This window comes from Lutra lutra, chromosome 6, assembly GCF_902655055.1.
Source record: "Lutra lutra chromosome 6, mLutLut1.2, whole genome shotgun sequence".
Taxonomy (NCBI): Eukaryota; Metazoa; Chordata; class Mammalia; order Carnivora; family Mustelidae; genus Lutra; species Lutra lutra.
The window spans coordinates 109,370,626-109,434,014 of record NC_062283.1 but is presented as its reverse complement, the minus strand read 5'-3'; the positions used below and the strand labels follow the sequence as shown (position 1 = coordinate 109,434,014).

General features: G+C 39.6%; 1 protein-coding gene across 1 annotated transcript; it reads left to right on the top strand.

Moving 5' to 3' along the window:
- Positions 1-25,820: 25,820 nt before the first annotated feature.
- LOC125102989 (kinetochore protein NDC80 homolog) lies at positions 25,821-31,706 on the top strand. The gene is made up of 2 exons (XM_047734699.1): positions 25,821-26,469; positions 31,650-31,706. The coding sequence occupies exon 1, from the start codon at positions 25,947-25,949 to the stop codon at positions 26,436-26,438; it is 492 nt and encodes a 163-aa protein (XP_047590655.1). The 5' UTR covers positions 25,821-25,946; the 3' UTR covers positions 26,439-26,469; positions 31,650-31,706.
- Positions 31,707-63,389: the final 31,683 nt, after the last annotated feature.

The window sequence follows — 63,389 nt, the reverse complement described above, 5'->3', positions numbered from 1 at the left end:
ATTGACAATGAAGAAAAACTCTCTCTCTTCACAGATGACTTGATACTTTATATGGAAAACCCAAAAGACTCCACCCCCAAACTACTAGAATTCACACAACAATTCAGTAATGTGGCAGGATACAAAATCAATGTACAGAAATCAGTTGCTTTCTTTTTTTTTAAGATTTTTTATTTATTTATTTGACAGAGAGAAATCACAAGTAGGCAGAGAGGCAGGCAGAGAGAGAGGAGGAAGCAGGCTCCCTGCTGAGCAAAAGCCTGATGTGGGGCTTGAACCCAGGACCTGGGATCATGACCTGAGCCGAAGGCAGCGGCTTAACCCACTGAGCCACCCAGGCGCCCCCAGTTGCTTTCTTATACACTAACAATGAAAATACAGAAAGGGAAATTAGAGAATCAGTTCCATTTACTATAGCACCAAGAACCATAAGATACCTGGGAATAAACCTAACCAAAGAGGTAAAGGATCTGCACTCAAGGAACTACAGAACACTCATGAAAGAAATTGAAGAAGACACAAAAAGATGGAAGACCATTCTATGCTCATGGATTGGAAGAATAAACACTGTTAAAATGTCTACACTGCCTAGAGCCATCTATACTTTCAATGCCATTCCGATCAAAATTCCACTGGCATTTTTAAAGAGCCAGAGCAAACAATCCTAAAATTTGTATGAAACCAGAGGAGACCACAAATTGCTAAGGAAATGTTGAAAAAGAAAAATAAAACTGGGGGCATCACATTGCCTGATTTCAAGCTTTACTACAAAGCTGTGATCACCAAGATAGCATGGTACTGGCACAAAAACAGACACATAGACCAGTGGAACAGAGTAAGAGCCCTGATATGGACCCTAAACTTTAGGGTTTAAAGGGTTTAAATAATCTTTGACAAAGCAGGAAAAAATATACAGTGGAAAAAGACAGTCTCTTCAATAAATAGTGCTGGAAAAATTGGACAGCTGTGTGTAGAAGAATGAAACTCAACCATTCTCTTACACCATACACAAAGATAAACTCAAAATGGATAAAAGACCTCAACAAGAGACAGGAATCCATCAGAATCCTAGAGGAGAACATAGGCAGTAACCTCTTTGACATTGGTCACAGCAACTTCTTTCAAGATATGTCTCCAAAGGCAAAGGAAACAAAGTGAAAATGAACTTTTGGGACTTAATCAAGATTAAAAGCTTCTGCACAGCAAAGGAAACAGTCAACAAAACAAAGAGGCAACCCACAGAATGGGAGAAGATATTCACAAATGACAGTACAGACAAAGGGCTGATAGCCAGGATCTATAAAGAACTCCTCAAATTCAACACACACAAAACAGATAATTGCATCAAAAAATGGGCAGAAGGGGTGCCTGAGTAGCTCAGTGAATTAAGCCTCTGACTTCGTCTCAGGCCATGTCTCAGGGTCCTGAGACTGAGCCCCACATCAGGCTCTCTGCTCAGTGGGGAGCCTGCTCCTCCCCCCACTCTGTCTGCCTCTCTGCCTACGTGTGATCTCTATCTCTCTGTCAAATAAATAAATAAGATCTTTTTTTAAAAAATGGGCAGAAGACATGAACAGACACTTCTCCAATGAAGACACACAAATGGCTAATAGACACATGAAAAAATGCTCATCATCACTAGCCATCAGGGAGATTCAAATCAAAACCACATTGAGATACCACCTTACACCAGTTAGAATGGCCAAAATTAACGAGACAGTAAACAATGTGTGTTGGAGAAGATGTGGAGAAAGGGGAACCCTCTTACACTGTTGGTGGGAATGCAAGTTGGTGCAGCCACTTCGGAAAACAGTGCAGAGATTCCTTAGGAAATTAAAAATAGAGCTTCCCTATGACCCTGCAATTGTACTACTGGGTATTTACCCCAAAGATATATATGTAGTGAAAAGAAGGGCCATCTGTACCCCAATGTTCATAGTGGCAATGGCCACAATCACCAAACCATGGAAAGAGTCAAGATGCCCTTCAACAGATGAATGGATAAAGATATGGTCCATATAGACAATGGAATATTACACTGCCATCAGAAAGGCTGAATACCCAAATTTTGTATCAACATGGATGGGACTGGAGGAGATTATGCTGAGTGAAATAAGTCAAGAAGAGAAATACAGACAAAGGGCTGATATCCAAGATCTATAGAGAACTCCTCAAACTCAACACGCACAAAACAGATAATCATATCAAAAAATGGGCAGAAGAGGGACGCCTGGGTGGCTCAGTTGGTTAAGCAGCTGCCTTCGGCTCAGGTCATGATCCCAACGTCCTGGGATCAAGTCCCGCATCGGGCTCCTTACTCATTGGGGAGCCTGCTTCTCCCTCTGCCTCTGCCTGCCATTCTGTCTGCCTGTGCTTGCTCTCTCTCCCTCTCTCTCTCTGACAAATAAATAAATAAAATCTTTTAAAAAAAATGGGCAGAAGACATGAACGGACACTTCTCCAAAGAAACATACAAATGGCTAACAGACACATGAAAAAATGTTCATCATCTCTAGCCATCAGGGAGATTCAAATCAAAACCACATTGAGATACATACCTTACACCAGTTAGAATGACCAAAATCAACAAGACAGTAAACAACAAGTGTTGGAGAGGATGTGGAGAAAGGGGAACCCTCTTACAGTTTTGGTGGGAATGCAAGTTGGTGCAGCCACTTTGGAAAACAGTGTGGAGATTCCTCAAGAAATTAAAAATAGAGCTTCCCTATGACCTTGCAATTGCACTATTGGATATTTACCCCAAGGATACAAATGTAGTGAAAAGAAGGGCCATCTGTACCCCAATGTTCATAGCAGCAATGGCCACAGTCACCAAACCATGGAAAGAACCAAGATATCCTTCAATGGATGAATGGAAAAAGAAGATAAGATCCATATATACTATGGAGTATTATGCCTTCATCAGAAAGGATGAATACCCAACTTTTGTATCAACATGGATGGGACTGGAAGAGATTATGCTGAGTGAAATAAGTCAAACAGAGAGAGTCAATTATCATATGGTTTCGCTTATTTGTGGAGCATAAGGAATAACACGGAGGACATGGGGAGATGGAGAGGAGGGAGTTGGGGGAAGTTGGAGGGGGAGAAGAACCATGAGAGACTGTGGACTCTGAGAAACAATATGAGGGTTTTGGAAGGGATGGGGGTGGGGGGCTGGGTGAGCCTGGTGGTGGGTATTATGGAGGGCACGTATTACATGGAGCACTGGGTGTGGTGCATAAACAATGAGTTCTGGAACACTGAAAATAAATTTAAAAAAAAAAAAAAAAGAAAGAAATAGCTTTTGCTGAAAACAATGGCCTCTTTAGATTTTCTTACAGATAAATTTCCTGTTGTTGACAATTCAGTCTTATTGAAACTCTTTCCTCCTCTGTTTTCTCCAAAATGTCTCCCGGTTCTTCTATTATTTACAAATATTTCTCTGTTTTAGCATGGCACAATTTCTACATTTACTCCACATGCTTTTCCTGAGCCACTTTATTTCACATGGTTTCCAGACACTCCCATATACTGACAATTCATAAAGACCAACCATTTTCTCAAGTTCTCCATATCTCCAGCTACTCACTGGATGTTCTACACACAAGTTAACACACCCAGATCCTAACATCTACTCTGCCCCTCTTGAATTTGTATCCCACACTGGTCTTCTTCCTCTTCTGTTTCTCCTTTCCATCAAGTAAATCTAAAGGTGACCTTTACTTCTTTCATTTTAACCCCTAAAAATAAATGTTCCTCTTCTCTCAATTCAGGAAAGGAAAAGGCAGATTGTATTTTGGGAAAGGAAGAGGTAATCATCAAAATCAGTTTTAAACACATCCCAATCAATGAATGACAACTTCATTTGGGAAACCACACCTCCAGATGTTGAGGATTCAGTGATAGCTTCTCACAGTCACCGATCAACAACAGACCCACACCAGTAACTGTTTCCATGGCTAACAGACAACCAATCCCTAAAATTCCTGCCAATGGAAGTTAAAAAAATGAGCAATCTCTGTACTTCAAAGCAGTTTGCTCTGGGAAAGTGCAGTTTAAGCATAGCAAACTCATCTTTAACAAGCAGAAAATTCAAATGGCTAGAGGACATGAACAGACATTTCTGCAAAGAAGACATCCAGATGGCCAACAAACACATGAAAAAGTGCTCCACATCACTGGGCATCAAGGAAATACAAATCAAAACCACAATGAGATACCACCTCACACCAGTCAGAATGGCTAAAATTAATAAGTCAGGAAATGACAGATGCTGGCAAGGATGTGGAGAAAGGGGAACCCTCCTACACTTTTGGTGGGAATGCAAGCTGGTATAGCCACTCTGGAAAACAGCATGGAGGTTCCTCAAAAAGTTGAAAATAGAGCTACCTTATGACCCAGCAATTGCACTACTGGGTATTTATCCTAGAGATACAAACGTAGTGATCCAAAGGGGCACGTGAACCCGAATGTTTATAGCAGCAATGTCCACAATAGCCAAACTATGGAAAGAACCTAGATGTCCATCAACAGATGAATGGATAAAGAAGATGTGGTATGTATATATATGTGTGTGTGTGTGTGTGTCTACGCACACATGCGCACACACACACACATACACAATGGAATGCTATGCAGCCATCAAAAGAAATGAAATCTTGCCATTTGCGATGACGTGGATGGAACTAGAGAGTATCATGCTTAGCAAAATAAGTCAATCAGAGAAAGACAACTATTATATGATCTCCCTGATATGAGGAAGTGGAGATAAAATGGGGGTGGGGGTTAGGGGGTAGGAAAAGAATAAATGAAACAAAATGGGATGGGGAGGGAGACAAACCATAAGAGACTCTTAATGTCACAAAATAAACTGAGGGGGGCTGGGGGGAGGGGGGTAGGGAGAAGGTTGTGGGGTTATGGACATTGGGGAGGGTATGTGCTATGGTGAGTGCTGTGACATGTATAAACCTGGCGATTCACAGACCTGTACCCCTGGGGCTAATAATACATTATATATTTATTAAAAAATTAAACAATTTTTAAAAAACAAGCAAAAATTCACCTTTTTATTTTAGATATTAAGTGGGTTCTGCCTTTGAACCCCACATCACTTTCCTCCTGATTCCTCCTTCCTGTTGCAACTCCTAATCATCTCTCCTAATTGTCATTCAGTCTACCCATCACCCAATCCTCAGCCCAGTATTTATCTTGTCTAAATGTTTATATTAATATGATCTCTCTGCTTAAAATCATTCAGGGGGAGGAGTCAAGATGGCGGAGAAGTAGCAGGCTGAGACTACTTCAGGTAGCAGGAGATTAGCTAAATAGCTTATCTAAAGATTGCAAACACCTACAAATCCAACGGGAGATTGAAGAGAAGAAGAACAGCAATTCTAGAAACAGAAAATCAACCACTATCTGAAAGGTAGGACTGCCGGAGAAGTGAATCCAAAGCTACTGGAAGATAGACCGTGGTGGGAGGGCCGGCTCCCAGGGAGCAGTGGAGCAACGGAGCACAAAATCAGGACTTTTAAAAGTCTGTTCCGCTGAGGGACATCGCTCCAGAGGCTTAACTGGGGTGAAGCCCAGGCGGGGTCAGTGCGGCCTCAGGTCCCGCAGGGTCACAGAAGGATCGGGGGTGTCTGAGTGTCGCAGAGCTTACTGGTATTAGAACAGGGAAGCTGGCTACAGAGACAGAGCCGAGGAGTAAGCTCTAAACTCGGGATTACCTTGAACCGGTGGCAGGCTCGGTCAGCTCGGAGCGCGGCCAGAGGCCAGGGTGACGGGAGTAATTGGGCGCTGTTCTCTGAGGGCGCACTGAGGAGTGGGGACCCGGGCTCTCAGCTCCTCCGGGCCGGAGACCGGGAGGCCGCCATCTTCATTCCCGTCTTCCAGAACTCTACGGAAAGCGCTCAGGGAACAAAAGCTCCCGAAAGCAAACCCAGCAAACCCGAGCAGATTACTCAGCCTGCCCCGGGTAAGGGCGGTACAACTCCGCCTGGGGCAAAGACGCTTGAGAATCACTACAACAGGCCCCTCCCCCAGAAGATCAATGAGAAACCCAGCCAGGACCAAGTTCACCTACCAAGGAGTGCAGTTTCAATACCAAGGAGAGCGGCGGAATTCCAGAGGAGAAGAAAACAAAGCATGGAACTAATGGCTTTCTCCCCATGATTCTTTAGCCTTGCAGTTAATTTAATTTTTTTTCTTTTTCAATTTTTTTTTCTCTTCTTCTGCTAAATTTTTTTCACTTTTACCGTTTTCTTTTTTAACGTTTTTTAAATAGTTTATCTAATATATATATATTTTTTCCTTTTTATATTTTTTATCGGCTTTCCTTTTTTAATAGTTTCTTTTTTTTTTTCTGAACCCCTTTTTATCCCCTTTCTCCCCCCTCACGATTTGGGATCTCTTCTGATTTGGCTAAAGCATATTTTCCTGGGGTTCTTGCCACCCTTTTAGTATTTTACTTGCTACTTCATATACTCTTATCTGGACAAAATGACAAGGCGGAAAAATTCACCACAAAAAAAAGAACAAGAAGCAGTACCAAAGGCTAGGGACCTAATCAATACAGACATTGGTAATATGTCAGATATAGAGTTCAGAATGACGATTCTCAAGGTTCTAGCCGGGCTTGAAAAAGGCATGGAAGATATTAAAGCAACCCTCTTGGGAGATATAAAAGCCCTTTCTGGAGAAATAAAAGAACTAAAATCTAACCAAGTTGAAATCAAAAAAGCTATTAATGAGGTGCAATCAAAAATGGAGGCTCTCACTGCTGGATAAATGAGGCAGAAGAAAGAATTAGTGATATAGAAGACCAAATGACAGAAAATAAAGAAGCTGAGCAAAAGAGGGACAAACAGCTACTGGACCACGAGGGGAGAATTCGAGAGATAAGTGACACCATAAGACGAAACAACATTAGAATAATTGGGATTCCAGAAGAAGAGGAAACAGAGAGGGGAGCAGAAGGTATGTTGGAGAGAATTATTGGAGAAAATTTCCCCAATATGGCAAAGGGAACAAGCATCAAAATCCAGGAGGTTCAGAGAACCCCCTTCAAAATCAATAAGAATAGGTCCACACCCCATCACCTAATAGTAAAATTTACAAGTCTTAGTGACAAAGAGAAGATCCTGAAAGCAACCCAGGAAAAGAAGTCTGTAACGTACAATGGTAAAAATATTAGATTGGCAGCAGACTTATCCACAGAGACGTGGCAGGCCAGAAAGAGCTGGCATGATATATTCAGAGTACTAAATGAGAAAAACATGCAGCCAAGAATACTATATCCAGCTAGGCTATCATTGAAAATAGAAGGAGAGATTAAAAGCTTCCAGGACAAACAAAAACTGAAAGAATTTGCAAATACCAAACCAGCTCTACAGGAAATATTGAAAGGGGTCCTCTAAGCAAAGAGAAACCCTAAAAGTAGTAGATCAGAAAGAAACAGAGACAATATACAATAACAGTCACCTTACAGGCAATACAATGGCACTAAATTCATATCTCTCAATACTTACCCTGAATGTGAATGGGCTAAATGCCCCAATCAAAAGACACAGGGTATCAGAATGGATAAAAAAACAAAACCCATCTATATGTTGCCTACAAGAAACTCATCTTAAACCCGAAGACACCTCCAGGTTTAAAGTGGGGGGGTGGAAAAGAATTTACCATGCTAATGGACATCAGAAGAAAGCAGGAGTGGCAATCCTTATATCAGATCAATTAGATTTTAAGCCAAAGACTATAATAAGAGATGAGGAAGGACACTATATCATACTCAAAGGAACTGTCCAACAAGAAGATCTAACAATTTTAAATATCTATGCCCCTAACGTGGAAGCAGCCAACTATATAAACAAATTAATAACAAAATCAAAGAAACACATCGACAAGAATACAATAATAGTAGGGGATTTTAACACTCCCCTCACTGAAATGGACAGATCATCCAAGCAAAAGATCAACAAGGAAATCAAGGCCTTAAATGACACACTGGACCAGATGGACATCACAGATATATTCAGAACATTTCATCCCAAAGCAACAGAATACACATTCTTCTCTAGTGCACATGGAACATTCTCCAGAATAGATCACATTCTTGGTCCTAAATCAAGTCTCAACTGGTATCAAAAGATTGGGATCATTCCCTGCATATTTTCAGACCACAATGCTCTGAAGCTAGAACTCAATCACAAGAGGAAATTTGGAAAGAACCCTAATACATGGAGACTAAACAGCATCCTTCTAAAGAATGAATGGGTCAACCAGGAAATTAAAGAATTGAAAAAATTTATGGAAACAAATGATAATGAAAACACAACGGTTCAGAATCTGTGGGACACAACAAAGGCCGTCCTGAGAGGAAAATATATAGCGGTACAAGCCTTTCTCAAGAAACAAGAAAGGTCTCAGGTACACAACCTAACCCTACACCTAAAGGAGCTGGAGAAAGAACAAGAAAGAAACCCTAAACCCAGCAGGAGAAGAGAAATCATAAAGATTAGAGCAGAAATCAATGAAATAGAAACCAAAAAAACAATAGAACAAATCAACGAAACTAGGAGCTGGTTCTTTGAAAGAATTAATAAGATTGATAAACCCCTGGCCAGACTTATCAAAAAGAAAAGAGAAAGGACCCAAATCAATAAAATCATGAATGAAAGAGGAGAGATCAAACGAACACCAAAGAAATACAGACAATTATAAGAACATATTATGAGCAACTCTACGCCAACAAATTTGACAATCTGCAAGAAATGGATGCATTCCTAGAGACATATAAACTACCACAACTGAACCAGGAAGAAATAGAAAGCCTGAACAGACCCATAACCAGTAAGGAGATTGAAACAGTCATCAAAAATCTCCAAACAAACAAAAGCCCAGGGCCAGACGGCTTCCCGGGGGAATTCTACCAAACATTTAAAGAAGAACTAATTCCTATTCTCCTGAAACTGTTCCAAAAAATAGAAATAGAAGGAAAACTTCCAAACTCATTTTATGAGGCCAGCATCACCTTGATCCCAAAACCAGACAAGGATCCCATCAAAAAAGAGAACTACAGACCAATATCCTTGATGAACACAGATGCAAAAATTCTCGCCAAAATACTAGCCAATAGGATTCAACAGTACATTAAAAGGATTATTCACCACGACCAAGTGGGATTTATTCCAGGGCTGCAAGGTTGGTTCAACTCCGCAAATCAATCAATGTGATACAATACATTAATAAAAGAAAGAACAAGAACCATATGATACTCTCCATAGATGCTGAAAAAGCATTTGACAAAGTACAGCATCCCTTCCTGATCAAAACCCTTCAAAGTGTAGGGATAGAGGGCACATACCTCAATATTATCAAAGCCATCTATGAAAAACCCACCGCAAATATCATTCTCAATGGAGAAAAACTGAAAGCTTTTCCGCTAAGGTCAGGAACACGACAGGGATGTCCGTTATCACCACTGCTATTCAACATAGTACTAGAAGTCCTAGCCTCAGCAATCAGACAACAAAAGGAAATTAAAGGCATCCGAATCGGCAAAGAAGAAGTCAAACTATCACTCTTCACAGATGATATGATACTATATGTGGAAAACCCAAAAGACTCCACTCCAAAACTGCTAGAACTTGTACAGGAATTCAGTAAAGTGTCAGGATATAAAATCAATGCACAGTTGCATTTCTCTACACCAACAACAAGACAGAAGAAAGAGAAATTAAGGAGTCCATCCCATTTACAATTGCACCCAAAACTATAAGATACCTAGGAATAAACCTAACCAAAGAGACTAAGAATCTATACACAGAAAAGTATAGAGTACTCATGAAAGAAATTGAGGAAGACACAAAGAAATGGAAAAATGTTCCATGCTCCTGGATTGGAAGAATAAATATTGTGAAAATGTCTATGCTACCTAAAGCAATCTACACATTTAATGCAATTCCTATCAAAGTACCATCCATTTTTTTCAAAGAAATGGAACACATAATCCTAAAATTTATATGGAACCAGAAAAGACCTCGAATAGCCAAAGGAATATTGAAAAAGAAAGCCAAAGTTGGTGGCATCACAATTCCGGACTTCAAGCTCTATTACAAAGCTGTCATCATCAAGACAGCATGGTACTGGCACAAAAACAGACACATAGATCATGGAACAGAATAGAGAGCCCAGAAATAGACCCTCAACTCTATGGTCAACTCATCTTCGACAAAGCAGGAAAGAATGTCCAATGGAAAAAAGACAGCCTCTTCAATAAATGGTGTTGGGAAAATTGGACAGCCACATGCAGAAAAATGAAATTGGATCATTTCCTTACACCACACACGAAAATAGACTCAAAATGGATGAAGGATCTCAATGTGAGAAAGGAATCTGTCAAAATCCTTGAGGAGGGGGTGCCTGGGTGGCTCAGTGGGTTAAGCCTCTGCCTTTGGCTCAGGTCATGATCTCAGGGTCCTGGGATCAAGCCCCGCATCGGGTGCTCTGCTCAGCAGGAAGCCTGATTCCTCTAGGGGCGCTTGGGTGGCTCAGTGGGTTAAGCCGCTGCCTTCGGCTCAGGTCATGATCTCGGAGTCCTGGGATCGAGCCCCGCATCGGGCTCTCTGCTCTCTCAGGGAGCCTGCTTCTTCCTGTCTCTCTGCCTGCCTCTCTGCCTGCTTGTGATCTCTCTGTCAAAAAAAAAAAAAAAATCCTTGAGGAGAACACAGGCAGCAACCTCTTGGACCTCAGCCGCAGCAACATCTTCCTAGGAACATCACCAAAGGCAAGGGAAGCAAGGGCAAAAATGAACTATTCGGATTTTATCAAGATCAAAAGCTTTTGCACAGCAAAGGAAACAGTGAACAAAACCAAAAGACAACTGACAGAATGGGAGAAGATATTTGCAAATGACATATCAGATAAAGGGCTAGTGTCCAAAATCTATAAAGAACTTAGCAAACTCAACACCCAAAGAACAAATAATCCAATCAAGAAATGGGCAGAGGACATGAACAGACATTTCTGCAAAGAAGACATCCAGATGGCCAACAGACACATGAAAAAGTGCTCCATATCACTCGGCATCAGGGAAATACAAACAAAACCACCATGAGATATCACCTCACACCAGTCAGAATGGCTAAAATTAACAAGTCAGGAAATGACAGATGCTGGCGAGGATGCGGAGAAAGGGGAACCCTCCTACACTGTTGGTGGGAATGCAAGCTGGTGCAACCACTCTGGAAAACGGCATGGAGGTTCCTCAAAATGTTGAAAATAGAACTACCCTATGACCCAGCAATTGCACTGCTGGGTATTTACCCTAAAGATACAAACGTAGTGATCCGAAGGGGCACGTGCACCCGAATGTTTATAGCAGCAATGTCTACAATAGCCAAACTATGGAAAGAACCTAGATGTCCATCAACAGACAAATGGATAAAGAAGATGTGGTATATATACACAATGGAATACTATGCAGCCATCAAAAGAAATGAAATCTTGCCATTTGCGACGACGTGGATGGAACTAGAGGGTATCATGCTTAGCGAAATAAGTCAATCAGAGAAAGACAACTATCATATGATCTCCCTGATATGAGGGAGAGGAGATGCAACATGGGGGGTTGAGGGGGTAGGAGAAGAGTTAATGAAACAAGATGGGATTGGGAGGGAGACAAACCATAAGTGACTCTTAATCTCACAAAACAATCTGAGGATTGATGGGGGGAGGGGGTTGGGAGAGGGGGGGTGGGGTTATGGATATTGGGGAGGGTATGTGCTATGGTGAGTGCTGTGAAGTGTGTAAACCTGGCGATTCGCAGACCTGTACCCCTGGGGATAAAAATATATGTTTATAAAAAATAAAATTTAAAATCATTCAGTGTTCTCTTATTGTCTACATAAAACCCTCACCTCCTTTTTAATCTCAATGTATTTTGCAATGCCCTTTACAGTTTCAGACTGCCCTCTCTCTCTGAAATGCCTTCTCCAATTGTGTAAGTTATTTTCAACCTTCACAATCCATTCATTTGTCCCTCGTCTATGGAAGTTTTCCAAATCCCTAGATAAACTATTTGCCCCCTAGTCTAGGCTCCCATTACTCAATATTTCTATCTTTATGAAAGCACCTATTACACTAATTTGAAAGAATTTGTTTACAAAATTGTCTCCCACACCTTCTCTATTTCTTCAGTGTCTGGCCTATGTAAGTTCTCAATAAATGAATGATCAAGCTAGGACTAGTGATTTTTATAAGTGTATCCTTTCATTTTTCTTCTTTCATAAGAAAAAAAAAACTTTGAAACTATGTAAGTATTCAAAGAAGACTATTTGGGAATATTTTTTTAAGATTTTATTTATTTATTTGACAGAGAGAGATCACAAGTAGATGGAGAGGCAGGCAGAGAGAGAGAGAGAGGGAAGCAGGTTCCCTGCTGAGCAGAGAGCCCGATGTGGGACTCGATCCCAGGATCCTGAGATCATGACCTGAGCCGAAGGCAGTGGCTTAACCCACTGAGCCACCCAGGCACCCTATTTGGAAATATTTAAATTAAATTCATTAAGTCTTTTCTGAATCTTAGAATTTTAACTGTAACTTTGGAGAGTGGAATGGTGGAAGTCTTCCATTTAGGGAAAAAAATGATTTTATTGATAATATATCACATATTTTTAATTAATGAAAATGTTTAATTCATTCAAAAGTCCAACTCAGCCAAAATGCAGGTCTAGAAGCTATTTTGAATCATAAAAATGCTACATTTAAAGTTATCTTGTCCGTCTTTGAGAATTTTTTTGTTTTGGGTTTTGGGGGTTTTTTTTGTTTTTTTTGGTTTTTTTTTGTTTTTAGAGAGAGAGAACGTGCATGTGCACACACACAAGGGATGGGGTGAGGGGTAGAGGAAGAGGGAGAGAGACAGTCTTAAACAGGCTCCATGCCAAGCACAGGGCCTGATGTGGGGCTCGGTCTCAGGATGCTGAAATCATGACCTGAACCTAAATCAAGAGCTGGACACTTAATCATCTGTACCACCCAGGTGCCCTGATAATGTTTTTTTAATACATTCCTAAAGCAGACTGTCATGCAACATCTGAAATTTCTGAGTATATATGCTTAGTGTTATCTTCATCTTTCTTTAAATAAGTTAGATTCTTCACACGACTTTATTTTCCCAAGCAACCTTAAAACATCAATCTAGCCACCTGATTGTCAATTCTAATTATAAAGCCAACCCCATTTGTTGAAGATTTGGAAAGAACACTGCTGAAGAAAAAATTTAGAGCTGTTTCTTCTTAAAGATAAAGGATGACATTGACATCATGGACTTGTCAGCCTAGAGAAGCTCAGCTCAGTTGCTGGGACAGAGATCCTGTTGTGCAAGCATGCAAATGGGGTCAGACACCTCAACAACGAAGTTCTAAACAATCAAGGAGAGAGCCACCAAGTTACAAGTTTTACACTTTCCCCATAAGTCAAAGAAAAATAACATAAAAGAAAATAAGGGCATGATTATATTCAAAGACTGCTGCTGGTACATCAGTTAATACACCCAAATTAAAAATAAAAAACAGACAACACAGAAACCATAAAGAATAAGTCAAAATTACCATAGTTTAAACTAACCAATATGTATTAAGGGAATAACAATTGCTGAGGTCAAGAGAAAAGAGGGGGGTGGAAGATAGAAAGGGAAGTTTGTCTTTCAATCATTTTTATGTAAGTAGCATTGGTTTTTTAATTTCTAATAACAAAAGTTGAGATATTCCAACATGTAAATGTTGCCCCTAATTGCATGAAGTTAAGTTCTACATCCTAATCAAATGTTTTAGTATAGAAGCTTCAGTGTAGGCAGACTGTTTTCAAAAAGAGCCACAGCAATACTTCCAGTCTCACTTGTTCTCTCCGATCTTGTCACTCTCCTAAATCTGGGCAGGACTTTAGTATGGCCTCAATGACTGAGATGGGACAAAAGTGATGCAGCTTTACTCCTGAGACCTGGCTAACATACTGTGGGGAAGCCCTCAACTAGTCCACACAGAGAGGCCATGGGGAAAGAAGCCAAGGCTCCAAGCTAACAGCCAGCATTAGATAAGAAACTTTAAAGATTGAACAATATCACATTAATTATCTATTGGTGCATGACAAACTAAGCCAATACAAACTATGCCAACTTAAAACTGTAAATGTTTACTATTACATACATCTTCCATGGGTCAGGGAACAAGGGGTGGCTTAACTTGAGTGGCCCTAGTTCAAGATCTCATGAGGTTGCAGTCAGGATGTCTGCTGAAGCTCAATCATGTCAAGGCTTCACTGGGGCTGGCTGAAGGATCTGTTTCCAGTGTGGCTCATTCACATATCTGGCATGCTACTATCAGCTGTTGGCAAGGGGCTTTAGTAATTATCTCTCCACAAGCTAGTTGAGTATCCTCCCAACATGACAGCTGGCAAATGATTCTGGAGGGAGGAAGATGAAAGCTACAATGACTTTTATAACCTTATCTCTGAAATCATACTTCATCATTTTCATAGTATCCTTTTGGATACACAGGTCTGCCTGTCAGTGTAGGAAGGGACTGCAAAAGATCATGAATACTAAGACTCAGGAATCATTGAGGGCCATTATGGAGGCTGGTTATGACAGAGGTTTAACATCCAAATGATAAAAATCCCTGAAAAAAGAGAAGAGAGGGAGTAAATCATCAAAGGAAGAATGTAAGAAAAGTTGCCAAAAGTGAAAACTAAGTTTACGGATTGAAGTGACTCACCCAATACCCGGCACAATGGATAAAAATGGAACCATATCAAAAAAAGAAGGAAGGCAGACAGACAGACAGAAAGAAAGAAGGAAAGAAAGAAAGAAAGAAAGAAGTCATGAAATTTCAGGACACTAGGAACAAAAGCAAGCATCCAGGGATTGGGAAAGAAAAGACCACCTACAAAGGATCAGGAAACAATGGCTTCATATGATCAACAGCTAGAAGCTAGAAACATGAAAGAAATGCCTTCAAAATTCTCAAGGGAAATTATTTCCAACCTATATGTAATCAAACTGCACTTAAGTGTGAAGTAGAATAAAGACATTCAAAATTTCAAAAATTTATCTCCCCAGTGCCTTTTCTCAGAAAACTAACTGGAAGAAGGACTCCACTAAATAGAAAGGAGCATTCCAAGAGAAAAAGTAAGTAGTAAATAGCAATTTTTTTTTTTTTAGATTTTTATTTGACAGAGATCACAGGTAGGCAGAGAGGCAGGCAGAGAGAGAGGGGTAAGCAGGCTCCCCGCTGAGCAGAGAGCCCGATGCGGGGCTCGATCCCAGGACCCTGGGATCATGACCTGAGCCGAAGGCAGAGGCTTAACCCGCTGAGCCACCCAGGCACCCCAATAGCAATTTTTTTTAAAGGCAAAAGGATTCCCTAGGACAACCTTATATCCGAAAACTTATGCTAGACATAGAGGGAGGAAGTGATTGAGAGTGGGAGGTGAGGGGGAGGAAGAGAGTTAAAGCTTCATTTCCATTTTGAGAAATCAATAGATAATATCTAAGAGCTGAAAAATCAAGGGTGCATGTATGTGATACAAGCATGTTATTTGGAGATGTGAAAGTAAAGATTAAAATAGTAATCAGCTAAAGAGATCAAAGTGTGGTAGCCTCAGGGGAGAGGAAACAACTTCAGGGATGAACTTGCTGTTATTTACAACAACAAATGTTGGTAAATTACTCAACCCGACATATATAACTTAAGTACTTTTTTTTTTTAAGAGAGTGATATTAAAAAGAGGTGCCCCCTCTCCTTTTCCAACTCTAGACACTATTGCTCTGGATACCAGGTCTTGAACCACTGCTGCTATTCCCAGGAGGAATGCCAAGTCCACACACTGCAGGTAAAAAAGCAAAATTCTGGGAACACCTAAATCCTGGATGACATCAATGAACCACTGAACTACTCAGCCCTAAAGACAATCAGCACTGTCCCTGGACTTCCTGATTTGTGACATAATGCATTTTCTTATTTTTTTTAAAAAAAGGTCAAATTTTTACTTTTACTCAAGGATTCTTATTAATAATGCATGGTAAAATTAGTAGAACAGAGCAGCAATTAGGCAACAATGGTTATACATTCCAATTTTTGGTTCTCCATCTAGTAACTTTCTAATTATTAAAATACAAGAGAAAAACATACTTCAAAACTTTATATAAGTTCCAATCATTTGTTTAAGAACTGAGAACAGGTAGTATCAGCTGTATGATTCTATAGGCAGACATGTGGTAAGGTCAAATTTATTTCCCTGATAAATATCCTTTCTACATTCATTTATTTTTCCTATATTTTTTCCAGCCAATATTGAGGCACTGAGCCAAACTTATGGTCTTCATGGATAAAAGATGTGGTTGTTTCTTTCTTTTTTTTTTTTTTTTAATTTCTTTTCAGTGTTCCAGAATTCATTGTTTATGCACCACACCCAGTGCTCCATGCAATATGTGCAATATGTGCCTTCCATAATACCCACCACCAGGCTCACCCAACCTCCCAACCCCTGCCCCTCCAAAACCCTCAGATTGTTTCTCAGAGTCCACAGTCTCATGTTTTGTCTCCCCCTCCAATTTCCCCCAACTCACTTCTCCTCTCCTCTCCATTTCACCATGTCCTCTGTGTTATTTCTTATTCTCCACAAATAAGTGAAACCATATGATAATTGACTCTCTCTGTTTGACTTATTTCACTCAGCATAATCTCTTCCAGTCCCGTCCATGTTGATACAAAAGTTGGGTATTCAGCCTTTCTGATGGAGGCATAATACTCCATAGTGTATATGGACCACATCTTCCTTATCCATTCGTCCGTTGAAGGGCATCTTGGTTCTTTCCACAGTTTGGCGACTGTGGCCATTGCCACTATGAACATTGGGGTACAGATGGCCCTTCTTTTCACTACATATGTATCTTTGGGGTAAATACCCAGTAGTACAATTGCAGGGTCATGTATTTTTAATTTCTTAAGGAATCTCCACACTGTTTTCCAAAGTGGCTGCACCAACTTGCATTCCCACCAACAGTGTAAGAGGGTTCCCCTTTCTCCGCATCTTCTCCAACACACATTATTTACTGTCTTGTTGATTTTGGCCATTCTAACTGGTGTAAGGTGGTATCTCAATGTGGTTTTGATTTGAATCTCCCTGATGGCTAGAGATGATGAGCATTTTTTCATGTGTCTGTTAGCCACTTTTATGTCTTCCTTGGAGAAGTGTCTGTTCATGTCTTTTGCCCATTTTTTGACATGATTATCTGTTTTGTGTTGTTGAGTTTGAGGAGTTCTTTATAGATCCTGGATATCAGCCTTTTGTCTGCACTGTCATTTGCAAATATCTTCTCCCACTCCGTGGGTTGCCTCTTTGTTTTGTTGACTGTTTCCTTTGCTGTGCAGAAGCTTTTGATCTTGATGAAGTCCCAAAAATTCATTTTCACTTTTGTTTGAGAAGTTCCCAGCATATGGGAAAACAACCATGCAAAAGAAATTGAAGTAATTAATATGGTCTAAACCTTGTAGTGTCTGGAAACAACCTCAGGTAATCTTGGGGTCACCTCAAGGAACTAGGAAGAGTGAGTTATCACTTGATTATTTTTGAAAGTAAGAAGTCATGCCTAGTTAAAATAACTCAGGAATAACTCAAATGAACTGGCCCTTTCAACATGACCTAAGAAAGGGAATAAAGAGCTTGTGGACTAGAGTTTAAGAATAAATAGGGAGATGTAGCACATAGTGTGCCAAAGGCTTAGACTTGTAACATTTTCTTTTCCAAAAATGTTAACAGGATGAAAACTTCATAAATCCATAGAGAAAGGAAAGAGAAGAAAAATGTCAAAATCCTAACTCTAAAGGGTCTGTTAGTCACTTTATAAACACATCAAGCTATTTATCTAGAGGGGAAGAAAAGTCAGTTCAAATTTGCAATTATTGCTGTAAACTCAGGTATTCTCTTAGTCAAAGAAAATCAAGGGATGTGTATGTTATTAAATATTATTTTTTTAAATTTCCTCATAAATAATTTCATGTATCCTAGGGTATAATTTAAATATTTTTGCTGCACAATCTTGTTTTTCTTTGACTTGAAGTTATTTAAATACAACTCATTTTTAAACTGCTACAATAGTTATAGAGAAGAGCATGGAGGGTAAGGCCAGAAGACCATTTATCAAAGCTGGTAATTAATGCCTTTCTGTCTAATTTGTTTGAACTACATTAAGTGTTAACATATTATAATATTCCATTATTACTTTTTGTATTCATTAGTTGCCTTGGTCTCTAATCAGTGGAATCTCAGCCAGGTTTTTATTTCACCACCAAAATGAGTTTGTCTGTTTTTAATTTTTTACCTTGGAAACAAACCCAACAAATTAGTACAGTTCATATTTTTCTCCCCACATCTGGAAAAATTCATGCTTTGATCAGAATTGCCCTCAATGTAAATATTCTTCAAGTTGATGCAGTGCCCTTCAACAGTCTAGTGGTGAAATCAGTTTTTTCAACATGAAGAACAGGATAAATCTGAAGAGCTTTATCCAAAAGATTGAGTCAGTTTTTCATTAACTACTGTATCTATCACATCACACATACCAAATTTATCAGTTGGGTTGAATTCCATATGTAATACAGCATAAGCAATACTAACAGTTAATTATCTCACATTTGGTACTTGAGATACTTTCTTATAGTTCTGAAAGTCAGAAATCTGAAAGGAGTCTCATAGAGCTACAACTAAGGAGCTAAGACTAAGGTACTGGAAGGACTGAGCTCCTTCTGGAGGCTCTAAGGGGGAATTTCCTTGCATTTTCCAGCTTCTAGAGGCCTCCTGCATTTCTTGGTTCATGGCCCCTTCCTTGCATTACTCCAGCCACTCCTTCTATCATCATATCTCCTTCTCTGACTCTCCTGCCTCCCTCTTTCCCTTACAAAGACCTTTTGATTACATTGGGGCCATCCAGATACTCCACAATAATCTCCTCTTCTCAAGATTCTTAACTAAATCATATCTGCAAAGTCCCTTTTGCCATAAAAATAATATATTTACAGATCCTGAGGATTAGAGAAGGGTACACCTTGGGGGAGGTGGGGCATTACTCTGTCTACCATAGCACATGGGGTAGAATAGCTATTGGGTCAGCAACTATTAGGGTCTGCCTTCCATCTATACTCCACCCACCCCCCAGGTTCATCCTCTCCCCTCTACAAGCATTAAAAAGGAAAGGAAAATACATACGTTGTATTTAATTATGAACAAATATTTTCTTCTAAAAGCTAATAGAGAATACAGTTTTATTGGAGCAGAGCTACAAGTCAAAAATCAGACTTTTGAATGTGCATGTTATTTTCTATATGCTGTCATAAAAGCATTAAAATGTATGGAAGTTAAAATTAGAACAGTAAAAAGAGGTAAGTTTTTCTTCAGGTAGTCCTAATTACACTGTTTTGCATATGGATTGGTACAATCCATTCCAAATGTCTACATAATTTTCCCAACTCCTTTTTACTCCTTCAAAAAGAGGAAAACAGGAGACTAGAAAGTATCAGTGATTTGCCAGCTTAAACCAGTAGCTTCAAGGTCAAACTATTGATTCTGCTAATTGAAGAAGTTTGGGATTTCTTTTCTACAGTCAAAATAATTAGCACAGGCAAAACAGTCTCCCTGATATCTAACACAGCCTTCAAAAGGAGATTCTGAATGTTGTTGCTAGCATGAAATCACTTTAGCAGACATGAAGTAACATCCCATGGGATTTGTTTATAATCATCTTAAGCTGTTACCTAATAACAATGTTCTTAACTAGATTAAACTCTAGAACTAGGCATGCAGAAAGGTGGTAGTTTACCACCAACCCTCAGTGTAGTTATAACCAGAGGTGCACAGTGTGAACAGTGTTTGTAGGAAATAAGTAAGAAACATTTATAGACACAGATCAATTTTTTAAAGGACAGGTGGAAAATTTTTATTCATGGTAAAGGACTTCTCTAACACTCTCCTTAGTGTACAGAGTTAGAGTTTTTGATCCCACCCCCCAGGATAACTCTTAGAGCCCAGCAAAATACCAGGGCACTCTGACTTGGGTCCCATTTCCACGCTCACTCAGATCATAAGAATGCAGTCCTCAGTCCTTCATCTCTTCGTCTGTCTTTTGCCCAAGCTGTACTGCAGAAAATACTATTTTTTTGTCATTGTTTCACCTCCTCTCTTTCACCTTAACCCCCAGATCTTCTTTTCTCAAAAACTAACAGCTGTCAATTCGGCCATTTTTTTCCAAGCAATTTAGTTTGATCTTCATAATACAGATTTAGAAGTCCCCTGGGTCAAGGTATCTGAGAGTGTTCCTAGAAGCTTTGAAGTAAAGTTACTCTTTAAAGAGCACCCCCGGGGCACCTGGGTGGCTCAGTGGGTTAAGCCGCTGCCTTCGGCTCAGGTCATGATCCCAGGTCCTGGGTTCAAGCCCCACATCGGGCTTTCCGCTCAGCAGGGAGCCTGCTTCCTCCTCTCTCTCTGCCTGCCTCTCTGCCTACTTGTGATTTCTCTCTGTCAAATAAATAAATAAAATCTTTAAAAAATAATAATAAAAAAATAAAATAAATTAAAAAAAATAAAAAATAAAAAAATAAAGAGCACCCCCCCTTTATTTCACTTGCCAGCCCTGTGTCTTCTTGTATTTCCCTTTTCCACCTCATCTGTCCTTCCATCTCACAAACAGATAATTGTTCCCAGAAACGTAGCAAAATAACACCCAAATTCACTAAAATTTTGACACAGTATCACAGTCTGAAGTCACATTCTTTTTTTTTTTAAGATTTTTATTTATTTATTTGACAGACAGAGATCACAAGTAGGCAGAGAGGCAGGCAGAGAAAGAGGGGAAAGCAGGCTCCCCATTGAGCAGAGAACCCAATGTGGGGTTCGATCCCAGGATCCTGGGATCACAACCCAAGCCGAAGGCAGAGGCTTTAATACACTGAACCACCCAGGCGCCCCCTGAAGTCACATTCTTAAGAAGACAAGAGTAAACAAATGCAATAAGACCATGAAAAACTCACCCCTCAATACAAAATTCTAAATTCTTTACATAGGGTGAATTTCCAAGTGATTTCAGATGGCCTTTGTGTCAATACAAACATTCTGATCCTAAAAAATAGCTCCATGCTTAAATTTTGTTTAAATGTTTAAGAAAAATATAAAGTAATTTTTACTAGTTTGAAGATAAAAATTACGCCAATGCCAAATTTGAGAAATTAGTTTTGAATATTTCCTTTCAATAGAAAATTGATATATTGCCCTAAAAATTGTTGGGAAGCTTGGTATTAAAGAACAGTTTTCAGGTGTTGAATGAATTTGAGATAAATTTACACTTGATCATCTGAATGTCCAACAACTGACCCTAATGTCACACAACATGTCACCTGGATATATGCTTAGATGTATGCAATCTAATGCCATAGATTGCTTTGTAGGAAGGCACTTCTTATATTCTTCATTTTTTTCCATACTCCTGAAAGTAGCCTATCTAACATAAGGAACACACCTAAATTATCCACTGGCAATGCTGTTTCACAAATAAGAAATGTGTGGCATCTGGAGTCAGAATTTCACCAGATTTTATCTTTTCCTGTTTGTATAACCAATTAATCCTTTCACATCCTAACATTTAAGCAATTTGCCACTTTTTTCTTAAATTTTAGCAACTTAATATTCATTTACTATTCATTAATTACATGAAAATTTTAGTAAATAAGAAGCAAAAATTGAAGTATACATTATCTCACACAGAAATAGTATCAAAAAATAGTTAAAATGCCACTATTTGCAGATGACATGATTTATATATATAAAACCCTAAAGACTCTACCAAAAAAACTGTTGGAATTAATCAACAAATTCAATAAGGTTGCATAATACAAAATCAGTATTCCAAAATCAGTTACATTTAGAAATTGCATTAGAAATAGAAATTAAGAAAACAATCCCAGGTCCCATTCAAGATGACAACATAGAAAGATCTAGAACTTGCCTCTTCCCACAGACACACCACATCTATAGCTATATGTGGAATAATTTCCACTGTAAGAGGAACCTAAAAGCAGGTGGAACAACCCCCTCACATCTGGCAAACAAGGAAAAAACCACATTAAAAATGGGTAGGAATGGCTGAGACCTGATTTTGCAATCAATGCTACTAGCCTCGTCAGCAACCCCCGATCGGGAGGGAACTCAAAGCCTGGAGCTTCTCCATAAGGAGTGAAGGGTTTGTACCCCACAGTAGGCATCCCCACTTTTAACACTGGCACCTGAGAGACCTGAAGATCAATGGGGATCACATCCAAGAGACCCACAGGGCTGTGGCAAACTGTGGAACACTTCTTAATGGGCCCACATACAGACTCTCCCACCCCAGGCCCCAATATAGAAGCACCCCTTTAAAAAGACCCAGCCTTTATATTGAAAGAGACTCATTTTCCAATTTTAAAGCATTCTGAGGGGCAGGGGCCTGCTGGGATACTCTCAGGGTAAGGCTGGTAAGAGCCATCCTCCTTCTCTCCTCTGACTAGCTACAGCCATCAGGCACCATGTTGTTTGTTTACTTTGTTTTGTTTCCTTTACCCATCTTTCTTGTTCTTCCTCTGCCTTGTTAAAGCCAGGGGAGAGTGCCACCTTTATTTTTCTTTTCTTTTTCCTTTTATCTTTCTTTTTATCTTCTTTTCTTTTTCCCTTCCTTTCCCCCTGCCCCTTTTCTTTGCAGGTGCCATCTTTTATGCCCCCTTTGTACTCTCCCTCTGGCACCAGGATCTCCCAGAAGAGCTTCTACACATCTGGAGCTCTGGTTTTTATAGCTAGTGACCCAGTTTTTCTGGCTGCCACCCAGGGGATGCTTCTTGATTGCCTGGCTCTGGAGGCCAAAGGGGATTATGTTCAGGGACCCCCAAAGGATTACAACAATTAGTTCTTTGCAGGCTACTGCTGGCAGGGCTCAGTACAGATAGCAGACTGAAACACACCCCCAGCATTTCTGAGAAAGAGGTCTGTTTTCCTGTCCAAGAGCGTTAGCCTAAAGCATAGCCTTCTGGTTTAGCACTTACAGAACCCTACATATGTACTGTCGCAGAACAGAAGCTAATGGACACAATCATTGTACTCTACTGCCTCACTCCAGCTCATTTTCTGGTATCTTCCAGAAAGAAGCTTATACCCTGTCTAGTGACCCAATTTCTGTGGCTGCCACCAGGTGTACCTGTACATCACCCTGCTCTGATTGTCAGCAAGACTTATATTCACAGGTCCCACAGGACTCTAACCAATGGAGAAAGAGCTCTTAAACAGTTACTACCTCCAGGACACAGTAAGAGGCAACAGACTCAGGAACTCCATCTTTTTATGACAGAAATCTCTTATCAACGTAGCTGTAGCCTGAGGGGCAGGCTTCTAATTAAACGCACATTAAAGACAGACTGTAAACCTTTTCTAAGAACTCAGAGGGCAGGCACTAACTTTGCCCTAACCTTCCACCTTACTACAGAGAGCCAGCATCTCTCAGATGAGAGCTTCTACATGTGTCTGGTAATCCATGTTTGCATCTGGTGCCCTGGTTTTTATAGCTGCTGCCTAGGGAATACTCCTTAATTTCTTGGCCCTAATTACAGGATGGCTTGGACCATACCAATCAGAGAGCCAGTTCTTGGCAGGCTACTACCACTAGAGCACTGCATAGAGAACAGAACAAAGCATAGCCCCCTTCCCCAGCCTTTCAGTGAAAGACGCCTACTTGACAGTCCTGGAGCTTCAGCCTCGGAGCAGGCTTCAGGTTTGGCCCAGATCTAGATGCTACAGAAGTACTTTCAGGAAATGTAAGCAGGGGGCAGAGGGCATTGTTGCAGGATCCCTCTCCCTCACTACAGCTTATTGAAAGGAGCCTCTACACTTTTCTGGAGCCCAGATTTTTGTGAAAGCTACAGGGGATATCTCTAGATCACCTGGCTCTGCAGGCTAGCAGGACTTATACTTGCAGGCCCATGAGACTAGACATACTTGCATTCCTTAAAAGCTGCTTCCTGAGGGTCTGGCTTCCAATCAGCCTGAATCCAACTGGTGACTGAGATCCTCCCCTTTGAGACAGGCTGACTGATCTTGGCACACCCTCAACTACTGGGAGTTATTAAAAATCAAACCTGCTTAAACAATCACAAAGGGTTGAGAGACAGCCAAGAGCTAATGCAGAGTCAAACAAAGTTCCCATCATACCCAAGGCCAACCCTTCGAGATGGGGCAAGGAGGCTGTTTCATCAAATGCAGAGAAAGGAAAACAAAGAGTCAAGCCAAATGAAGAAACACAGGGATTTGCTCAAAATGAAAACAAGAAACTTCAGGGGAGGGGCACCTGGGTGGCTCAGTCAGTTAAGCGGCTGCCTTTGGCTCAGGTCATGATCCTTGGGTTCTGGGATTGAGCCCCGCATCAGGCTCTCTGCTTGGTGGAGAGCCTGCTTCTCCCTTTCCCTCTGCTGCCTCTCTGCCTACTTACTTGTGCTCGCTCTATCTCTCTGTAAAATAAATAAATAAAATCTTAAAAAAAAAACTCAGGGGGAAAAAACCTTAATGGGATAGAAAGAAAGAATTTGAACTCCTGATGAAGAGTTCAAAGTAGTGGTCATGAAGATGTTCGCCAAACACAGGAGAAGAATATATGGTCAACAAAAATATGAAAAATATAAGAAAGTTCCGAACAAGAGTCACAGAAACTGAAGAATCCACTAGAGAGTTTCAACAGCAAACCACATAAATTATAAGAAAAGATCAGTGAACTCAAAAACAGGGCAGAAGAATTTACCCAGTCAGAGCAGAAAAGAAAAAAGAAAGAAAGAAAGAAAGAAAGAAAGAAAGAAAGAAAGAAAGAAAGAAGAAAGAAAGAAAGAAAAGAAGCAAGAGAAGGAAGAGAAAAAAATAAAAGAAGTGAAGATAGCTTAAGGAACTTATGGGACAACATCAAACAGACTAACATTTGCCTCTTAGGAATCCCAGAAGGAGAAGAGAAAGAGAATGGGTCAAAATGTTACTAGTAAAAATAATGGCGGAAAACTTCCCTAACCTGGGGAAAGAAACGGGCATCCAGATCCAGGAAGCCCAGAGAGTTCCAAATAAAATGAGATCACACCAAGACATATAAAAATGTCAAAAGTTGGATACAAAGATAGAACCGTAAAAGCAGCAAGAGAAAAACAATATGTAGATGGGATAGTGCCATAGGGTAGAATTCAAGGACTCTGGAGCTAATAGCCTGCTTTTTCACACTTAAGGGTACCCTCTAAGACCATCAGAAAATCCCACATTGAGCACCACACCATATCTAGCAAGCCTGAGGAGAAGTCCAGAGAGTGTCTGGACAGATGGGCAGAAATAATACTGTTGGTTTACTATGGTTCAGGTGTGGTAGAAGATCCAGAAGTTCCCTGTGTCTCCAGGCAAACTTATAGCCATTTAAAAGATGAGAGAGGAATCAGAGCCCGGGGCTTAGAAGTAGGTGGTAAACAGGAGAACACTCACCTGCAGAATATTGTCGATAACCAGAAGTACTCAGTTGCAGACATAGAGAGAATAAATCATGAAAGAAATGAATTGCAACAGACCATTAATAAATTAACCAACGACCTAGAAGCTGAACAACAGCAGTTATGGAATGAAGAGCTAAAATATGCCAGAGGAAAAGAGGCGATTGAAACACAATTATCAAAGTATCACAAGTTGGCCAGAAAATTAAAACTTATCCCTAAGGGTGCTGAAAATTCCAAAGGTTATGACTTTGAAAGCTGGTGCCAACTGCCTTGTCAAATACAGAGCTCAAGTTTATGTACCACTCAAGGAACTCTTGAACCAAACTGAAGAAGAAATTAATAAAGCTCTAAACAAAAAAAATGGGGTTAGAAGATACTTTAGAACAGTTAAATACAATGATAACAGAAAGCAGGAGAGGTGTAAGAACTCTGAAAGAAGAAGTTCAAAAGCTGGACGATCTTTACCAACAGAAGGTTAAGGAAGCTAAAGAAGAGGACAAAAAATGTGCCAGTGAGCTGGAGTCCTTGGAGAAACACAAGCATCTGCTGGAGAGCGCTGTTAATGAGGGCCTCAGTGAAGCTATGAATGAATTAGATGCTATTCAGCGAGAATACCAACTAGCTGTGCAAACCACAACTGAAGAACGACGAAAAGTGGGAAATAACTTGCAGCGTCTTTTAGAGATGGTTGCTACACATGTAGGGTCTGTGGAGAAACATCTTGAGGAGCAGATTGCTAAAGTTGAGAGAGAATATGAAAAATACATGTCTGAAGATCTCTTGGAAAATAATAGAGAGATTGGAGACAAGTATAAGAAGAAAGCTGCTCTAATTAAGCCTTCTGATGAATGAAGATAAAATATTGATTATCTAAACAAGAACTTTATTAACAGTGTAAATTTTAAAATGTCCTTTGTAGGATTGAAAAATCTCTAACATATCTTCTACCCCTCCTTACAATGAAGTCTTATGACCGTATCTTCCCAAGCCTGTGAAATATTTTTATATTTTTTATAAACCTAGTTTGTTAATTTAAAGTACATATAACCTGAAATTATGGCAACTTGTTAGATTATCTTTAGATGTGAAAGACTAGTTATATTATGTATCCAGAGTTAATAAAATTAAATTAAAAAAAAAAGAAGTAGGTGGTAATATCCAGATTCATAATGCATGCCAGTGCACAAAGACCAAAGGCCCAGTTGCTCCAGTAAAACTAGTGAGGTCAAAAGACAATCTACCTCAGACAAAAGAGAAAACAATTTAACCAAAAGCCAGTGAGGATCCAGAGAAAGGTCAAAACCTCTGTGCATAGATCTGAATTCCTCTTTCCTTACTCTATAAGTATTATTCAGAAAAGCAGAACTAATAGTATAGATAGATAGATAGAGACAGATGATAGATGATAGATAGATGATAGAGAGAGACAGACAGACAGACAATAGGTAAATAGGAGATTTATAACATAAATTGGCTCACAAATTATAGGGACCAAAAAGTCCCACAATCCGCTATTTACAAGCTAGAGAACCAAGAAAGTGAGTGGTATAATTTAGTCCCAGTCCAAAGGCTTAAAGCTGGGGGCTGTGGGTATAAGATCCAGAGTCCAAAGGCTGAAGAACCAGGAGTTCTGATGTCTAATGGCAGGAATAGATGGATGTCCCAGCTCAAAAAGAGAAGGAATTTATCTGCCCTTCACATTTTTGTTCTATTTGGTACCCCAAAAATATGGATGACACCCACCCCTCATTGGTGAGGGCCAATCTCTTTATTCAGTCTATTGAATCAAATGCTAATCTCTTCTAGAAACAGCCTCAAAGGGGCACCTGGGTGGCTCCGTCAGTTAAGTGTCTGCCTTTGTTTCGGGTCATGATCCCAGGGTCCTGGGATAGAGTCCAGGGTCCTGGGATGGATTCCTGTGTCAGGCTCCCTGCTCAGGGGGAGGCCTGCTTCTCCCTCTCCCGCTTCCCCTGCTTTTGTTCCCTCTCTCTCTGTCTTTCTCTCTCTCTGTCAAATAAATAAATAAAATCTTTAAAAAAAAAAAAAAGCCTCAAAGACACACCAAGAAATAACATTTTACTAGCTATCCAAGAATCCTTAAGCCAATCAAGTTGACACAAAATTAACCATCACACCCATCTTTACGAGCTCATGGAAGTGTCATCATATACAAAGGCACCATCTTAGCAAGGAAAAAAAGGAGAAAGGAAATGACTCTGAAAGTCTGATGATTTACCTAAAAGAGACTATTTTAAGTCAAAATAAACAAACAAAAAATTAACCAGAAAAAGAACTAAGTCACCTTTAATTGGACTTTAATTGGACTAGCAGTGTCACAGGCCTTTCATACTTTCATACTTTCTTTTTTTTTTAAAGATTTTATTTATTTATTTATTTGACAGAGAAAGATCACAAGCAGGCAGAGAGGCAGGTAGAGAGAGAGGAGGAAGCAGGCTCCCTGCTGAGCAGAGTGCCCGATACGGGGCTCGATCCCAGGACCCTGAGATCATGACCTGAGCCGAAGGCAGCAGCTTAACCCACTGAGCCACCCAGGCGCCCCACTTTCATACTTTCTAATACACATAAATGTCTGTTAAATTTTAACCTCGAAGTCTACATAACACATAGAAAAGATCTAAACTAAAAAGATAGCAGTGAAAACAGACACAAGATTCAAGAATCCAGTTGGATATAGAGGTGTAGGTAGGAAAGGGAGAAGTCTTGAAGATTTCGAGGTTTCAGATTTGGATGTCTTACTTGATGGTGGTGCTATTCACCAATGTGTGCTCTGGCCTCCTCCAGAGCTCACTGTTTAGTGGAGGAGCTGCTAACTGTGAATCTTCCAGGTGTGGTGGGAAGGAGTAGGGAAAGCATATAACCTCCTTTTCCCCCACCAAATTTACCCTCCCTTTCAGGAATGGGTACTGGTCTCAAGGGGATAGTACTTCCTCCAGAAAACTGTGACCCAAGCTGGACACTGTAGCTCAGCTATGAAAAGTCTAGAATGAAGCTTCAGTAATAACTCAGATATAACAACAAGTAAACTAGAAAACCTAATTTACAAGACATGAGTCCCCTCTTCAGAGCTTGCAGAACCCAAGGTATTCTGAGTTCTGTGGTGAGTAGGGGCTCAGTGATTCTTCTCATATCCCCTCCCCCACTCCACCCCACCCCCACCTTTAAAATGTTCGTGCCTACATATCTACTCTCCTTGAAATCTTAAAATCCCTCTCCTGCCTGCTGTAGGTTTGCCTTCCTTGTATACTGCCCTCCATTCAGAATATACTATTTGCCTTAATAATAATAAGACAATTTTACCTGCCAGAATGTGCATATACTTTATGGTCTCAATCAGCTAATTATATCAGAATACATCACAATCCACCTTACAGCTATACAAGATATAGGTGCACACGATACTGAAGAATGGAATAGTCTACTTACAGTTTGTTGATTCAAAGCATAGAATAGGGAAGATAAGGACACGCATGTTAAAAAAAATAAGACAACGGAGACCTGAGATGATAATTTAGGTAAGAAATGAGCCAAGTCCATGAAGGGAAATTTGACCACATTTGGAAATAGAACTAGGCGTTTACTAAGGTGATATCAAGTTAAATGTGCTAACCATGGATCTCGTTTAAGTTCAAGTAAACTGGAGTCCTTGGACACTGAGAAAGATAACTAGGTAAAGGTATAGATATAGGAAACAGTGAACCTGTGACTTTTGCTTTGCATCTTGTCAAATGCCCAGCTGTGGCCTGAGAGCAGATGAAAAACTTGAGAATGCAGCATTCATTAAATAAGGTTGATCTGTGCCCTTTCCATCTTCTCTACCTCTGCACAAGCATCACAGTTTTATGCCCCTACAGATCTTGAGAGTTTGAAATCATGAATTACTACATTTAAGTTAATTCCATGAGCAGAAGGAAATTCTACCAAATATTCACTAGACAATAATCATTCTGTGTAATGTCATTTAACATAACTTTTCTAGTACAGTGTCTGTAGCATGCAACCAAAGGATAATTTAGGTTAAGTTGCCCCCTAGAGGTGACCAGGAAAAAAAAATTAACCATCAAAAAAGAGTAAGGTAAAGTCCAAATAAAATGTTAGTAAATAGAAAATGGATAATAGAATCCCTGCACTTTACATAGTTTCCCTTTTCAAAACAAAGAATAGAGACAGAATTCCAAAAAATAGGATTCTTTCTGATAAATTTGTATATCTCAGTAATACAAATGAGATACTAGAGCATAAGACCACAGTATTTTTTAAGAACAGTTGATTTCCTCAGAAATTAATATTGATTTCTAAATGTACATTTGATTTAACAAACTGCATATTGGTGCAACATTTTGATGTGTTGTTACAGTTCTTAAAGTTATGCTTCTTTTTTTTTAATTTAACTTTATTTTTTTTCAGTGTTCCAAAATTCATTATTTATGCACCACACCCAGTGCTCCATGCAATACATGTTCTCATAATATCCATGGTTCTATATCTTTAAGAAATTCTTTGTGTGGGGGCGCCTGGGTGGCTCAGTGGGTTAAGCCTCTGCCTTCGGCTCAGGTCTCAGGTCTCAGGGTCCTGGGATTGAGCCCCACAGGCTTTCTGCTCAGCAGGGAACCTGCTTCCTCCTCTCTCTCTGCCTGCCTCTCTGACTGCTTGTGCTCTCTCTCTGTCAAATAAATAAATAAAATCTTTAAGAAAGAAAGAAAGAAAGAAAGAAAGAAAGAAAGAAAGAAAGAAAGAAAGAAAGAAAAAGAAAGAAAGAAAGAAATCCTGTGTGTGGGGTGCCTGGGTGGCTCACTCATTAAGCCTCTGCCTTCAGCTCAGGTCATGATCCCAGTGTCCTGGGATGGAGCCCTGCATCCGAATCCTTGCTTGGCAGGGAGCCTACTTCTCCCTCTCCCACTCCCCCTGCTTGTATCCCCTCTCTTGCTGTCTCTCTCTCTCTCTCTCTGTCAAATAAATAAATAAAATATTTTTTAAAAAAAGAAAAGAAATCCTTTGTGTGCTACTTGACTGTACCCGCTGATCCAGTTGAAAAATGGCTTTTAATCAAAGAAAACAGGGAGGAGCCACAAGAGGTGTTGATGCCCTGCTTTATATGATATGCATAATACAGCTGGAAGTTCCAGGTAAGAATCCAATGCAATCCTCACTCCTGATGAGAGTTCTAAGGGAAAGAAAAGGACCAATTTGATGATCACTGAAAGCAGTGGGCCTGTGACACTGCTAACTAAAATTTAGAGCAGGAAGAGCCTGCAGAGGAAAATGGGTTTGGCTCAACAAAAATTACTGATATTTTCAATAATAACATTTCTGTTTGGGGGGAAAAAAATTAATGCCAGGCATGAGAGAATAGTTCAAAAGCTCAAACTAAAATAAAAAATGATTCAGGGAAAGCAGCATAAAGTTGATTTGAACATGATGAATATTCAGAATCCAGGAAAAAAATAAGCTAAGCCTCAGAGTTAATGAGCTGGGAAAAGGAATAGGGTTAGTAATTGACCATTTCTTGGGTAATGATTAATATATATAAAAATGTGAGTTACTGGGCGCCTGGGTGGCTCAGTGGGTTAAGCAGCTCCATTCGGCTCAGGTCATGATCTCAGGGTCCTGGGATCGAGGCCCGCATCGGGCTCTCTGCTCAGCAGGGAGCCTGCTTCCCTCTCTCTCTCTCTGCCTGCCTCTCCATCTACTTGTGATCTCTCTCTGTCAAATAAATAAATAAAATCTTTTAAAAAAAATGTGAGTTACTAAGTGGGAAATGTTCACTCCTTTCATAGCATAATGGTTTCCATATTCTAAAAAAGATATCTCTAAATCTAGCCATCTAAGGAACATTTATTTAAAAATAAAAAATTCTTACACATTAGAATGTATATTCTGTTTCTACATGAGTATGTCAAACATCTCAGTAAATTTGTAAGATCAATTGTTTTCCTGCCCAATTCGTATCCATTAATTGATGTTACATGACTAACACATTATTTAGTGTTAGACAGTTAGACATGTATGCCAAAATATCCACAACTGTTTAAAAATGAAAAATAGGGGGCACCTGGGTGGCTCAGTTGGTTGAGCAACTGCCTTCGGCTCAGGTCATGATCCCGGACTTCCAGGATCGAGTCCCGCATCAGGCTCCCAGCTCCTTGGGGAGTCTGCTTCTCCCTCTGACCTTCTCCTCTCTCATGCTCTCTCTCACTCATTCTCCCTCAAATAAATAAATAAAATCTTTTTAAATAAATAAATAAGTAAATGAAAAATAGGGGCACCTGGGTGGCTCAGTGCGTTAAGCCTCTGCCTTTGGCTCAGGTCATGATCTCAGGGTCCTGCGATCAAGCCCCACATGGGGTTCTCTGTTCAGTGGGGAGCCTGCTTCCCCCCCACCCCGCCTGCCTCTCTGCCTACTTATGGTTTCTGTCTGTCAAATAAATAAAATCTTAATTTAAAAAAAGAAAGAAAAAAGAAAAATACATTCTGGTAATAATTGTTCTATTGAAATAAGTTCAGATTACAAAGAACATAAATTAGGGGCATCTGGGTATCTCAGTTGGTTAGGCATCCAGCTCTTGGGTTTCAGCTTGGGTCACGATCTCAAAGTGGTGAGACTGAATCCCATGAAGGACTCTGCACTCAGCCTGTAGTCTGCTTGAGATTCTCTCCCCCTCCCCCCTCCCTCTCTCCTCCCTACCCTCTTCATTTTTGTGTGTCCTCTCTCTCTCTCTCAAATAAATAAATAAAATCTTTTTTTAAAAAGAACATATATTAATACAACTTGCGCTACATTTTTAAAAATTTTAGATTTAGCTCAAATTAGAATTTGATAGATGGTAAAAGCTTCCAGGCCTCACATTTTATCATAACCATACTAGTAGCCTAATTGTGAATTAAGTGGTACCTGGAAAGCCCACCTCAACTAAAGGTTTCTTTCCAACTTTCTGCCATAATCTGTGCAAACTCCTCATTCAGAAGCTGTCACTTTAAGTTCACAAAGGGTTTGGGGTTTCATTGTTATCACTGGGATCATAACTATTTTTGCAGCTTTTAAAAACTAAAGTTTTTGGGTTTTTTTTTTAAACTCATGCTGTCAATTATAGTTTGGCGAAGGGCTCTGTCCCAGATCTTCTTCTATCTGACCCAGGTTGATGGAGCAGTCTCCATCCCAAACATTGCCAGTCAGTGTGGTAGGGGGAATAAAGCTCTTTAGGAGGCCACACTGGCTACTAAATGCTCTGGCCTTGAAGTAATACATATCATTTCTGCTCATAGCTCATCACATGGCTCTACCCAAAGAGAAGGGAACCAGGAAAAGCAATCCTGTCAAGGGGAAAGAAATGGAAGTATCTGAGGAATAGCATTTATGACTCCCAGAGAAGCATTTATGACTCCCATAGTTTTCTTCTATGACAAACAATGCTGCAAAAAATAACCTTTTACATCTACCATTTTGCATGTATTATTTATAAAATAAAGTCCCAGAAATGGGATTGCCAGACCAAAAGTTATACCCATTCATAATGTTGATATTGTCAAAGTTGCTTTAGATAGCAACTTCTACAATTCATTTAAAACTGACTTCCAGGATGCCTGAGTGGTTTAGTCAGTTAAGCATCAGCCTTCATCTTGGATCATGATCCCAGGGTCCTGGGACTGAGATCTGCATTGGGCTCCCTGATCAGTGGGGAGCCTGCTTCTCCCTATGTTTGCAGCTCCCCTTGCTCATGTTCTCTCTCTCTCTCTCTCTCTCTGTCAAGTGAATGGATAAAATCTTTTAAAAAAAATTTTTTTCTGATTGCCTTCCAAAGGTTTACACACACTATTAAGCAAGCAATGTTGTACAATCTTCAACTTAAAAATTCTATCAAGAACATCAACAAGAAACTGACCTTACAGGTTTAGAAATTATTTTTGAGTTTTTCATTGAATTAAACAGCAAAGAGTGGCAAGTCAAAGGTATTATTAGCATCTTTCTTCCTATATCAGTTGGCATTAGATTCATCACCTCTCTCACCTCTGGGGTGATAGTTCTCTGCCCTTCACATCAGAGCTGCTCTCTGAGCATCAGACTATAGACAACAGGTCATAAGCTGGCAGTTTGCCACATCTGACCATGGACAGGTTTGTTCTTCCCACAGTATTACTGCTTAAACAGATTTTTTTTAATTTAATTATTTCCCAGCACATAAAAATCTGGATTTCTAGCTTCTCTGATGATATCAGAAGAACTGGCAACTATGGGTCTACATGTCCCCATTCCTAGAGAGGAGGGGTTGGCCACTTTTGATAGGGCGCATGTGCTCTAGTTTTCTACTTCCCTCCTCCCCAGTCAATACCCAGCACCTAAATTTGGTATTAGTTGTCATTTGTCATCTGATTATACAGTGTTTTTCTTACACCTAGTGTGGTGGGTTGAAGGATAGCCCCCAGAAAGATATTGACTGTGTCCTAATTCCCAGAACATGTACCTCACCCTCGTTAGAAATCAGGTCTTTGCAGATATTATTTAATTTAAAAATCTTGAGATGAAGAGATATCCTGGATTATCCAGATGGGCCTGAAATCCAATGATATATCTTCTTAAGAGAGACACACAGAGGAGACAAACAGAAGAGGAGAAGACAAACACACAGAGAAGGCAATGTGAAGACAGGGGCAGAGTTTGGAATGATGTGGCCACAAGCCAAGGAAACCAAGGAATGCTGATAGCTACCAGAAGTGGCAAGAGACAAGGGCATGTTCTCCTCTTGAGCCTTCTGAGGGAGTGAAGCCCTGCTGACATCTTGATTTCGGACTTGCAGCCTCCAGAACTGTGAGAGAATACATTTCTGGTTTTTTAAGCCACTAAATCTGTGATATATTGTTATGACAGCTCTAAGATGTCTCCTAGGTAATGTAAAAAGTCAGAGCTAATGATAAAGAATGTAGATTGCAACCACATAATTAAAGTTAAAAATATAGATAATGTCTCCAAAAGAAAAAGGAAGAGGTGAGACCCAAGTGCTCGGCATAAGGAAGACCTATTCTTGGAAGGATGGGAAAAAAAAAAACAAGGATATATCCAAGGGTTTGAGAAAAGAACACCCTCATTTTTGTTGAGAACTGACATAGTACAAAATGGGGATGAAAACAAAGTGTAAATGAGATCAAGTGTATTTAATGGGTTCAAGATACATAAAGCATTCATTTGAGGAGTTTGCCACCAAAGGAAGAAAAAAACTTCAAAGTATCTGGAAATGATACTAGTTTCACAGGGATGAATCCGCTTTGGCTTCTTGTTTTTGCTTTGTGTTTTCTTATTCTTTTCTAAAGTATAAGAAAAATAGGGTTGAAGGAAAAGGAAAAGTTTTCTCTCTTCTACTTGTTATTCTGAGTGTGGGAGAAATATTGACCAATAATTGAATTGTGATCATTAAAATAATGCATTTTGGGATACCTGGGTGGCTCAGTGGGTTAAAGCCTCTGCCTTCGGCTCAGGTCATGGTCCCAGGGTCCTGGAATGGAGATTTCTGCTCAGCAGGGAGCCTGCTTCCCCCCTCTCTCTGCCTGCCTCTCTGCCTACTTGTAATCTCTGTCTGTCAAATAAATAAATAAACTCTTTTAAAAAATAAAATAAAATAATGCATTTTATCAAATCTTTCAAATTATTGGGATATAGTTGGTGCAAATGTTAATTGTAGTTGGAAACAAAGTTAATGTTACAAACAAAAATTAAATATGTCATTATTTACGAATCCAAAATTAGATATTATTTGCCTATTGTGTTTACAATATTTACAATGTTTACAATATTATGTTTACAATAGATACTCAGTGGCAGTTAGTGAGTTGCAGAATTTTTACCTTTTATTTATAATCAGAGCAATACCCACATAGTACAAATAAAGATGTAATGTCCTTTGTTCCTCAAGGCAGAAAATACTAGAAGGATTTGGAAAGGAACAATTGTCTCTACCTAGTAGTGCAATTATATAAATATAAAAATTTCTGAATCATAATTTAGTAATTATATATTAAATTTAACTTTGATAGCAATGCACAATGTCTATTTGAGATTAGTAATAATAACTAATATCTTTAAGTGTTTACTATGTGTTAGGCCTTACACAAATTCATTCATTCAATTCTTCATGATAATCCTGTTAGGTAGGTACAATTATCATTCTCATTTTACAGATGAGGAAATTAAATACAGGAAGGTCAAGTATATTACCTAAATCACACAGCTAGTGAGTCTTAAAGCTTCCATCAAACTCAGTCTAGTTCCAGAGTCTGCACTAGCAACCAGAAAGGTCTAAAATGAAAATCTTAAAAGAAAATGTAGTAATTTCATTTACTCAAATACAACAGCTATGAACTGATCCAGGGACTGAAATTTTCCTATTAACTTATACAGTCAAGTGACTAGGACATCAGAATTAACATATGCATTGGCTTTAGGATACATTAAATAAAATCACACATTTTAAGATGTTCATGATTCATTTTCTTCTCAAAATGCTGACAACTCACCTGACTTTTATGTATAAAGAAGGCAAGAAGAATTTCAAAGGAATAGAACCTCCTTATAACATAATTCATTAAGATATGTATCTGATAAGGGATTAATATCCAAAATATATATAAAGAACTCATATGGGGCACTTGGGTGGCTCAGTCAGTTAAGCATCTGCTCCCGGCTCAGGTCATAAGCTTGGAGACTTGGAATAAAGCCCTGCATTGGGCTCCTTGCTCAGCGGGGAGTCTGCTTCTCCCTCTCCCTCTACCTGCAGCTTCCCCTGGTTGTACTCCATCTCTCTCTGTCAAATAAATAAATAAAATCTTAAGAAAAAGAGATCAGATTGGTGGTTACCAGAGGTGGGGAATGTAGAGAAGGGTAACTGGAGGAAGGTGATCCAAAGGTACAAAGATAAGTAAGTACCAGGGATGGAACATACAACATGATGTCTACAGCTAACACTGCTGTATGATACATAGGAAAGTTGTTCAGTGACTAATTCTGAGTTCTCATTACAAAGAGAATGTTTTTTTTTTCTTTTTCCATCTCTTTTTATTGTAATCATATGAGATGATAGATGTTAAATAAACTTGCTATAGTAATATTTCACAATATACCTAAGTTAAACCTTTAACCTAACCTGAAAATCATACTGATTTATGTCGATCATATCTCAATAAAATTGGAGGGGTTGTTAAAGGGTGCTGGGTGGTTCAGTTGGCTAAATGTCTGACTCTTGATCTCAGTTTCAGGTTAGATCTCAAGATTGTGAGCCTGAGCATGGAGCCTACTTAAAAAAAAAAAAGAAAAGAAAGAAAAGAAAAGAAAAACGTGTTTAATTATACTGTAAATTAAACTACATGCCTCAACACTTAGCAATGATATAATATCAGAAGTTACTATACAATAGACATATCATTGTGTATAAATCCATCCAAAACACATACAGATAGGTTGATGATCTTGCATTATAATATTATGTTATATTATATTATATTATTTCTCATGGAAAAAAATACAATTTACATAGAAAGGCTTCTGCTGTATTTGATGGGATTTAAATTCTGCCAATGGACAGGTATTCACAGTTCAAGAGACTCATGCATTCAGCTACAGATGGAATTTGGCTCTGTGTATTTTAAATAGCATCCTGAGGGATTATTGTCTTTGTAAATGCACAGAATGAGAACAATTTTAAGTTCATAATTATATCTAGCTTGTGGTGATCCATTATCATCCTCTGAAAGCAGGCATGTGCTATTTAGCTTTTAAGAACTATGACAAAACTGATTACAAAATTGTGAACATTAATAGCTTTAATCAAATATTAAAATAATTGCAATTACTAAGATTAATACCACAGTTAATAACAATTAGCAGTGAGATAAATATTAAAATGGAAATCTTGGAGGAAATATCATGGTTTGTCAGACCAATAGTTGCCCAGTCCTACTGATTCTACCTTCATCGCCTCTATCACATTCCTGCCTTTCTCCCCATTCCTTCTGCCACCTCTCTCACTTGAGGTCCAGAGCCTCAAAACTGGCCCTCTGGAAAAGTGCATTAACCTCAATTGATTCTCCCAACATACCACCTACAACCTCTCCCTGCTGCAATCCATTAATACATAATTCCCAGAAAACTCCCAGGAACCTTCCAGAGACACACTACTCCAAGTTTATCACTAACCTTCCATGACTTTCCATTGATTGCAGAATGAATGCCATATTCTCCAGTCTATCACACAGACCCTCCATGAGCTGGCTCTAGTAGAAATCTCACCCTTGTTTTCCACATTCCCTCTTCCCAGATCCTTCACTCAAAACTATTTTCTCTTTTCTTCATGTAGTCTAAGCTTTCCACCTCTAGATTTTTGCTTATAATACCCTGTTATTTAAAATGCCTCTCCGTCTTGGTGGGCCTGGGTGGCTTAGTCAGTTAAGCATCCAACTCTTGATCTCAGCTCCGGTTTGTTTTTGGTTTTTTCTTTTTTTTAAGATTTTATTTATTTATTTTGAGAGACACAGAGAGAGAAGAAGAAAGCACAAGCAAGTGGAGGGACAAAGGGAGAGGGAGAAGCAGACTGCCCACTGAGCAGAGAGCCTAATGCGGGTCTCCATCCCAGGACCATGAGATCATGACCTGAGCCGAAGGCAGATGCTTAACACACTGAGCCACCCAGGAGCTCTATCAGCTCAGGTCTTGATATCAGAGTCATGAGTTCTAGTTGTTCTTTGGGAGCTCCACACTGGGCATGGAGCCTACTTAAAAAAAAAAAAATGCCTCTCCCTTTCCCTCTCTACCTCTGAAGTCCCCTCTCTGTATAAACCAAATTCAGATTTGACCTTGTCTTTGAAGACATCTTTGTTCTCAGCATATACTACTCACAGCATTTTTTTAAAGATTTTGCTTATTCATTTGACAGAGAGAGAGCACAAGTAGTCAGAGTAGCAGGCATAAGGAGAGGGAGAAGCAGACTCCCCGCCAAGCAGCGAACCCAATGCAGGACTCAACCCCAGGTCCATGACCAAAGCTGAAGGCAGCCACCCAACAGACCGAGCCACCCAGGTGCCCCTATTCATTGCATTTTATATCTACATTTCCTACAAAATTTTGCCACTTGCTGTCTTGTATTATAGTTATTTACCTACACCTGTAATCTATCCCAAAGAGAAGGAATTTTATCTAATTCATACATTCACTGCACAAATAGTTACTGAGCACTATCTGCCAAACACAGTTGTTGGTACCGAGAACACTATCATCAATAAGACAGACATGATACCTATCTTTGTGGAGCTTAAAGATGAATGCCATGAAAAAACAAAATTAGGTAATTGGATAGTGAGTGCCTGGGGAGGGACATGACCATTTTGAACAGGAGAACAGAAAGCAGAGACCTGAAAAGTGAGGGCATCCAACTGCAAAGATCTGCAAAGAAAAATACAAGTGTGAGGTCTCTGAGGCAGAATTAAGGCATACCTCTGAGACATATCTGAGAAACCAAAAAAGGTCAATTCAGTGGGATTATGAACTGTGAGGAACAAGAGGGAGAGTGGTAGAGTTGAGGGTGGGCAGGGCCAAGTCCCAGAGGAAATGGAGAGGACTTGGGGTCTTATTCAAAGTGCCACCAGAAGTCAATGGCAGCTTGAAGTGGTGGAGTGATAGGATCTGGTTTACACATTTTAGATGTCACTTCCATTCAACCTATGTTCAATATTGTATGCAGGCAAGAAGGGAAACAGAAAACCCAGTCTCTGGGTTGGCCTGCGGTTATGTTGATAAAAACAGAGATAGAAAGAGGTGGTCAGATTCAGGGTGTATTTCAGACAACCAACTGACTCTGAACTTGTCAACAAACTAAATGCAGTGAATGAGAAAAAGAAGAGAATCAAGAACTCCTCCAAAGCTTTTGCCCTGATCAATAGGAGAGAAGGTAGTCCATTAATGGAAATCATAAAGGCTAGAAGAGGAGGATGGTCAGGGATACTGGAGAGTTTCTTTGGACATGTAGATTCTTAGAGATCTACTAAATGCTCTGCCTCGAGACATTACACAGCAATTAGATAGAAAAGTCAGGAGGTCAGGGGAGAGGTCTGAGCTAAAGGTACAAATTTGATACTGTTGAGCACTTAGATGTTTTTAAAGGAAAAAAGATAAGGACACTAAGGACAGATTATAAACAAAGTAGAGAAGTGGGGTGCTAAAACATTTGAAGAAGAGAATTCAACAAAGGAGACTGAAAAGTGGCAGAGAGGTGGCAGTTACATGAGGACAGGGGTCACAGATGCCAAATGAGAAAAGCAGTTCAGGGAGGAGGGAGTGATGAATGGGACAGAACGCTAAGAAGTTAGATAAGCTAAGTAGAAAGAGACTATTAGCAGTACCTCCCTTAGAGCTACGAAGGGGGCGTTTAGTAGGTGTTGTTCTGGCCCTCTCCAGCTGGCCATGGGACAGAGACTCCTCAAGGACAAAAGAGATTCCAGCAAGAATCTGCATCCTTCTAGATGACATAGGCCTCTTCAGAACCCCAGAACCCCAGAACTCCCTGCCTATACAGTCTCAAGTCCACCTTCAAGGCCAGCTTGGGACTCCCCGCAGGTCTACTCAAGGGGAAGCCAAAGGATGATTAATTGCATGGGGTGAGGTCAGAGCAGTGATTCATAAACTGAGGAGTCCATTCTCATGCATGCAAGTCCATTTAAAGGATGGGTTAATTTCCTAGGGCTTCTAAAACAAGTTGCCAGAAATTTGGTGACCTACAGTAGAAATTCATCCTCTTACTGTGCTGGGGGCCCAAAGTCCAAAATAAAGGTGTCAACAGAGTTGGTTTCTTCTGAAGGCTGAAAGAGATGTGTTTCTTCTGAAGACTTCACAAAGTCTTCCATGCCTATCTCCCAGCTTTTACCGACTACCAGAAATTCACAGCATTCCTTAGCTTGTAGCTGCATAACCCCAGTCTCTGCCTCTGCCTTCACATGGCCTTCTCCCCTGTATCACTGAGTCAATATATAAAATCTCCCTCCTCTCTCCTTTCCAGTCATTAAATTTAGGGACCACTTGGATCCAGAATGATCTCATCTTAAGATCCTTAACTAAATCACATCTACAAAGATCCTATATCCAAGTAAGTTCACATTCACAGGTACCAGAGCTTAAGACCCGGACATATCACTTGGAGGGGTACTAATGAAATCACAAAAAGGTGTGAGATATGGTCAGGAAGAAGAGCATGGCTGTAGGCCATGTGTCAGGGTACAGTTGTCCCTATGTTGCCATATTCCACCAGGAACTGAAGAGTCTAAGAATTTGAAATTCAAACTTGATTTTCTAGGTCTTTATAAAGTTGTATCTGTCAAGATAAAAGAATGGAACATATTTTTTTAATCAATCTGTAAGCTTGATTTATAAGTTCTTAGTTATATGGTTTATAGACCACCATTTGAATCCTTGTCTTGGCCCTTGCAAAAGTTAACTATTGGAAAATATGAAGGTCATTAGTGACCTGAATGACAAAAGCCTGACTGGAGTGGGTTTGTGAAAGGAAGTAAGGTGAGAAAGTATAGAGTGTGAGCAGAGACTAAAAACTCTCTCAAGTTAACAAAGATAACAGGGAGATGTCTGGGTGGCTCAGTCAGTTAAGCATCTGCCTTCAGTCAGGTCATGACCACAGGGTCCTGGGAGTGAGTCCTGCATGGGGCTCCTTGCTTAATGAAGAGACTTCTTTTCTCTCTCCCTGCTTGTGTGTTCACTCTCTCAGAGTGAAAATCTTAAAAAAAAAAAAATCTTGTTTGGGGGATGGAGGGATGGCATAACTGGGTGATGGACATTAAGGAGGGTGTGTGGTGTAATGAGCACTGGGTTTTATATAAGACTGATGAATCACAGACTTGTACCGCTGAAATCAATAATATATTATATGTTAATTAATTAAATTTATATTTTAAAATGTTTAAAAAATAGAATTAAATTTAAATTTAAGAAAAGGAAGAGAAATAGGAAGTTAGTGGGAAGGGGGTGTGGAGATCAGGGGCATGTTTTGTTTTAAGATAGGAAATATGTTTACATGTTTGTATATTGATAAGGATAATCCAGTAGAGGAAGAGAAATTAGCAATGTAGGAGAGAGAAAGAAAAATCACGGTCTTGGAATAGGTGAAAGTATGTGGCTTCTATAACACGGGGACAGGATGGCCTCAGACATGTATGTGGAAAGTTTGTTCACCAGAACAGAAGTTAACAAACAGTGCATGTGCTCAGATACAGACAGGTAGACACGGAGGTAAAATGGAGGTAAGCAACTTCTCATCAGAGAGTAGAAGCGACCATAGTCAAAGTTTTGATAGGCAAATATGACAGAGGGAGAAAGGGCCAAGGGAGTTGAGAGCTTTTAAGGAAGTGATTATAGTCCTGGATCTCAGGATCTAGGCTGGACAAGGAGGCCAGTGAGGCCATGAGGATGGGCCCACAGGAGGGTGATAATGTCACGAGAGTGGGAATCTACTAGCTCAACATCGAAGCCATACAGGAATGGTTTAGCTGGTGATCAGAGTTTGATATTAAGTTTTTGTGATGAAATATCAATTATTGTTAGCACTTTATATCCTTAGACACTTCAGAGATATGGTCTCATTATCATCATCACCCAGCTGAGAGGAAGCAAAGTGGGTAATGGGCATTGCTGAATTTCACTGTGCTCTAAAATCCTCCATTGGGTATCATGTGGCTTCTGTGAAATCATGCTGTTTGAAGGTTGGCAGAAAGTTGAAACACTGTGTACACTTGCTCAGGGGAGACTAGTGAAGAGGTAAATGGGGGCTGGGCTCCAGCCCAAGTTCCACACACCAAATCTTATAGGGGTTGCCCAGAAGAAAAGCTAACACCATAGGGGACAGTGGTAGCCTCTTAATAGAAATTCTTTGAACTTCTTGTAGACTTTCTATCCAGCTCAATGAGAAAAATGTAGTAACAGAATGACCAGAGAAAATAATACACCTGGACTTCAGCTACCAGCCTTTAACACACAAGACCCAGTACAACTCACTTCCTATAAGCTGATGAACTGGAGAAGTTCAACCTTATGTTATCTAGAAGACTCAGAAAGCAGCACTTCTGAATGCCAGGGTTGACTTCCCTCCAGTCATCTCTCAATCCAACTGAGAAAAGCCATGTCCTTTATCATCAATGAAAATAGTTATTTTACCAAATATCTATGCCTCAGAGACTTTGTAATGGAAGATAGTTCATAACTATTAGAATAACCCCTACAGGATGAAATGAGAGAATAAGAGAAAAAAAAATAAAAGATATTATGACCAGAAGGATATTAACCATATTTCAACTTTCCAAAAATGTTTCACAGTAGTGGCCATGCAGACAGTCATGAAATATATGTACTTAGACATATAACTGATTTCTATTCATTTCCCCTCACCTCTTCTTGTGGAGTCTCAAGGAAAAAAAATTAATTCTTCATGAGGCAAAAGAGAATTCGTCCAATATCTTCTGCAATAATCTGTGCTTTTAAATTGGGGGCAAGAACAGTGGCTTCTACTAGCTCAGAAATTTCTGAGAGCTCTGACACCACAGAGATGTGAGAAAGAAGGAAGTAGGGGGGGTTTAAGCTCCTCTGACATTTTTCACAGGATTAAGTACCCTTGGCGTAGCTCCAAGGGTCAGACTGGCTCCTTAGTTGATATCATTGTGAATCAGGCCACAGCAAGACAAGATGAACATGGACCTATACTCAAATTATTCCATGCAGGCATATTCAAGTTAGCAATCAAAGCACTACTCACACACTGTTTTATACAAAATGAAATGCTACCTCTACTGTGTTCCCTCTGTAAAATGCCACCTATACAGGCTCGCCTTTTAGCAGCATGCTGAGAGATACTAGGTAAGAATCACACTTTGCTGAAGATTGGTGCCGCTGCAAGTCCATGACCTCTGACTGCAGCTGAGCCCCCCAGCTCCTGCTGTCTTTCTCATGGTACTGTTCAGCTTCCTTCTACACTTCTCTCAGCAGCTAATCCAAACCTCTACTTTTCCCAAACATTCTTTCCCTTCACTCTCAGCCAGTGACTTCACTTTCTACATGGAAAAAGAAAAAAAGAAAAAAGAAATCCCATGAATATTCCCTCCATGTCCCATGTTATCTATTCTCACCCCCATTCTTCCTTCTTTCTTGATGCACTAGAAGTAGCCTTCTTACAGCCTGAGTTGATCTCATCTCCTTTGCTCTATAGAAAATTGAGTTCTTCCAGGCTCCTTGGGTTAAGGAGAAAATAACGGGAATAATTTCCATAATTCTCTCCTCCACTACATCTCCTACCTCTCCCTCTCTCCTGGCTCTGTCCCTTCAGCAGATGAATGTGTTCTAGTCTCCCACTTTCTCCCAATCCATTCAGGTAACTTCAATAGAAAAAGAAAATCCTTCCACTCTGAGTTTGTGGAATAGGGTCCATGGTTTTCAGAAGCGTCCTGAAATTGTATCTAATATTCTGTTATTGCATATGCACATTTTTTGCATTTCTATAGAAACAGGATTGGTGATTTTCCTTGGAGTCTTAAATAGGCTGGTAACCTAAAAATGGTAATGAGCCATTCTAGATCTCTCTAAAATGCAGATCTGCTTGTGTCACTCTCCTAATTAAAATACTTCAATAGCATCCCATTAGCTTCAAGTTACAATCCAAACACTTTCACATAGCCTGATCCGACATATGCTGCCCTCTTTTGAGCATTTTTGATGTCCCCAGGCTTCACCACTAGTGAAATGGAGAACCACAATTCAGACATCTCCTTGAATTCAAAACCCATGTCTTAAGTAAAGTGACTTACAGAAACTGGCTTATTTTTATTTAAAGTCATCCCCTTAATAGGACCAATTCTTCAGAAATAAATGAAAGGCATTTTCTCAGCCTTATTTAGAGCGGGGACTCTACATTTGACTCTACTTTTGTCCCATCTCCAGGAAGGACAAGCACGGTGTTTTGTGTTTCTTTTTTTTAATTACATATAATATATTATTTGTTTCAGGGGTACAGGTCTGTGATTCATCAGTCTTACACAATTCACAGTACTCACCATAGCACATATCCTCCCCAATGTCCAATACCCAGCCACCCCCTCCACTCCAGCAACCCTCAGTTTGTGTCCTGAGATTAAGGGTCTCTTATGGTCTTGTCTCCCTCTCTGGTTTCATCCCATTTCATTTGTTTTCCTCTCTTCCCCTATGATCCTCTGCCTTGTTTCTCAAATTCCATATATCAGCAAGATTGTATAATTGTCTTTCTTTGATTGACTTATTTCACTTTGCATAATACCCTCTAGTTCCATCCATGTCATTGCAAATGGCAAAATGTCAAATTTGATGGCTGCATAGTATTCATATATATCTATAGATACCTGTAGATATATATACCACATCTTCTTTATCTATTCATCTGTTGATGGATATCTGGGCTCTTTCCATAGTTTGGCTATTGTGGACATTGCTGTTTTAAACATTGGGGTGTACGTGCCCCTTCGGATCACTACATATGTATCTTTAGGGTAAATACCCAGTAGTGCAATTGCTGGATCATAGGGTAGCTCTATTTTCAACTTTTTAAGGAACCTCCATACTCTTTTTCTGGGATGGCTGCACCAGCTTGCATTCCCACCAACAGTGCAGGAGGGTTCCCCTTTCTCTGCATCCTCGCCAACACCTGTCACTTCCTGACTTGTTAATTTTAGCTATTCTGACTGGTGTGAGGTGATATCTCATTGTGGTTTTGATTTGTATTTCCCTGATGCCAAGAGATGTTGAGTGTCTCTATATTTTTCATGTTTTGTGTTTCTATATATGAGTCTCTTTAATGGATTTTCAAATTCTTGGTAATGAGCCCTCAAACTGTATTGTAGAAAGAAATGGGGGATGAACCCCACTTTAAGGGATGAAAAGAAAAAAGTCTCTTGCACAGAACTAAATACGGAGACAGAAAGAGGAAGGGAGGGAAGGAGAAAGGGATAATGAGAAAAATTAGTCCCCAAAAAAAGCTGGAGAAATCTAAGATCAACAGACTGTACCAATGTCAATATCCTAGTTGTGACATTATTCAGTAGTTTTGCAAGAAGTTGCCATTGGGGAAAACTTGGGAAACTGTACAAAGAATCTCCCTCTACTATATATTTCAACTATAAATCAAATGTGAAGCAATAATTATCTCAAAATAAAACATTTAATTTAAAAAACCAACACCCAAAGTAGATCCCAAGGAGTAAAAACAGAAATAGGGTTTTCAGTTTCTCCACAGAGCACCAGTTTGAACCTGCTCTCACACTGCACCTGTGAGGTAGTAGAACCTCAGTGAGAAATCACTCTATGAGGTGTCTGAAATGACTGCACATACCAAGAGATTTGGCCTGGGGCACGTAGGCCTGAACCCCTTCACTATAGAGATTTATTTGGTTTTCCTGGTTTGAGGATGTGTCTACTTCAAACTAAAAGCTGATGTGAGGGCAAAAGATATACAGGAATTCACTACACTATTTTTTTTTTAAATTACAGGGATAGGTTGACCAGTATCCTCTCAAGGGATCATGTCTGCCAGACCTCAGAATATAAAATTATTTGGAAATAGTCTTTGCAGATGTAATTAAATTAAGGATCCCAAGACGAGATCATTCTGGATTTAGAGTAGGCCCTAAATCCAATGACTGGTATACTTCTAAGAGGAGGAGAGTACATACAGAGACACAAAGGATAGGCATATGAAGGCATGGAGGCAGAGACTGGGGTTACATAACCACACATCAGGGAATATCAGAATCCACTAAAACCTGGAAGAAGCAAGGAGGGATTTTCCTCTCATGCCTTCAAGGGAGCATGGCTCTGTAACACCTTGATTTTGGACTTCTGGCCTCCAAAACTGTGAAAGAATAAATTTCTGTGGTTTCAAGCTTCCAAGTTTACTGTAATTTGTTACAGCAGCCCAAGAAGCAAATACAGCAACTCTTCCATAAATTAAAATTATTCTTAAATAGAAAGTTTATTTAAAAAAAAAACTGGTATGAGGTCTGATAGGTTATCAGCAACATAGGGCCTATCCTGAAGAGGAAAAAGGCAGTAGCAGAAGGAGATCTTTGACTGTTGGGATGGGGGATAGGGAGAAAATAAGACAGAGGTAGAACTTGACCAGAATACACAAGCCCTAGGAAGAATATCTGAGGTGTCACAAGGATAGTGTTGCTCCCAGAAGCAATGGAACTGGATCATTCAAGCCATTGGGACGGGAGTCCAAGGGGCCACTAAAATCTCAGGAGGTAGAAGAGGTTTTGGCAGTAGGAGATGCTAAGATTTATGTATGCCCATCTCATGTAGGGTTTGTACAATTTACCTATGATATAGAAATATTCTGTAGGCTCTGCAAGAATGCTATGCAGCCCTATGAGGGAATTGATAACAAATTTATCTAATCTTTAAAATAACTGCAGAAAGAAAAAAATACACTTCCAGAACTAACCTTACCCTGCTCATAACCCAGGCTCTCTACTGAGGAGGAAAATCCCAGCTAGTTATTTTGTGCATACTGACAAAGTGATTCTAAAGTTTATACGGAAAAGTAAAAAAGAAGGAGAACAAAGTTGGAGGACTGATACTACCTAGCTCCATAATTTACCGTAAATCTACTATAATCAAGACAATATGGTATCAGTTAAAAAATGGACAAATAGGTTAAATAGAGCTACCCTACAACTCAGCACTTGCACTACTGGGTATTTAAAGATACACATGTAGTGATATGAAGGGGCATGTGCACCCAAATATTTATAGCAGCAATGTCCACAATAGCCAAACTACAGAAAGAGCCCAGATGTCCATCAACAAATGAATAGATAAAGAAGATGTGGTATATACATAAAATGGAATATTATGCAGCCATCAAAATATGAAGTTTTGCCATTTGCAACGACATGGATGGAACTAGAGGGTATTATGCTAAGTGAAATAAGTCAGTTAGAGAAAGATAATTATCATGTGATCTCACTCATATATGGAATTTGAGAAATAAGACAGAGGATCATGGGAGAAGAGAGGGAAAAAATGAAATGGGATGAAACCAGAGAGGGAGACAAGACCATAAGAGACCCTTAATCTCAGGACACAAACTGAGGGTTGCTGGAGTGGAGGGGGTGGAGGGAGGGGGTGGCTGGGTGTTGGGAATTGGGGAGGATATGTGCTATGGTGAGTACTGTGAATTGTATAAGACTGATGAATCACAGACCTGTACCCCTGAAACAAATAATACATTATATGTTAAAAATAATTTTTTAAAAGGTTAATGGACAAATATTCTGTTCAATGTAACAGAATAGACAGCACAGAAATAGACCCACACAAATATAGTCAACTGTTCTTTGACAAAGGACTAAAGGCAATTCAATGGAGAAAGGACAGTTGTATTAGTTTGCTAGAGCTGCTAAAACAAAATGTCACCAACTGGGTGACTTAAAGAACAGGTTTCTTTTTCTCACAGTTCTGGAGGTAGATGCCCAAGACCAAAGTGTTGACAGGTTTGGTATCATTTGAGGTCTCTTTCCTTGGCTTGCAGATGGCCACTTTCTCACTATGCCCTCATACGGTCACATCTTGGTCTATGTATGTGTCTGGCATCTCTAACTTCCTTTCTATAAGGATACCAGTCATATTGGGTTAGTGTCCACCCAAAAAAACCCATTTTAACTTAATTACCTGTATCTATCTCTAGGTATAGTCACATTCTGAAGTACTAGGGATTAGGGCTTCAACATATGAATTGTGGGGGGACACAATTCAGCCTATTAACACTAGTCTTTTCAACAAATGGTGCTGAAATAGCAGGACATCCACATGTCGAAAAGAAAGAAAAAGAAAGAAGGAATCTAGACACAAGCTTTGCAACTTAGCAAAGTTAATTCAAAAGGGATCCTAGACATAAATGTAAAATAGAAACTATAAAACTTCTAGAAGATAACATCAAAGACAATCTAGGTGACCTTCGATTTGGCAATGAGTTTTCAGATACAACATCAAAAGCAGAATTCATAAGAGAAATAACTGACACACTCAAATTCATTAAAAGAGAAAATCTTGTTTCCTGAGAAAGGCACTGTTAAGAGAATGAAAAGACAAGCCACTGATCTTTGTAAAACACCCCGATAAAGTACTTATATCCAAAACATATAAAGAACTGTTAAATATCATCTGTAAGAGAACATAAAACCTGGTTTAAAAGTAGGCAAAATATCTGGGACAGACATCTCAACAAAGATATACAGAAGGCAGGGGCTTCTATATGGCTCAGGTGGTTGACTGTCTGCCTTCAGCTCAGGTAATGAGCCTGGGGTCCTGGGATCCAGCCCCACATCAGACTCCCTGCTTGGTGGGGAGCCTGCTTCTCCCTCTGTCTCTGCCACTCCTCCTCCTTCTGCTTTCTCTCTTGCTCACTCTCTGTCTCAAATAAATAAATAACATCTTTAAAAAAAAGACATAAAGCAAATAAGCACAGAAAAAATACATGCCATCAGGGAATTGAAAATTAAAACGGAGAAATCACTACACACCTATTTGAATGGCTAAAGTTTGAAGAAACAGCATCAAATGCTGACAAGAATGTGGAGCAACAAGAACCCTCCATTATTGCTGGTGGGAATGCAAAATGGTACAGCAACTTTGGAAGAAAACCTAATACCAGTAGTTTCATACAAACAGAACATACTCTTAACATACAATCCAGGAATTACATTCTTGGATATTTACACAAATGATTGAAGATGTATATCCACACAACAATGTTTGCACACAAATGTCTATAGCAGCTTTATTCATAATTCCAAAACTTGGAAGCAACCAAGATGTCCTTCAGTAGATGAATGGATAAACAAACTGTGGGACATCCATATACTGGAATATAACTGAGCAGTAAAAAGAAATGACCTATCAAGCCATGAAAAAACATGGAGGGGACATAAATGCATATTCTAAGTAAAGAAGCCTGTCTGAAAAGGGTAAATACTATATGATTTTAATTGTATGGTATTCTATGAGTAGCTAGCTGGTACAGTTGTTGAGTATTTGACTCTTGATCTCGGGATCATGAATTCAAACCCCACACTGGTGGGAGAGCTTACAAGGAAGGAAGGAAGGAAAGGAGGGAGGGAGGAAGGGAGGAGGGAAAGAAAGAGACACAGAGAGAGAGAGAGAGAAACAAAGAAACAAAGAAAGAAATAGAATTCTAGAAAAAGCAAAATTGCAGAGACAGTAAAAAAAAATTAGTAATTGCGGGGCACCTGGGTGGCTCGGGGTTAAGTGTCTGTCTTCCCCTCAGTTCATGATCTCCAGGTCCTGAGATCCTACCAGCATCAGGCTCCCTGCTCAGCTGGAAGTTGGCTTTTCCTTCTCCCTCAGCCTCTCTCCTCTGCTTGTGGTCTCTCTCCCTCAAATGAATAATGAATAAATAAAATCTTAAAAAAAAATCAGTGATTGCCAAAGGTCGTGGGGAGAGGTGAATAAGTGGAGTACAGAAGTTTTTAGGACAATGAAACCATTCTCTAAGACATTGCAATGCTAGATGCATGACGTTACCATTTGTCAAAACCACGGAAGTGTACAACACTGCTATGAACTACATTGTGACTTCCAAAATTCACATGTTGAAGCCCTAACCCCCAATGTGACTAGTTTTGGAAATAGGACACCTAAGGAGGTAATTAAGGTTAAATGAAGTCATACAGGTAGTGCACGGATAGGATAGGATTAGTGTCCTTATTTAAAGAGACACCAGGGGGCACTCTGTGTGAGTGTGTGAGTGTGTGTGTGTGTGTGTGTGTGTCTCTGTCCCTCTCTCTCTCTCTCGTCTCTCTCTGTCTCTACCTATCTATGTTTCTGTCTCTGTGCTTGAGCACAGAGGAAAAGCCATGGGGGCCCAGAGTGAGAAGGTGACTGTTTACAAGCCAGGAAGAGAGCTTTCCCCAGAAAATGAATCCTACTGGACCTTGATCTTAGACTTTTTCAGCCTCCAGAACTATGAGGAAATAAATTTCTATTGTTTTAACCATCAAGACACCCATCTGTCATATTTTGTTAAGGCAACTCAAGCAAACTAATAAAAAAATAATAATAATAGTAAAACTCATTGAGGGGTAGAGGATATATGAAAACCCTGTACCTTTTGCTATATTTTTCTGTATACCCAACAGCTGCTGGTGGAAAAAAAAAAAAAAAAAAGAAAGAAAGAAAGAAAAGAAAAGAAAATCTATTAATTAAAAAAAAAAAAAACCTCTTTAACAGAGAACTTTTGGGGGGTGCCTGGGTGGCTCAGTGGGTTAAAGCCTCTGCCTTCGGCTCAGGTCATGGTCCCAGGGTCCTGGGATCGAGCCCCGCATCAGGCTCTCTGCTCAGCAGGGAGCCTGCTTCCCTTCCTCTCTCTGCCTGCCTCTCTGCCTACCTGTGATCTCTGTCAAATAAATAAATAAAATCTTTAAAAAAAAAAAAAAAACAGAGAACTTTTGGGACTTTTACTATACAGTATATGTTTCATACAGATTAGAATCTGACCATGCTCTCTAGCTATAAATATATCACCACAAATTGAGAGTTGTTAGTTGTGTATGTTCATCAAAAGTTTTTATCTTTTTGGTCTTTTTTTAAAATATTTTAAAAGATTTTATTTATTTATTTTTGTGAGAGAGAGAGCACGCATGCACATACCCAGGAGCAGGAGCAGGGGTTAGGGAGGGGAGAGGAGGTGCAGAGGAAAAAGCAGACTCTCCTGTTGCACAGGGAGCAGATGCAGACTCTATCCCAGGACCCCGGGATCAGGATCAGAGCCCAAGGCAGAGGCTTAACTAACTGAGCAATCTAGTCACCTATCTCTTTGGTCTTTAACAAAAATACAACTTTGCTGACAAGGAAAAAACGGCTAAAATATGTTTGGCTTTTTAAATTTTTCCCAAGTTTTTAATTAGATTTGAGTTAGTTAACATATAGCCTAATATTGGTTTAGGAATAGAATTTAGTGATTCATCACTTACATGTAACACCCAGCACTCAAAATATTAGTATCAGTCAAGGTTCAATCTGAAAAGCAGAACCACAGTCCCTCTACCCCTACCCCATAACAAAGAACTATCCAGTCCAAAATCCTGCGAGTTTCTTAATCTCCAAATAGAACATTTTTGGAGCAGGGTGGGGCATGTTGATTTGCACATTACAGGATATTTAGCCATATATCCGAATTCTGCCAACAGGATGCCAACAGCAACCTTCATGCTTGCACCACTATTCCTCCCACTCCCTCATTCCCATCAAAATAATCAAATTGTCTCTAGAGATCACCAAATGTCCCTTAGGGTTCAACATTATTCTCCATTGAGAACCACTCTTGAAGGGATTTGACACAGGGATTGTAAGAGTTGTTTAAGCAGGCTCTGTAAAGGCTAGTGTCCTCAAATCTGATGAAGGAGCTTGAAGTCCACAGGGCAGGCAGTCAGGAGGGAAGATGGAGGTATAGTGGGGACGACCAAGTACAAAGTGAACAACACATCTGGTGAAGTCCAAGAAACTGAAAGAGAACCTGGGGAAGGTGGAGTGGTTGCACTTTCAACAATGTGCACCAGCAAATAAGCGGCCAAGTGTGTAAGCTACAAGGTGGTCACTGCTTCATTTCCACCCTACTAATCTTGCACAAGAATATCTCCTGTGGCCTATCCTAACTGGAAATTCACAGGAAAGGAAATTCTGGGAAATGTAGTTCAGTCCAGTCAACACACTCCAAAGCCATCACAAAAATAGTTTCACTTTTATGTTACAAAATGAAAGTGTTCAAAGCTAATTAAGTAATCTCATTATAGATTTTATTTATTTTCAAATGATCTTCAAAGAATAATATAACAATACTCCAGTGACTCTGGAGGGACCTTTAACAAACCATACATTTTCTACAAAATATCAATTCTGTTTAGTTTATAATCAAATTCTGTCTCATATATTACCTGCCTGTAGCCATACATAAATCAGACTTTTAAAATCAATTGAAAACTCAGTATAATACCTACAGAATATTTACAATTTATATTCACAGAAGCTAGCTACTAATGACAAGGAGGACTGATACCAAAATGTAATCTAAATGAACCTCCCATTTGCTCCTACCCTTCCCCCTCTCTGCTGAGTATCTAACTTTATCTCTTCAAGGTAATTTTGAATGGCCCATATTTACATAATGCATCTGCTATCGATTTTTTCATTTCCAGCTAATCAGTTTAGAATCCATCTGCCAGAGTCTGAAGGTGTCCTTGCTGGGGCTAATTACACTCCTCCTTGTGAATGATCACGTAGATTAGGAAAGATGGTGTCCTCTATCTGATATATAAAATCTTAGTAATTTAGGAAGTTTTATTATAATGATCTATTTAGAATATTAAAAGATAAAGCAAAATCCCTGCAGGGCACCTGGGGGCTCAGTGGTTAAGCTTCTGCCTTCAGCTCAGGTCATGATCCCAGGGTCATGGGATTGAGACCCACATCAGGCTCCCTGCTCCATAGAAAGCCTGCTTCTCCCTCTCCCACTCTCCCTGCTTGTGTTTCCTCTCTCTGTCAAATAAATAAAAAAAAATCTTTTTAAAAACCTGCAAATAATAGCACAATCTCTCTTGCTTCCCCTTTGTAAGCTTTCCAAGATAATGGGGACTGAGATGTAACTGGAAAACAACTTAGAAGATATTATCATACTGGTTCAATAAAGTCTTTGTGAAGGTGTCCCTATCTGAATCAGACTAGGACTGGGAACTGCCTTACTCACATTGGGTGGACACCCATGGGGTTAACAATGCCTCCTCTAAAATCCTATGAGCCAAATATTCCTGCCCTCCTGTTACCCTGGAGCCTTGGGGGTTCTGGCTACCAGAAGGATGTGTTCTGATCAGCAACATATTTTATAGTAATACGGATCCATCTCTATCAAGATCTATCTTTTATTTTTCTGTCAGTGAGACTGTAAACTTGGACATAAAAGTATAAAAAGAATGCCAAATGTACATGTCCTCATTTTCTTAACTGCCAGAAGAAAATCATTTCTTCTCAAGAATTTCCAGGAAAATCAGGGGTGCTTTCACTAGCCAATGGGTCAGTCCTGATTATGGTTAACCACTACAATGGCCAGGCCAAGAACCCACAGCTTCAAGCCTCAACAGTCTCTCTCAGAGGCATCATTCTGAGATGGAACTCTTCTCCCAACACCAGCGCCCAAAACTAGGTAATCTTTTTTTTTTTAAGATTTATTTATTTATTTGAGAGAGCGAGAATATGTGTACAGGAGGAAAGGGCAGAGAGGGTCTCAAGCAAACTCTGCACTGAGCATGGAGCCCAACACAGTGTCGGCTGCTCAAAGGACTGTACCACACAGCCACCTCGGTAATCATTCTATTGTGGGTAGAACCAAACACCAGGTTTCATATCTGTTCCCTAGAAGGAACTCAACTTATGTAAATGGTTTAGGCGTGAAGAGGCATGTCCCCTAATTTCACTCATCAGGATCTATTTGAACCCCAGATAACACAACTTATTACACTTGTTTTTATTTCTTCCCTCTTCTTCAACAAATGTCAATAATAGAGATGTATAAATTGCATCTAGGTTACTGCTAAGGGATTATTTAAAAGTAGATGCAAAAATGGAATTTCATGATATGACTTTTCCTGCCATTTTCCCGTGGATATGAGCTTCCATTTCTTCCTCATCTGTAAAATTGGGGAAATAATAATAATAATAATAATAATGCTTAGCTCACAGATTTATTGAAGGATTAAATAAGTTAATATGTGCAAGTTAATTAGAGAAATGCCTGGTATGGGAAAAGTGATCAATAAATGCTTCCTGTAATTATTATTGTCAAAATAATAATAGATAGGGAGGGGTGCCTGGGTGGCTCAGTCAGCTAAGTATTTGCCTTCAGTTCAAGTCATGATCCCAGGTCCTGGGATCGAGTTCCACATTGGGCTCTCTGCTCAGCAGGGAGCCTGCTTCTCCCTCTCCCTCTGCCTTCCACTCCCCCTGCTTGTGCTCTCTGTCAAATAAGTAAATAAAATCTTTCAAAAAAAAATAATAGATAGGGAGGATGGATGGATGGAAGGAAGGCCGAGAAGGTACAGATTCTGTGGGACATCTGGACACAGGGCTCCTTTGTCCCTAAACCCATTGCATTAAGTTCCTTGGGCTCATATAATTTACACTTTGTACAATGCTAAACATTATTTAACTGAGAACATCATAAGGCCTGGATACTTCAGTAAATCAATTGCTGAGAACAAGTATGATAAAGCTCATTTTTTTATAAAAGAAACAAGTAAAAATTCAAAGTCAAAATTTTCTCTCATTTATTTTATATTCTATGCTTTGTCAAAGTTTATGTAGGTGGAGATTTTCTGTGGATTAAAAAATCAGGCAAATGTGGCAACATAGGAACAACTTTTAAATCTAAATGATAGGTATTAGGTTTTCATTATACTATTACTTCAACTTTTCTGTACGATTAAAATTTTTCACAATAAACAGTAGAGAAATGACAAAATTTAAAGTATATCTTATAGTTACTAAAAATCTAGGCTGGGATACCTGAGTGGCTCAGTTGGTTAAGTGTCCAACTCTTGATTTTGACTGAGGTCATGATCTCATGTTGTGGGGATCAAGCCCCATGTTCAGTTATGCACTCAGCAGGGAGTTTGCCTGAGATTCTATCTCTCCCTCTCCTTCTGCCCCTCTACTCTCTCACTTTTTCTCTCTCTCAAATAAATAAATCTTTTTTTAAAATTTAGGCTAACACTTGTGGCTTTTTTTAAAAGATTTTGTTTCTTTATTTGAGAGAGAGATCATAAGCTGGGAGAGGGGCACAGGAAGAGGGAAAAGGACAAGCAGACTCCCCAATGAGGGTGGAGCCAGATGCAGGGCTTGATCCCAGGACCCTGAGATCATAACCTGAGCCAAAGTCAGAGGCTTAACTGACTGAGCCACCCAGGTGCCCCAATATTTATGGCTTTTATATCTATAATGTTACATACTGTTAAATGATAACATAATAATAACCTTTATACACTATAAAATCTTTAAATATACCTCCTGAATCACCAAAGATTAATGATATTTAAATTTTTAAAATAAAGGTAAAATTAATAAACAATTTTGGGTTTTATAACATTGTTTAAAGATTTTATTTATATATTTGACAGAGAGAGAACAAGCAGGGGGAGCAGCAGAGGGAGAGGGAGAAGCAGGCCCCCCCGCTGAGCAAGGAGCCTGGTGTGGGGCTCCATCCCAGGATCCTGCAATCATGACCTGAGCTCAAGGTAGACACTTAATCAACTGAGCCAACTAAGCACCCCTGAACACTGTTTAAATAGAAAAATTGGAGACTTCAAGCATATCAACAGAGAACAGGATAAATAAACTATGGTGCATCTATACAATGGAATATTACACAGTCTTTAAATAAGAATGAGGAAGTACTATATATGCTGATATAACAAGAATGCCAAGATATATAGTTAAATGAAAAAAGAAAAGAATGGAACAGTGTGCATGGAATACTCTTGTTTGCCTAAAAAAGAAAAAAACTTTTATCTGTACACATAATTCATACATATATATTTAATAGCTCAGGAAGGATATCCTAAACATGGGTAAATTGGAAGGAACTTGATGACTGAGAAATAAAAGTGAGACGAAAACTTCTAGATTATCCTCTCCTGAAAGCTTTTGAATTGTAAGTCACTGTATCACTTACTTTTAAAATAAATAAAGCAAACATCTTAAAATAAACATTCAAAATAAAATAAATAGAAAAATAAGATAGGTGAGCAGCATATTTTAATCCATACTTGGAAAAGTTACAAAATTAACATGAAACTAATACCTAAATGATTGAGTATCAATGATCAGTACCACAAAACTGGCAAAACCAATCCGTTCTTTTTACATAAAGGTGAACAAGTAACAGACCACTTTGTAAGGAAAGCCTGGGAGAAAGACTAAAGGTCTCAGTTAAGTAATGAAATCACCACGATCATTGCCCATTTTCAAGATCTCAGGAGTTTCTGATATATGGGCTTCCTTCAGGAGCACAGGAAACTCTCAGAGTGGTCACCTGACCTTTGCCCATTCCATATCACACCATACCCCAGGGTTAGCTCTGGCTAGAGAACATGGACTCCAAAATCAGTTCCAGTACCACCTGGTCCCATCATATTGTCAACTCTAAATCCAACATTTTTTTTAAAAGATTTATGTTTTATTCAAAAGAGAGAAAGAGGGAGAGAGAAAGCACACATGAGCGGGAGGAGGGGCAGAGGGAGAGAGTCTTTAAACAGACTCCCTGCTGAGAGGGGAGCCCAACATGGGACTTGATCTCACAATGCATGAGACCATGATCTGAACTGAAATCATGAGATGGACACTTAACCAACTGAGCCACCCATGTACCCCACCAAATCCAACATTTTAGATTCCTTTTTTTTTTTTTCAAATTTTAACAAATTTTCAGTCATTTTCCCTATTGTTGTTTATGCCAGACACAAACTTCAGTTAATAAAGAAATCTTTTCGGGGTACCTGGGTGGCTCAGTGGGTTAAAGCCTCTGCCTTAGGCTCAGGTCATGATCCCAGGGTCCTGGGATTGAGCCCCGCATCGGGCTCTCTGCTCAGCAGGGAGCCTGCTTCCTCCTCTCTCTCTACCTGCCTCTCTAACCTACTTGTGATCTCTGTCTGTCAAATGAATAAATAAAATCTTTAAAAATAATAATAATAATAAAGAAATCTTTTCAAACCTTGAATACAAATTCAGATATTTGTTTTACTCCCATTCTGGTTAAAATTTTGAGTATCATAAGTCTGTCATGTCCAAATTCACCCACGACAAAGTAATAATCCTTTGTTCTAACTACCTGGGGAGACTTCTGTTTTTACGTGGCTCATACTTATTTAGATAGATGATATAGATATAGATAGATATAGATGATATAGATAGATACAGATATAAATATAGATACGTAGAGATACAGATAGATACAGATTAGACAGATAGATAGATAGATAGATAGTAGCTGCCTCTGTGCTGGTTTCCAGTGACCCCTATCTCCTGGTATTCACACCCTTGTATAATCCCCTCCCATTTAGTATAGATGAGCTTAGACTCATTTCTAACAAAATATAGCATAAGGATGTCACTTCAGAGATTAGGTTATAAAAAGATTATGGCCTCCATTTTAAGGGCTCTATCTTTCTTCCATCTAGATCATTTGGCCAAGGGGATAGTCAGTTATGTTGTAAGGCTGCTCTGTGGAGAGGCCCATGAAAGTGAGCTTGGAAACAAATTCTTCAGTCCCAATTGAGCCTTGAGATGACTGTAATCTTGGCCAAGAGCTTGACTGCCATCTTGTGAGAGACCTTGAGCAAAAGGCACCCTGCTAAACTATTCCCAGATTCTTAACCCTCAGAAACTATGAGATAATAAGTGATTATTATTTTAAGCTACTAAGTTTTGGGGTAAATAGTCAGTGATAGATAATTAATACATGCTAAAATTATTAACGCTGAAATTTAAATAAGCTGATGGAATACCTGATACATTCCCTAAAATACAGTATATCTGTTGTCAAAATAAGATAAATAACAAAGAGTATATGCTTAGTATGTTAACTGATTGTGTGATACATGATTGGAAACCTCATTTTAATAACTCAATAATTAATTAAAGTAATAATCACATTTTAAAGTAATGAAGACCTTGGAATGACTCATCAAAAAAATGAAATGCTGTTTATCATAGCAAGTTTTGCATATTTTTACACTCTATATGTGAAAATCCTTGTATAATATTAATATATTAAGAATCTCTGTTTTTGCATAAACATAATCACTAATCTTCAGTTCTGCCAGATAATAAACAGTTTACTTAACCTGAAATTCAATTTGTAGGTTGAAATTTTACTTCAGTCATAATTCCTCTCGAATCAATGCCTGAAACACACTTGATATAAAGAATGGGGCATGAGTGCCCTCTTGTGATAGAATAAGCATTTAGATGCATTTGTAAACATTTTTCAATTGTCCATGATATGATTTGAACCAAATCATTTCACAAACACAAAACGCCCTTTATTGCTAGGCCAACTTGTATCAGTATTTTTAAGTGTGAGGAGGACAAGTACCTGAAGAACTTGGCTAATGTCAACAGACAACATGAAAAAGTCACACTAAAATTTCATCCTTCAATTGTTCTTATTGCTACAACAAAAGCTGAATATAACAGAGGCTCTTTCAACCAATCATCACTAAACTGTCTCACAAATCTTCTCCATTCCTAACTAGAGACTAGACAGGCTCCCAGAACAAGAGTTTCAGAACCAAGCAGGTAGGTTCCAGTAATGCCTCCACTCTCTAGGTCTCACTGGGTGAAGTGTTAACTATCTAGGGTTCATTGTTTGATCCTGAACCTATTTATGTCAACTGTACTTCTATTCAAATTATGTAATTAAATTAAGTAATATGAAAAATAATGTTTTATTAAAAGAAAATGAGGTGTTACTACATAAAAAGATAACGAAGTGGGATCCTTTAGAATGACTTTAGAAAAGGTATTCAAGAAAAACTTTGAAATTATACATAAGAAAACTATTAAAAATTAAGAATAGAAGTCACAAAAACCCAAAGGAATTCTAAAACCAACAGCATCAAAACATCAGCAGGTTACTTAAAAAATAACTTCTAATAAAAGCTTTGGACTAGGGGCGCCTGGGTGGCTTAGTCAGGTAAGCATCTGCCTTCAACTCAGGTCATGATCCCAGCAGGGAACCTGCTTCCCTCCTCCTCCATCTCCTTCTGTCTGCTGCTCTGACTGTTTGTATCTATCAAATAACTAAAATCTTTAAAAAAAAAAAAAAAGAGAGAGGAGGAGTCAAGATGGCGGAGAAGTAGCAGGCTGAGACTACTTCAGGTAGCAGGAGATCAGCTAAATAGCTTATCTAAAGATTGCAAACACCTACAAATCCAACGGGAGATTGAAGAGAAGAAGAACAGCAATTCTAGAAACAGAAAATCAACCACTATCTGAAAGGTAGGACTGGCGGAGAAGTGAATCCAAAGCGACGGGAAGATAGACCGCGGGGGGAAGGGCCGGCTCCCGGCCAGCGGCGGAGCAACGGAGCACAAAATCAGGACTTTTAAAAGTCTGTTCCGCTGAGGGACATCGCTCCAGAGGCTTAACTGGGGTGAAGCCTAGGCAGGGTCAGCGCGGCCTCAGGTCCCACAGGGTCACAGAAGGATCGGGGTGTCTGAGTGTCGCAGAGCTTACAGGTTTTAGAACGGGGAAGCCGGCTACAGAGACAGAGCCGAGGAGTGACTCTCAGCTCGGGGTTACCTTGAACCGGTCGCAGGCTCGGTCAGCTCGGAGCGCGGCCAGAGGCCAGGGTGACGGGAGTCATTGGGCGCTGTTCTCTGAGGGCGCACTGAGGAGGGGGGCCCCGGGCTCTCGGCTCCTCCGGGCCGGAGACCGGGAGGCCGCCATCTTCATTCCCGTCTTCCAGAACTCTACGGAAAGCGCTCAGGGAACAAAAGCTCCCGAAAGCAAACCCGAGCGGATTACTCAGCCCGGTCCCGGGTAAGGGCGGTGCAACTCCGCCTGGGGCAAAGACGCTTGAGAATCACTACAACAGGCCCCTCCCCCAGAAGATCAACGAGAAACCCAGCCAGGACCAAGTTCACCTACCAAGGAGTGTAGTTTCAATACCAAGGAGAGCGGCAGAATTCCAGAGGAGAAGAAAGCAAAGCATGGAACTCATGGCTTTCTCCCATGATTCTTTAGCCTTGCAGTTAATTTAATTTTTTTTTCTTTTTCAATTTTTTTTTCCTCTTCTTCTGCTAAATTTTTTTAACTTTTACCGTTTTCTTTTTTAACGTTTTTTAAATAGTTTAATATATATATTTTTTTCCTTTTTATATTTTTTATCGGCTTTCTTTTTTAATACTTTCTTTTTTTTTCTTCTTTTCTTTCTGAACCCCTTTTTATCCCCTTTCTCCCCCCTCACGATTGGGGATCTCTTCTGATTTGGCTAAAGCATATTTTCCTGGGGTTGTTGCCACCCTTTTAGTATTTTACTTGCTCCTTCATATACTCTTATCTGGACAAAATGACAAAGGCGGAAAAAATTCACCACAAAAAAAAGAACAAGAAGCAGTACCAAAGGCTAGGGACCTAATCAATACAGACATTGGTAATATGTCAGATATAGAGTTCAGAATGACGATTCTCAAGGTTCTAGCCAGGCTTGAAAAAGGCATGGAAGATTTTTTTTTTTAATTTTATAAACATATATTTTTATCCCCAGGGGTACAGGTCTGCGAATCGCCAGGTTTACACACTTCACGGCACTAACCATAGCACATACCCTCCCCAATATCCATAACCCCACCCCCCCTCTCCCAAACCCACTCCCCCCATCAACCCTCAGTTTGTTTTGTGAGATTAAGAGTCACTATGGTTTGTCTCCCTCCCAATCCCATCTTGTTTCATTTACTCTTCTCCTACCCCCTCAACCCCCCATGTTGCATCTCCTCTCCCTCATATCAGGGAGATCATATGATAGTTGTCTTTCTCCGATTGACTTATTTCGCTAAGCATGATACCCTCTAGTTCCATCACGTCGTCGCAAATGGCAAGATTTCATTTCTTTTGATGGCTGCATAGTATTCCATTGTGTATATATACCACATCTTCTTTATCCATTTGTCTGTTTGATGGACATCTAGGTTCTTTCCATAGTTTGGCTATTGTAGACATTGCTGCTATAACATTCGGGTGCACGTGCCCCTTCGGATCACTACGTTTGTATCTTTAGGGTAAATACCCAGCAGTGCAATTGCTGGGTCATAGGGTAGTTCTATTTTCAACATTTTGAGGAACCTCCATGCTGTTTTCCAGAGTGGTTGGAAAACACTATGGAGCACTTTTTCATGTGTCTGTTGGCCATCTGGATGTCTTCTTTGCAGAAATGTGTGTTCATGTCCTCTGCCCCTTTTTGATTGGATTATTTGTTCTTTTGTCTCTTTGGTTAGGTTTATTTCTAGGTATCTCAATGTAAAAAACTGAAAGCTTTTCCGCTAAGGTCAGGACACGGCAGGGATGTCCGTTATCACCACTGCTATTCAACATAGTACTAGAAGTCCCTAGCCTCAGCAATCAGACAACAAAAGGAAATTAAAGGCATCCAAATTGGCAAAGAAGAAGTCAAACTATCACTCTTCGCAGATGATATGATACTATATGTGGAAAACCCAAAAGACTCCACTCCAAAACTGCTAGAGCTTGTACAGGAATTCAGTAAAGTGTCAGGATATAAATCAATGCCACAGAAATCAGTTGCATTTCTCTACACCAAACAAGACAGAAGAAAGAGAAATTAAGGAGTCCATCCCATTTACAATTGCACCCAAAACTATAAGATACCTAGGAATAAACCTAACCAAAGAGACTAAGAATCTATACACAGAAAACTATAAAGGACTCATGAAAGAAATTGAGGAAGACACAAAGAAATGGAAAAATGTTCCATGCTCCTGGATTGGAAGAATAAATATTGTGAAAATGTCTATGCTACCTAAAGCAATCTACACATTTAATGCAATTCCTATCAAAGTACCATCCAATTTTTTCAAAGAAATGGAACAAATAATCCTAAAGTTTATATGGAACCAGAAAAGACCTCGAATAGCCAAAGGAATATTGAAAAAGAAAGCCAAAGTTGGTGGCATCACAATTCCGGACTTCAAGCTCTATTACAAAGCTGTCATCATCAAGACAGCATGGTACTGGCACAAAAACAGACACATAGATCAATGGAACAGATAGAGAGCCCAGAAATAGACCCTCAACTCTATGGTCAACTCATCTTCGACAAAGCAGGAAAGAATGTCCAATGGAAAAAAGACAGCCTCTTCAATAAATGGTGTTGGGAAAATTGGACAGCCACATGCAGAAAAATGAAATTGGATCATTTCCTTACACCACACATGAAAATAGACTCAAAATGGATGAAGGATCTCAATGTGAGAAAGGAATCCATCAAAATCCTTGAGGAGAACACAGGCAGCAACCTCTTCGACCTCAGCCGCAGCAACATCTTCCTAGGAACATCACCAAAGGCAAGGGAAGCAAGGGCAAAAATGACTATTCGGATTTATCAAGATCAAAAGCTTTGCACAGCAAAGGAAACAGTGAACAAAACCAAAAGACAACTGACAGAATGGGAGAAGATATTTGCAAATGACATATCAGATAAAGGGCTAGTGTCCAAAATCTATAAAGAACTTAAGCAAACTCAACACCCAAAGAACAAATAATCCAATCAAGAAATGGGCAGAGGACATGAACAGACATTTCTGCAAAGAAGACATCCAGATGGCCAACAGACACATGAAAAAGTGCTCCATATCACTCGGCATCAGGGAAATACAAATCAAAAACCACCATGAGATATCACCTCACACCAGTCAGAATGGCTAAAATGAACAAGTCAGGAAATGACAGATGCTGGCGAGGATGTGGAGAAAGGGGAACCCTCCTACACTGTTGGTGGGAATGCAAGCTGGTGCAACCACTCTGGAAAACAGCATGGAGGTTCCTCAAAATGTTGAAAATAGAACTACCCTATGACCCAGCAATTGCACTGCTGGGTATTTACCCTAAAGATACAAACGTAGTGATCCGAAGGGGCACGTGCACCCGAA

Excerpts from the sequence above, each read along its gene's own strand:
- LOC125102989 (XM_047734699.1), top strand. The coding sequence starts at position 25,947 with ATGGGGTTAGAAGATACTTTAGAACAGTTAAATACAATGATAACAGAA.